The sequence below is a fragment of the Oncorhynchus kisutch genome, linkage group LG11, assembly GCF_002021735.2.
Source record: "Oncorhynchus kisutch isolate 150728-3 linkage group LG11, Okis_V2, whole genome shotgun sequence".
NCBI classification, from domain to species: Eukaryota; Metazoa; Chordata; class Actinopteri; order Salmoniformes; family Salmonidae; genus Oncorhynchus; species Oncorhynchus kisutch.
This window is the reverse complement of record NC_034184.2, coordinates 82,999,634-83,071,722: the sequence shown is the minus strand read 5'-3', so window position 1 is coordinate 83,071,722 and position 72,089 is coordinate 82,999,634. Positions and strand designations below refer to the sequence as shown.

The 72,089-nt window shown below is 45.4% G+C and overlaps 1 protein-coding gene, 1 long non-coding RNA gene and 1 pseudogene across 3 annotated transcripts; 1 reads left to right on the top strand and 2 right to left on the bottom strand.

Moving 5' to 3' along the window:
* LOC109875792 (rho GTPase-activating protein 29-like) overlaps positions 1–8,886 on the top strand; it is a 21,463-nt pseudogene extending 12,577 nt beyond the window's left edge.
* Positions 8,887–28,690: 19,804 nt separating this feature from the next.
* LOC109875791 (very-long-chain enoyl-CoA reductase-like) lies at positions 28,691–46,618 on the bottom strand. 2 transcript variants are annotated; one of them, XR_004211773.1, is made up of 11 exons: positions 46,494–46,612; positions 46,315–46,366; positions 45,869–45,913; positions 42,709–42,812; positions 42,411–42,525; positions 41,376–41,481; positions 32,927–32,999; positions 32,734–32,777; positions 32,478–32,627; positions 32,304–32,349; positions 28,691–32,089 (listed from the first exon to the last, which is right to left on the bottom strand). XR_004211773.1 is itself a non-coding variant. In XM_031836412.1 (11 exons), the coding sequence occupies exons 1-11, from the start codon at positions 46,611–46,613 to the stop codon at positions 31,962–31,964; spliced, it is 984 nt and encodes a 327-aa protein (XP_031692272.1). In that variant the 5' UTR covers positions 46,614–46,618; the 3' UTR covers positions 30,468–31,961. The 2 variants fall into 2 exon arrangements, 1 of the variants encoding a protein (XP_031692272.1); XM_031836412.1 differs by having other exon boundaries at positions 30,468–32,089; positions 42,411–42,522; positions 42,705–42,812; positions 46,494–46,618.
* A 4,630-nt stretch (positions 46,619–51,248) lies between these two features.
* On the bottom strand, positions 51,249–54,977 carry LOC116376358 (uncharacterized). The gene is made up of 3 exons (XR_004211772.1): positions 54,865–54,977; positions 51,676–51,693; positions 51,249–51,279 (listed from the first exon to the last, which is right to left on the bottom strand). It is a non-coding gene; the product is annotated as an uncharacterized LOC116376358 (long non-coding RNA).
* Positions 54,978–72,089: the final 17,112 nt, after the last annotated feature.

The following is a 72,089-nucleotide window of genomic DNA, read 5'->3' as shown; positions in this document are numbered from 1 at the left end:
GGTAGTGAGTGTTGCAACCGAGGACAGACACATTTTTTTTCTATATACCTGTCAGCAACAGGTGTGGTAAAATCCACTAATTTGAAGTGGTGTGTGCCTCTCTATGTTTCGCCTCCCCAGGTCTGGATGAGATGGTGACAGAGACGACCAGTGCCCCGGGTCCGTTCCATGACATCCAGATGTCCAAGGCACACACCAAGACACACCAAGACACACAAGCTGAGGAAGCTAAGGGCCCTGTCCAAGTGCAGAGAGTGTGATAGTCTGGTGGTCTTCTATGGGGCTGAGTGTGAGGAGGTGAGTGCTCTGTCCATATACTGGTTCTCAATCTGTGATTACCCCTGGAAGTCCCTGGCCTATCCACAGTGTGTGTGGGGGGGGGGGGGGGGGGGCGTACCTCGTCTATCCACAGGGGGGATGGAAGTACCTGGCCTATCCACAGGGGGGATGGAAGTACCTGGCCTATCCACAGGGGGGATGGAAGTACCTGGCCTATCCACAGGGGGGATGGAAGTACCTGGCCTATCCATAGGGGGGGATGGAAGGACCTGGCCTATCCACAGGGGGGGATGGAAGGACCTGGCCTATCCACAGGGGGGGATGGAAGGACCTGGCCTATCCACAGGGGGGGATGGAAGGACCTGGCCTATCCACAGGGGGGGATGGAAGGACCTGGCCTATCCACAGGGGGGGATGGAAGGACCTGGCCTATCCACAGGGGGGGATGGAAGGACCTGGCCTATCCACAGGGGGGGATGGAAGGACCTGGCCTATCCACAGGGGGGGATGGAAGGACCTGGCCTATCCACAGGGGGGGATGGAAGGACCTGGCCTATCCACAGGGGGGGATGGAAGGACCTGGCCTATCCACAGGGGGGGATGGAAGGACCCGGCCTATCCACAGGGGGGGATGGAAGGACCCGGCCTATCCACAGGGGGGGATGGAAGGACCCGGCCTATCCACAGGGGGGGATGGAAGGACCCGGCCTATCCACAGGGGGGGATGGAAGGACCCGGCCTATCCACAGGGGGGGATGGAAGGACCCGGCCTATCCACAGGGGGGGATGGAAGGACCCGGCCTATCCACAGGGGGGGATGGAAGGACCCGGCCTATCCACAGGGGGGGATGGAAGGACCCGGCCTATCCACAGGGGGGGATGGAAGGACCCGGCCTATCCACAGGGGGGGGATGGAAGGACCCGGCCTATCCACAGGGGGGGATGGAAGGACCCGGCCTATCCACAGGGGGGGATGGAAGGACCCGGCCTATCCACAGGGGGGGATGGAAGGACCCGGCCTATCCACAGGGGGGGATGGAAGGACCCGGCCTATCCACAGGGGGGGATGGAAGGACCCGGCCTATCCACAGGGGGGGATGGAAGGACCCGGCCTATCCACAGGGGGGGATGGAAGGACCCGGCCTATCCACAGGGGGGGATGGAAGGACCCGGCCTATCCACAGGGGGGGATGGAAGGACCCGGCCTATCCACAGGGGGGGATGGAAGGACCCGGCCTATTCCACAGGGGGGGGATGGAAGGACCCGGCCTATCCACAGGGGGGGATGGAAGGACCCGGCCTATCCACAGGGGGGGATGGAAGGACCCGGCCTATCCACAGGGGGGGATGGAAGGACCCGGCTATCCACAGGGGGGGATGGAAGGACCCGGCCTATCCACAGGGGGGGATGGAAGGACCCGGCCTATCCACAGGGGGGGATGGGAAGGACCCGGCCTATCCACAGGGGACCCGGCCTATCCACAGGGGGGATGGAAGGACCCGGCCTATCCACAGGGGGGGATGGAAGGACCCGGCCTATCCACAGGGGGGGATGGAAGGACCCGGCCTATCCACAGGGGGGGATGGAAGGACCCGGCCTATCCACAGGGGGGGATGGAAGGACCCGGCCTATCCACAGGGGGGGATGGAAGGACCCGGCCTATCCACAGGGGGGATGGAAGGACCCGGCCTATCCACAGGGGGGGATGGAAGGACACGGCCTATCCACAGGGGGGGGATGGAAGGACACGCCCCTAATCACAGGGGGGGATGGAAGTACCCGGCCTATCCACAGGGGGGGATGGAAGTACCCGGTCTATCCACAGGGGGATGGAAGGACCCGGCCTATCCACAGGGGGGGATGGAAGTACCTGGTCTATCCACAGGGGGGATGGAAGTACCTGTCCTATCCACAGGGGGATGGAAGGACCTGGCCTATCCACAGTGGGGGGGGGGGGGGGGGGACCTGGCCTATCCACAGTGGGGATGGAAGTACCTGGCCTATCCACAGGGGGGATGGAAGGACCTGGCCTATCCACAGGGGGGGATGGAAGGACCTGGCCTATCCACAGGCGGGGATGGAAGGACCTGGCCAATCCACAGGGGGGGATGGAAGGACCTGGCCAATCCACAGGGGGGGATGGAAGGACCTGGCCAATCCACAGGCGGGGATGGAAGGACCTGGCCAATCCACAGGGGGGGATGGAAGGACCTGGCCTATCCACAGGGGGGGATGGAAGGACCTGGCCTATCCACAGGGGGGATGGAATGACCTGGCCTATCCACAGGGGGGGATGGAAATCCTGGCCTATCCACAGAAAGGATGGAAGTACCTGGCCTATCAACAGGGGGGGGGGGGGGGGGGGGGATGGAAGGACCTGGCCTATCCACAGGGGGGGATGGAAGGACCTGGCCTATCCACAGGGGGGATGGAAGGACCTGGCCTATCCACAGGGGGGATGGAATGACCTGGCCTATCCACAGGGGGGGATGGAAATCCTGGCCTATCCACAGAAAGGATGGAAGTACCTGGCCTATCAACAGGGGGGGGGGGGGGGAGTACCTGGCCTATCAACAGGGGGGATGGAAGTACCTGGCCTATCCACAAGGGGGGATGGAAGGACCCGGCCTATCCACAGGGGGGATGGAAGTACCTGGCCTATCCACAAGGGGGGATGGAAGGACCTGGCCTATCCACAGGGGAGGATGGAAGGACCTGGCCTATCCACAGGGGGGGATGGAAGGACCTGGCCTATCCACAGGGGGGGATGGAAGGACCTGGCCTATCCACAGGGGGGGATGGAAGGACCTGGCCTATCCACAGGGGGGGATGGAAGGACCTGGCCTATCCACAGGGGGGGATGGAAGGACCTGGCCTATCCACAGGGGGGGATGGAAGGACCTGGCCTATCCACAGGGGGGGATGGAAGGACCTGGCCTATCCACAGGGGGGGATGGAAGGACCTGGCCTATCCACAGGGGGGGATGGAAGGACCTGGCCTATCCACAGGGGGGATGGAAGGACCTGGCCTATCCACAGGGGGGGATGGAAGGACCTGGCCTATCCACAGGGGGGGATGGAAGGACCTGGCCTATCCACAGGGGGGGATGGAAGGACCTGGCCTATCCACAGGGGGGGATGGAAGGACCTGGCCTATCCACAGGGGGGGATGGAAGGACCTGGCCTATCCACAGGGGGGGATGGAAGGACCTGGCCTATCAACAGGGGGGAGTACCTGGCCTATCAACAGGGGGGGGGGGGGGGGGTGGAAGTGCCTGGCCTATCCACAGGGGGGATGGAAGTACCTGGCCTATCCACAAGGGGGATGGAAGGACCCGGCCTATCCACAGGGGGGGATGGAATGACCTGGCCTATCCACAGGGGGGGATGGAAATCCTGGCCTATCCACAGAAAGGATGGAAGTACCTGGCCTATCAACAGGGGGGGGGGGGGGAGTACCTGGCCTATCAACAGGGGGGATGGAAGGACCTGGCCTATCCACAGGGGGGGATGGAAGGACCTGGCCTATCCACAGGGGGGATGGAAGGACCTGGCCTATCCACAGGGGGGATGGAAGGACCTGGCCTATCCACAGGGGGGGATGGAAGGACCTGGCCTATCCACAGGGGGGGATGGAAGGACCTGGCCTATCCACAGGGGGGGATGGAAGGACCTGGCCTATCCACAGGGGGGGATGGAAGGACCTGGCCTATCCACAGGGGGGGGATGGAAGGACCTGGCCTATCCACAGGGGGGGATGGAATGACCTGGCCTATCCACAGGGGGGATGGAAATCCTGGCCTATCCACAGAAAGGATGGAAGTACCTGGCCTATCAACAGGGGGGGAGTACCTGGCCTATCAACAGGGGGGGGGGTGGAAGTGCCTGGCCTATCCACAGGGGGGATGGAAGGACCTGGCCTATCCACAAGGGGGATGGAAGGACCCGGCCTATCCACAGGGGGGGATGGAAGGACCCGGCCTATCCACAGGGGGGGATGGAAGGACCCGGCCTATCCACAGGGGGGGATGGAAGGACATGGCCTATCCACAGGGGGGGATGGAAGGACCTGGCCTATCCACAGGGGGGGATGGAAGGACCTGGCCTATCCACAGGGGGGGATGGAAGGACCTGGCCTATCCACAGGGGGGGATGGAAGGACCTGGCCTATCCACAGGGGGGGATGGAAGGACCTGGCCTATCCACAGGGGGGGATGGAAGGACCTGGCCTATCCACAGGGGGGGATGGAATGACCTGTGTGTGTGTATATATATATATATATATATCAGTAGCTAGCTGACATTAACTATCGGACCCCTCTGCTGTTTTCCCAGTGCTTCCTGGCCTGCCATAAGAAGTGTCTGGAGACCCTGGCCATCCAGTGTGGTCATAAGAAACTGCATGGTAGACTACACCTCTTTGGTGTTGACTTCACCCAGGCAGTCAGGAACAACCCAGATGGAATCCCTTTCATCATCAGGAAGTGTACCTCTGAGATCGCGCTGGACATGAAGGTTTTTATTTTACCTTTATTTAACTAGGCAAGTCAGTTAAGAACAAATTCTTATTTTCAATGACGGCCTAGGATCAGTGGGTTAACTGCCTGTTCAGGGGCAGAACGACAGATTTGTACCTTGTCAGCTCAGGGGTTTGAACTTGCAACCTTCCGGTTACTAGTCCAACGCTCTAACCACTAGGCTACCCTGCCGCCCCAAGGTAACATAATGCTAGCATTTTCAAGGAACATTATATAGCCAAGCTTGTTTTGGTAAATCTTCTCCATTGTTTCAGATGTCAACCCACCTCTGAAGATGTTCTGTTCTTGCGTGGAAAAGGTGCTTGTTAGGATAATAAAATGGCCAAAATCTGAGCTGATGTGTTGTCTTGGTTGTCCAGGGGATCTACCGCGTGAATGGGGCCAAGTCCCGTGTGGAGAAGCTCTGTCAGGTATTTGAGAACGGCAAGGACCTCGTGGAGCTATCTGACCTTTACCCCCATGACATCAGCAACGTGCTCAAACTCTACCTGAGACAGGTGGGTCAGACAGACCAGACAGACTTCTTCAGGACAAGATAGTTACTATCCAGAACCTTAAAGTGTTCTTCAGCTGTCCCCATAGGAGAACCCTTTGAATAACAATTTTTGGTTCTAGTTCGAACCCCATTTTTTTTTTTAAACCTTTATTTTAGTTCCAGATAGGATACACTTTTTGGTTCTATGGGAACAGCCGAAGAACCCTTTTCAAACCCTTTTTTCTAATAGTGTAATTACAGAGTACCCCAGTCACACTAGCCCAATAATATTGACTTATCTTCCTTGTCTTCATTCATTGCTAGTTTATAGCTTCTCTCTTTATCTCCATTCCTGTCTGTTGTATATTTGTCTTCATTCTAGTTTAAAATTAACTTCCTTGTTTATTTTCTCTCCCTGTAGCTTCCGGAGCCTCTCATCCTGTTCCGTTTCTACAATGACTTCATCGGCCTGGCCAAGGAGAGCCAGGACATCATCGTGGACGAGGTGGAAGCGTCCAGGGTCAGCCCCGCCTCCATGACCCCGTCGCAGGTCAGTGTGGAGCTCAATCGGGTCCTGTTCAAGATCAAAGACCTCCTGAGACAGCTGTCCCCGGGCCTACAAGACCCTGCAGTTCCTCATCCAACACCTGCTCAGGTACTGAATCTATTCAGAGAATTTAGATGAGTTGACAAGTGCTGTGCAATTCTGATTTTCATGTAAATCATGTATTGATGTCAATGGGAGACTTTGAGTCAGTGGATCTTAAGGCAGAATACAACCCTATAAATACAGATGCTTAAAGGCCCAGTGTAGTCAAAAACGTGATTTGTTTGGGTTTTATTTTTATATATACAGTTGAAGTCGGAAGTGTACATTAAAAAAAAGAGTCATTAAAACTCGTTTTTTCAACCACTCTACACATTTCTTTTTAACTAACTATAGTTTTGGCAAGTCGGTTAGGACATCTACTTTGTGCATGACACAAGTCATTTTTGCAACAATTGTGTACAGACAGATTATTTCACTTATAATTCACTGTATCACAATTCCAGTGGGTCAGAAGTTTACATACACTAAGTTGACTGTGCCTTTAAACAGCTTGGAAAATTCCAGAGAATGATGTCATAGCTTTAGAAGCTTCTGATAGACCTCCAATTGACTCAAATTATGTCAATTTGGCTATCTGTGAATGTATTTCAAGGCCTACCTTCAAACTCTGTGTCTCTTTGCTTGACATCATGGGAAAATCAAAAACAATCAGCCAAGACCTCTGAAAAAAATGTGTAGACCTCCACAAGTCTGGTTCATCCTTGGGAGCAATTTCCAAATGCCTGAAGGTATCACGTTCATCTGTACAAACAATAGTAAGCACGTATAAACACCATGGGACCACGCAGCCGTCATACCGCTCAGGAAGGAGAAGGTCTCCTAGAGATGAATGTACTTTGGTGCGAAATGTTCAAATCAATCCCAGAACAACAACAAAGGACCTTGTGAAGATGCTGGAGGAAACCGGTACAAAAGTGTCTATATCCACAGTAAAACGAGTCCTATATCGACATAACCTGAAGGGCTGCTCAGCAAGAAAGAAGCCACTGCTCCAAAAACAGAACCAAAAAAGCCAGACTACAGTTTGCAACTGCACATGGGGAAAAAGATCGTACTTTTTGGAGAAATATCCTCTGGTCTGATGAAACAAAAATAGACCTGGAATTGGAAAAAATTACCTGTGTCATGCACAAAGTAGATGTCCTAACCGACTTGCCAAAACTATAGTTTGTTAACAAGAAATGTGTGGAGTGGATGAAAAAAAATTAGTTTTAATGACTCCAACCACAGCTCTGTAAAAAATGAAGAGACCACTGCAAAACGATCCGTTTCTCTGGTTTAACTACTTATTGGTATGTGTTTGGGTAAAATGAACATTTATGTTTAATTCTGTAAACTACTGCCAACATTTCTCCCAAATTCCAAGTAAAGATATTGTCATTTAAAAATATGGGAACCCCACGTCTGATAGGAGGGACTCTACCCCTGGTCAGTATTACTCCACTATAGCCGTACAATAGTACACTGTATACACTGTTCACATCCTGCTATTTTATTCTGATTCATCCTCTCTGTCCTCCTGTAGTAGTAGACGAAGTCCCTGAGGTCCAGAGATCAGGAAGAGAGAGGGGGGAAACGAGATTGATCCAGGCCCCCCGCACCATCTCCCGGGTCCATCTCTGCCACCCCCGCTCCAAGCTGGTCTCCTTGCCTGTCAGCATGCCCGCCGAACGCCTCCTGAACCCGGCCCGAGGCGTGGACGAGAGGAACGCCAGGAACACCGCTGATCAAGACAACTGTACCGGGAGCGCCAGGATCGTTACGCAGGGCCTGTCGATCGAGGAGGTGTCGGAAGATGAGAAGCCAAAGTCGAGGGTGACCAGCCACTACCGGAACATGGACACAGGAACGCTACGCAGGACCTGGGACAGGCAGTACAAACCTTATGACATCACCCCCAGGACAGCTAAGATCAACCTGCCTACAGCAGACAAGGAGGTTGGCCTCGACCAGAAGCCTTTCCACCTTCCTTCGGGAGGGGTGGCTACACCATCGCAGTGTGGCCGGGCAGGACTCTGAGAAGGGAGGAGAACGTGTGGGAGTACAGCCAAGTGCCCACTGTATTCAGACCCCCCCCGCACTCTTCTACAAACCCCCCACGGGGAGCATGGCCAATACGCTAGGTGACGCAGGGCTAAAGAAGCACGCCACAGTAGCTAACAGCACTGAGGAGGAGGAGGAAGAGGATGAGGAAGAGGAGATGGGTCTGGAGGTCACTGTGGATGAGTACTGTGAGGCTCCGCAGCAGGCTGAAGGCCCCTCCCTGTCGCTCAGCTCCAGTCCTGAAGACTTCAGTCAGCAGGCCAAGCCTGTGTACCAGAGACTACGGCCCAGACGCTTACAGGACTTGGGGCACCGCGAGGCCCATTTTGTGGGACCGTCTTTATCTCCATCTCTCACTGGACGTCGTTACAATTCATCAAGTCATCTTTCTTCTATGACTTGAATTTAAATGTTCATATCTGTATAATATGTGCCATATTGTATAAGAAAACAACACTAAATAATTTCATGATCTGTGAAATTAAATTCTCATGTAGGTGTAATTTATTCCTTGTCTGTTTTAGAGCCCGTTGTGTGTTTTAGAGCCCCTTGGTGTCTGTTTTAGAGCCCGTTGTGTGTTTTTAGAGTTCCGTAGTTGGTGCTGGAAGGAACTATTGTACTGCAGGTCTCCAAAATGAAGACCTTAGTTAACTACACAACAATGCATGTTTGTAAGTTACTGTTGTAGGTTTCTCTGCAAAATGTCTGTATAAATAAAGCCATGGAATCAAAACATGCTTCTCGTAACAAATGTTTTATACATGCCATTTTTTTTACAACATTTATTTTCTCTTTTTTAAACTGTGAAAATAATTTTACTCATAAAGACAGCTGGGTCGTTCCAGAAAAAGAGTGTCCCTTTGATAATTAATGTATGTAGAAATTGTGCACCAATGTGGAATTGTAAAAGCCTGTTATATTAAATGAAGTGTCATTTTAATATATGACCACGTGGATAATTCAATCAATCTTAGACTTGCTAAAGTGAGAGAGAAAAATCTGAATTGTCCCTCCGTTCACCCTCTGAGACTTCTAGCAAGATGTTAACCCACTTAACCCCCCCCCCCCCCCCCCCCAAAAAAATGTCTCCTCGTTTTCACCGTCCTTGTAAAGCCATAGTTATTTTTGTTGTTTTGAAGATCATTATTTACATTGAGCTCCAAAAGTATTGGGCCAGTGACAAGTATGTTGTTTTTGGCTCTGTACTCCAACACTTTGGATTTGAAATGATACAATGACGTTGAGGTTAAAGTGCAGCTTTAATTTGAGTTTATTTTCATCCATATCGGGTGAACCGTTTAGAAAGTACAGCACGTTTTGTACATAGACCCTTCCCGTTTTAGGGGACTAAACGTATTGGGACAAATTCACTTATGTGTAATAAAGTAGTCAAAAGCGTAGTATTTGGTCCCATAGTCCTAGTACACAACGATTACATCAAGCATGTGACTCTACAGACTTATTGGATACATTTTCTGTTTGTTTTGGTTGTGTTCCAGATTATTTTGTGCCCAATAGAAATGAATGGTAAATCATTTTTTTGTGTATAGAATATGTTTCCAAACAGTTCTACATTCATGGTGATGCTACCATTATTACGGATAGTCCCGAATGAAACATGAATAATGATGACTAAGACAGTGACAGACATTAATATCATACCCCCAAAGGTCATGCTAACCTCTCACTATTATAATAGCAGGGGAGGTTAGCATTTTGGGGGGGGGTATGATATTTATGCCTCTAACTTTCTCACAACAAGTGTGTCACTGCTTCTGGAGCTCACTGTATTTCATGTGATGAGCGATTCATTTACATCTGTCCCTCATTGGGTCGACCCTGTTACGTGAAATAAACACTCATTTGAATATGGTGAAACTATTCCTTTTAAAATATTGAACATGCTGATTAGACCGGGTACAAACATGTTGATTTTGTTTGTCAACACCATACGCGATCAGGACACGCAGGTTGAAATATATCAAATAAAATACCAATTTGAACCAACTATATTAATTTGGCGAAAGGTCGAAACACATGAAACATTCTTGGACATTTAGCTAGCTAGCTTGCTGTTGCTAGCTCATTTGTCCTGGGATATAAACATTGGGTTGTTATTTTACCTGAACTGTACCAGGTACTTATTTTTCTGGATCTTTGTAGAGTTTTGGCCCATTTTGATTCTCACAAAATGGCGTGTTCTCTACAACAATGAAACCACAGGTAAAAGGGGAAGCCTAGTTAGTTTCTAGTAACCTCTCCTCCTTTAGTCTTCTAGTAACCTCTCCTCTCCTCCTTCAGTCTTCTAGTAACCTCTCCTCCTCCAGTCTTCTAGTAACCTCTCCTCTCCTCCTTCAGTCTTCTAGTAACCTCTCCTCTCCTCCTTCAGTCTTCTAGTAACCTCTCCTCTCCTCCAGTCTTCTAGTAACCTCTCCTTCAGTCTTCTAGTAACCTCTCCTCCTTCAGTCTTCTAGTAACCTCTCCTCTCCTCCTTCAGTCTTCTAGTAACCTCCTCTCCTCCTTCAGTCTTCTAGTAACCTCTCCTCTCCTCCTTCAGTCTTCTAGTAACCTCTCCTCCTTCAGTCTTCTAGTAACCTCTCCTCCTTCAGTCTTCTAGTAACCTCTCCTCTCCTCCAGTCTTCTAGTAACCTCTCCTTCAGTCTTCTAGTAACCTCTCCTTCAGTCTTCTAGTAACCTCTCCTCTCCTCCTTCAGTCTTCTAGTAACCTCTCCTCTCCTCCTTCAGTCTTCTAGTAACCTCTCCTCTCCTCCTTCAGTCTTCTAGTAACCTCTCCTCTCCTCCTTCAGTCTTCTAGTAACCTCTCCTCCTTCAGTCTTCTAGTAACCTCTCCTCTCCTCCTTCAGTCTTCTTCTTCTGTGGACTTTATATGGCTGTTGGTAACCAACATTAAGGTGTATTACCACCACCAACTGAACTGGAGTGTGGACGTCAGTTCATCTTTCAATCACCCACGTTGGTATATGCCCTATAAACCAATGAGGAGATGGAAGAGGCGGGACTTGCAGAGCGTCAAAACTGGAACCAAGTTCTATAATAGCGCCAGGCTACGCAGACGCTCGTTGACGACCCCTGAGCAGTGTGAGTGCAATGATTGAATAACACGTATGTGTGCATTTATTTTGCAACGTGAGCGGTGTGGTCAGCATGTAATACTAATACAGCATGTATTACTAATACAGCATGTATTACTAATACAACAGGTGTGGTCAGCATGTAACACTAATACAACAGGTGTGGTCAGCATGTAATACTAATACAACAGGTGTGGTCAGCATGTAACACTAATACAACAGGTGTGGTCAGCATGTAATACTAATACAACAGGTGTGGTCAGCATGTAATACTAATACAACAGGTGTGGTCAGCATGTATTACTAATACAACAGGTGTGGTCAGCATGTAACACTAATACAACAGGTGTGGTCAGCATGTAATACTAATACAACAGGTGTGGTCAGCATGTAATACTAATACTGTCACGCCTTGGTCATTGTATTTTTGTGTTTTCGTTATATATTTGGTCAGGCCAGGGTGTGACAGGGGTTTATGTTATTGTATTTCGTATTGGGGTTTGTAGTATTTGGGATCGCGGCTGATTAGGGGTGTTGTATAGGCTTGGCTGCCTGAGGCGGTTCTCAATCAGCAGTCAGGTGATTCTCGTTGCCTCTGATTGGGAACCGTATTTAGGTAGCCTGAGTTTCGCTTTGTTTTTCGTGGGTGATTGTTCCTATCTCTGTGTAGTTTCACCAGATAGGCTGTATTAGGTTTCACGTTCCGTTTGTTGTTTTTGTATTTATTATAGTTATTTCATGTATCGTCACTTTTTTTTCATTAAAGACATGATTAACCACCACGCTGCATTTCGGTCCGACTCTCTTTCAACAAACGAAGAACGCCGCTACTAATACAACAGGTGTGGTCAGCATGTAATACTAATACAACAGGTGTGGTCAGCATGTAACACTAATACAACAGGTGTGGTCAGCATGTAATACTAATACAACAGGTGTGGTCAGCATGTAACACTAATACAACAGGTGTGGTCAGCATGTAACACTAATACAACAGGTGTGGTCAGCATGTAATACTAATACAACAGGTGTGGTCAGCATGTAATACTAATACAACAGGTGTGGTCAGCATGTAATACTAATACAACAGGTGTGGTCAGCATGTAACACTAATACAACAGGTGTGGTCAGCATGTAATACTAAAATCATAGTGTGAAAGCAGGTGAGCTGGTTTTACTCCTTATGGCCATTTTATGATGTTTTGTAGTGGAAAACTGAAGTGGGTCAAGCATAACACGTGAACCCTGTTACCCATATAGTTAGGCTAGAAATGCTAGTAACCCTGTTACTTTATTGGGCACTTTATAGTATTTTTTTAATTTATTTAACCTCTTGGGATGTCTTTCATAAAGTTGAACATGTGGTCTTTAAATGGTGGAACGACCCATATCATATGGTGGAACGACCCATATCATATGGTGGAACGACCCATATCATGTGGTGGAACGACCCATATCGTGTGGTGGAACGACCCATATCGTGTGGTGGAACGACCCATATCGTGCGGTGGAACGACCCATATCATGCGGTGGAACGACCCATATCATGCGGTGGAACGACCCATATCATGCGGTGGAACGACCCATATGTGGTGGAATGACCCATATCATGTGGTGGAACGACCCATATCATGCGGTGGAATGATCCATATCATGCGGTGGAACGACCCATATCATGCGGTGGAATGACCCATATCATGCGGTGGAACGACCCATATGTGGTGGAATGACCCATATCATGTGGTGGAACGACCCATATCATGCGGTGGAATGATCCATATCATGCGGTGGAACGACCCATATCATGCGGTGGAATGACCCATATCATGCGGTGGAACGACCCACATCATACGGTGAAACGACCCCTATCATATGGTGCAACGACCCATATCATGTGGTGGAACGATCCATATCATGCGGTGGAACGACCCATATCATGCGGTGGAACGACCCATATCATGCGGTGGAACGACCCATATCATGCGGTGGAACGACCCATATCATGCGGTGGAACGACCCATATCATGCGGTGGAACGACCCATATCATGCGGTGGAACGACCCATATCATGCGGTTGAACGACCCATATCATGCGGTGGAACGACCCATATCATGCGGTGGAACGACCCATATCATGCGGTGGAACGACCCATATCATGCGGTGGAACGACCCATATCTTGCGGTGGAACGACCCATATGTGGTGGAACGACCCATATCATGTGGTGGAACGACCCATATCATGTGGTGGAACGACCCATATCATATGGTGGAACGACCCATATACGGTGGAACGACCCATATCATGTGGTGGAACGACCCATATACGGTGGAACGACCCATATGTGGTGGAACGACCCATATCATGCGGTGGAACGACCCATATCATGTGGTGGAACGACCCATATCATGTGGTGGAACGACCCATATACGGTGGAACGACCCATATCATGTGGTGGAACGACCCATATACGGTGGAACGACCCATATCTGTTCTATAAAGGTTTTGTACGCTGTATTTGTATGATAATTTACCCCAAAATATTATATGATTTCAACAAGTGTTATGGTAGAGTGCATCTTACCGTAAGACACTTACCTATGCTTAATCCAGACTTCCACAGATTTTGTGCATTACACATTTCTACCTTATGTAATGCAGTATTTTGTATACAGTATTACTATTTGTATATAGTCATTTGAAAGGTTACAATTAATAATTGTACAAGGTGCCTGGTTCCTCTCTAAGTTTCTTCCTAGGTTTTGGCCTTTCTAGGGAGTTTTTCCTAGCTACTGTGCTTCTACACCTGCATTGCTTGCTGTTTGGGGTTTTAGGCTGGGTTTCTGTACAGCACTTTGAGATATCAGCTGATGTACGAAGGGCTATATAAATAAATTTGATTTGATTTTGATTTGATTTTGACTTTATCAAGCCTTTAACTGCTTGTGTTGCTCTTTTTAACGAGGATGAGTCCCTCGTCTTTATCTATAGCTTGATTGACACTTAGGCATTGTATTGTATAGGGAAGTATCTGGATGTAAGTCAATGGAGGTGTGCTACAAACCTACACTTCAACCTAACATCAACCTTCTCCTTTTATGCATTTATCTGGCAGGTACTTGGTCAGGGAGGTGACCAAGAACCTGATGGTCACTCTGACAGAGGTCCAGAGTTCCTCTGTGGAGATGGTAGAACCTTCTACAAGGACAACCATCTCTTCAGCAGTCCACCAATCAGGCCTTTATGGTAGAGTGGCCAGACGGAAGCCACTCCTCAGGAAAAGGCACATGACAGGCAAATTTGGATTTTGCAAAAATGCGCCGAATCGACTCTCAGACCACGAGAAACAAGATTCTCTGGTCTGATGAAACCAAGATTGAACTATTTGGCCTGAATGCCAAGCGTCACCTCTGGAGGAAACCTGGCATGTATTTAATTGCTTTTAGAATATGGCTTTAACGTAACAAAATGTGGAAAAAGTCAAGGGGTCTCAATACTTTCCGAATGCACTGTAGTTTAGAAATGATCACATCTAAATCTGAAATGGTGAAAGAAAGGACGTTTTCACATGTAATTGATACTATTAAACACAACCATGATTCAACTAGGCAGATCTGATTCAACTAGGCAGATCGGATTCAACTATCAACGAGGCAGATCTGATTCAAGTGAGGCAGATCTGATTCAAGTGAGGCAGATCTGATTCAAGTGAGGCAGATCTGATTCAAGTGAGGCAGATCGGATTCAAGTGAGGCAGATCGGATTCAAGTGAGGCAGATCGGATTCAAGTGAGGCAGATCGGATTCAAGTGAGGCAGATCGGATTCAACTAGGCAGATTGGATTCAAGTGAGGCAGATCGGATTTAAGTGAGGCAGATCTGATTCAACTAGGAACCTCCATCTGACTGGGCCTTCACTGTCTCTCTTAGGAACCTCCATCTGAGTGGGCCTTCACTGTCTCTCCTAGGACCCTCCACCTGAGTGTGCCTTCACTGTCTCTCCTAGGACCCTCCATCTGAGTGGGCCTTCACTGTCTCTCCTAGGACCCTCCATCTGAGTGCACCTTCACTGTCTCTCCTAGGACCCTCCATCTGAGTGGGCCTTCACTGTCTCTCCTAGGACCCTCCATCTGAGTGGGCCTTCACTGTCTCTCCTAGGACCCTCCACCTGACTGGGTCTTCACTGTCTCTCCTAGGACCCTCCATCTGACTGGGCCTTCACTGTCTCTCCTAGGACCCTCCATCTGACTGGGCCTTGACTGTCTCTCCTAGGACCCTCCATCTGACTGGGCCTTCACTGTCTCTCCTAGGACCCTCCATCTGAGTGGGCCTTCACTGTCTCTCCTAGGACCCTCCATCTGAGTGGGCCTTCACTGTCTCTCCTAGGACCCTCCACCTGACTGGGTCTTCACTGTCACTCCTAGGACCCTCCATCTGACTGGGCCTTCACTGTCTCTCCTAGGACCCTCCATCTGACTGGGCCTTGACTGTCTCTCCTAGGACCCTCCATCTGACTGGGCCTTCACTGTCTCTCCTAGGACCCTCCATCTGACTGGGCCTTCACTGTCTCTCCTAGGACCCTCCATCTGACTGGGCCTTCACTGTCTCTCCTAGGACCCTCCATCTGACTGGGCCTTCACTGTCTCTCTTAGGAACCTCCATCTGACTGGGCCTTCACTGTCTCTCTTAGGACCCTCCATCTGACTTGGCCTTCACTGTCTCTCCTAGGACCCTCCATCTGACTGGGCCTTCACTGTCTCTCCTAGGACCCTCCATCTGAGTGGGCCTTCACTGTCTCTCCTAGGACCCTCCGTCTGACTGGGCCTTCACTGTCTCTCCTAGGACCCTCCGTCTGACTGGGCCTTCACTGTCTCTCCTAGGACCCTCCGTCTGAGTGGGCCTTCACTGTCTCTCCTAGGACCCTCCATCTGAGTGGGCCTTGACTGTCTCTCTTAGGACCCTCCATCTGACTGGGCCTTCACTGTCTCTCCTAGGACCCTCCATCTGACTTGGCCTTCACTGTCTCTCCTAGGACCCTCCGTCTGACTGGGCCTTCACTGTCTCTCCTAGGACCCTCCATCTGAGTGGGCCTTCACTGTCTCTCCTAGGACCCTCCATCTGAGTGGGCCTTGACTGTCTCCTAGGACCCTCCATCTGACTGGGCCTTGACTGTCTCCTAGGACCCTCCATCTGAGTGGGCCTTCACTGTCTCTCCTAGGACCCTCCATCTGACTGGGCCTTCACTGTCTCTCCTAGGACCCTCCATCTGACTGGGACTTCACTGTCTATCCTAGGACCCCCCCATCTGACTGGGCCTTCACTGTCTCTCCTAGGACCCTCCATCTGAGTGGGCCTTCACGGTCTCTCCTAGGAACCTCCATCTGAGTGTGCCTTCTGGGTAAGTGGGTGAGGCCTCGTGCCCCAGGGGGTAATAGGGAGGGGTAAAAAGAGGGCACCCTGTTCCTCTCTCTCTGTGTGGATCACATGCCCTCTCTGTCTTTGTCTCCTGTGAGACTAATTGTACTTCAGTGTGACAGAGTAAACTGGCCTGGTTGAGCCCAATTAGCTCTCCCTTTCAGCTCCGCCACAATGAACGCAGTCTACGGAATCCCATTGGCTGGTGTACACAGGAACAGGAATGGGAGAAGCTGATTGAAGAGCGTAACACATTGTTTTGTCATTGGATGCTACAATGCACTGTAGGGATGATGGTTTGCCAACTAATTAGTGTGTGTCATATGTTATGCCATCTTATTGTGTGTGTGTTCATCTCAGTTGTTCCCCCCTGGGCCCATTCATGGCCTCCGTGGTGGTAATAGGCAGTGTTGAATGGCTCATTCAGACACGCTGTGGCTGCAATAGGAAGCCTGATGGCGAGGTGTCAGAGGAGATGAGACTGCCCCCCCCGGGCTGTTCCCATGGTCACATCCACACACACTTGGCTCCAAATAGGACGTGGTGGTGGTGGTGGTGGTGGTGGTGGGGTGTGTGTATAGACCATCATGTCTAAGCAGGGTTGGCAGGTGTACAGCTCAGCCCAGGATACTGACGGTCGGTGTATCTGCACAGTGGTTGCTCCTGAACAGAACCTCTGCTCCAGAGACGCCAAGGGAAGACAGCTCCGCCAGCTACTGGAGAAGGTCACACACAAAGCAATACAGACACATACTGTACATACTCTCTCTATCGGGGCCGGTTCCAGGCATAAGCGACAGCTTAGGGCCCTGTATCTGCTAGGGGGCCCCCAACCAATGCATGTGTCTGTGTGTCTGTCTGTGTTCTAGGATCAGTGTGTTTCATATAGAACATATTACTCTACCTCATAAAGAAACCAAAATGATATTGAACTATACTGTTACTCCTTCCAGGTTCAAATATCTATTAATACCTACAGTGCCTTGCGAAAGTATTCGCCCCCCTTGAACTTTGCGACCTTTTGCCACATTTCAGGCTTCAAACATAAAGATATAAAACTGTATTTTTTTTGTGAAGAATCAACAACAAGTGGGACACAATCATGAAGGGGTCTAGCTACAGACACTAAATACCAAGGGGTCTAGCTACAGACACTAAATACCGAGGGGTCTAGCTACAGACACTAAATACCAAGGGGTCTAGCTACAGACACTAAATAGCGAGGGGTCTAGCTACAGACACTAAATACCAAGGGGTCTAGCTACAGACACTAAATACCAAGGGGTTTAGCTACAGACACTAAATACCGAGGGGTCTAGCTACAGACACTAAATACCAAGGGGTTTAGCTACAGACACTAAATACCAAGGGGTCTAGCTACAGACACTAAATACCGAGGGGTCTAGCTACAGACACTAAATACCAAGGGGTCTAGCTACAGACACTAAATACCGAGGGGTCTAGCTACAGACACTAAATACCAAGGGGTCTAGCTACAGACACTAAATACCGAGGGGTCTAGCTACAGACACAAAATACCGAGGGGTCTAGCTACAGACACTAAATACCAAGGGGTTTAGCTACAGACACTAAATACCAAGAAGTCTAGCTACAGACACTAAATACCAAGGGGTCTAGCTACAGACACAAAATACCGAGGGGTCTAGCTATAGACACTAAATACCAAGAAAATACCTGCTGTGGTTATTTTTTAGAGATGACAGTGTTTGATTGTCATTTCTCATTCATTTCACCCTCATTTTTCTCTCCTCTCTCTCTTTCCCACATTTCCTCTTCCCCATCCTCTCTATTTTCCACCAATCATCTTTCCATTTTTTTCCTCCTTCCTCTGTTTCCTCCTCTCCTCCTCCAGCTTCATGCTGATGTTGAACTGTTGCTTCCTATCTTGATGGAGCAGGTGAGGGGTCTACTGTGTGTCTATGATGGTGAGGGGTCTACTGTGTGTCTATGATGGTGAGGGGTCTACTGTGTGTCTATGATGATGATGAGGGGTCTACTGTGTGTCTATTATGGTGAGGGGTCTACTGTGTGTCTATGATGGTGAGGGGTCTACTGTGTGTCTATGATGGTGGAGTGTCTACTGTGTGTCTATGATGGTGAGGGGTCTACTGTGTGTCTATGATGGTGGAGTGTCTACTGTGTGTCTATGATGGTGAGGGGTCTACTGTGTGTCTATGATGGTGAGGGGTCTACTGTGTGTCTATGATGGTGGAGTGTCTACTGTGTGTCTATGATGGTGAGGGGTCTACTGTGTGAATATGATGGTGAGGGGTCTACTGTGTGTCTATGACGGTGAGGGGTCTACTGTGTGTCTATGATGGTGAGGGGTCTACTGTGTGTCTATGATGGTGAGGGGTCTACTGTGTGTCTATGATGGTGAGGGGTCTACTGTGTGTCTATGATGGTGAGGGGTCTACTGTGTGTCTATGATGGTGAGGGGTCTACTGTGTGTCTATGATGGTGAGGGGTCTACTGTGTGTCTATGATGGTGAGGGGTCTACTGTGTGTCTATGATGGTGAGGGGTCTACTGTGTGTCTATGATGGTGAGGGGTCTACTGTGTGTCTATGATGGTGAGGGGTCTACTGTGTGTCTATGATGGTGAGGGGTCTACTGTGTGTCTATGATGGTGAGGGGTCTACTGTGTGTCTATGATGTTGAGGGGTCTACTGTGTGTCTATGATGGTGAGGGGTCTACTGTGTGTCTATGATGGTGAGGGGTCTACTGTGTGTCTATGATGGTGAGGGGTCTACTGTGTATCTATGATGTTGAGGGGTCTACTGTGTGTCTATGATGTTGAGGGGTCTACTGTGTGTCTATGATGGTGAGGGGTCTACTGTGTGTCTATGATGGTGAGGGGTCTACTGTGTGTCTATGATGGTGAGGGGTCTACTGTGTATCTATGACGGTGAGGGGTCTACTGTGTGTCTATGACGGTGAGAGGTCTACTGTGTGTCTATGACGGTGAGGGGTCTACTGTGTGTCTATGACGGTGAGGGGTCTACTGTGTGTCTATGATGGTGAGGGGTCTACTGTGTGTCTATGACGGTGAGGGGTCAAAAAAAATGCTTGTGCTTCTAGTTCCGACAATGCAGTAATAACCAACAAGTAATCTAACTAACAATTCCAAAACTACTGTCTTATACACAGTGTAAGGGGATAAAGAATATGTACATAAGGATATATGAATGAGTGATGGTACAGAGCAGCATAGGCAAGATACAGTAGATGGTATCGAGTACAGTATATACATATGAGATGAGTATGTAAACAGTGGCATAGTTAAAGTGGCTAGTGATACATGTATTACATAAGGATACAGTCAATGATATAGAGTACAGTATATACGTATGCATATGAGATGAATAATATAGGGTAAGTAACATTATATAAGGTAGCATTGTTTAAAGTGGCTGGTGATATATTTACATCATTTCCCATCAATTCCCATTATTAAAGTGGCTGGAGTTGAGTCAGTGTCAGTGTCAGTGTGTTGGCAGCAGCCACTCAATGTTAGTGGTGGCTGTTTAACAGTCTGATGGCCTTGAGATAGAAGCTGTTTTTCAGTCTCTCGGTCCCAGCTTTGATGCACCTGTACTGACCTCGCCTTCAGGATGATAGCGGGGTGAACAGGCAGTGGCTCGGGTGGTTGATGTCCTTGATGATCTTTATGGCCTTCCTGTAACATCGGGTGGTGTAGGTGTCCTGGAGGGCAGGTAGTTTGCCCCCGGTGATGCGTTGTGCAGACCTCACTACCCTCTGGAGAGCCTTACGGTTGAGAGCGGAGCAGTTGCCGTACCAGGCGGTGATACAGCCCGCCAGGATGCTCTCGATTGTGCATCTGTAGAAGTTTGTGAGTGCTTTTGGTGACAAGCCGAATTTCTTCAGCCTCCTGAGGTTGAAGAGGCGCTGCTGCGCCTTCTTCACGATGCTGTCTGTGTGAGTGGACCAATTCAGTTTGTCTGTGATGTGTATGCCGAGGAACTTAACTTGCTACCCTCTCCACTACTGTTCCATCGATGTGGATAGGGGGGTGTTCCCTCTGCTGTTTCCTGAAGTCCACAATCCTCTCCTTAGTTTTGTTGACGTTGAGTGTGAGGTTATTTTCCTGACACCACACTCCGAGGGCCCTCACCTCCTCCCTGTAGGCCATCTCGTCGTTGTTGGTAATCAGGCCTACCACTGTTGTGTCGTCCGCAAACTTCATGATTGAGTTGGAGGCGTGCGTGGCCACGCAGTCGTGGGTGAACAGGGAGTACAGGAGAGGGCTCAGAACGCACCCTTGTGGGGCCCCAGTGTTGAGGATCAGCGGGGAGGAGATGTTGTTGCCTACCCTCATCACCTGGGGGCGGCCCGTCAGGAAGTCCAGTACCCAGTTGCACAGGGCGGGGTCGAGACCCAGGGTCTCTAGCTTGATGACGAGCTTGGAGGGTACTATGGTGTTGAATGCCGAGCTGTAGTCGATGAACAGCATTCTCACATAGGTATTCCTCTTGTCCAGATGGGTTAGGGCAGTGTGCAGTGTGGTTGAGATTGTATCGTCTGTGGACCTATTTGGGCGGTAAGCAAATTGGAGTGGGTCTAGGGTGTCAGGTAGGGTGGAGGTGATATGGTCCTTGACTAGTCTCTGAAAGCACTTCATGATGACGGAAGTGAGTGCTACGGGGAGGTAGTCGTTTAGCTCAGTTACCTTAGCTTTCTTGGGAACAGGAACAATGGTGGCCCTCTTGAAGCATGTGGGAACAGCAGACTGGTATAGGGATTGGTTGAATATGTCCGTAAACACACCGGCCAGCTGGTCTGCGCATGCTCTGAGGGCGCGGCTGGGGATGCCGTCTGGGCCTGCAGCCTTGCGAGGGTTAACACGTTTAAATGTCTTACTCACCTCGGCTGCAGTGAAGGAGATTCCGCATGTTTTCGTTGCAGGCCGTGTCAGTGGCACTGTATTGTCCTCAAAGCGGGCAAAAAAGTTATTTAGTCTGCCTGGGAGCAAGACATCCTGGTCCGTGACTGGGCTGGATTTCTTCTTGTAGTCCGTGATTGACTGTAGACCCTGCCACATGCCTCTTGTGTCTGAGCCGTTGAATTGAGATTCTACTTTGTCTCTGTACTGACACTTAGCTTGTTTGATAGCCTTGCGGAGGGAATAGCTGCACTGTTTGTATTCGGTCATGTTACCAGTCACCTTGCCCTGATTAAAAGCAGTGGTTCGCGCTTTCAGTTTCACGCGAATGCTGCCATCAATCCACGGTTTCTGGTTAGGGAAGGGAATGTTTTAATCGTTGCTATGGGAACGACATCTTCAACGCACGTTCTAATGAACTCGCACACCGAATCAGCGTATTCGTCAATATTGTTATCTGACGCAATACGAAACATATCCCAGTCCACGTGATGGAAGCAGTCTTGGAGTGTGGAGTCAGCTTGGTCGGACCAGCGTTGGACAGACCTCAGCATGGGAGCCTCTTGTTTTAGTTTCTGTCTTTAGGCAGGGATCAACTAAATGGAGTCGTGGTCAGCTTTTCCGAAAGGGGGGCGGGGCAGGGCCTTATATGCGTTGCGGAAGTTAGAGTAACAATGATCCAAGGTTTTTCCACCCCTGGTTGCGCAATCGATATGCTGATAAAATTTAGGGAGTCTTGTTTTCAGATTAGCCTTGTTAAAATCCCCAGATACAATGAATGCAGCCTCCGGATAAATGGATTCCAGTTTGCAAAGAGTCAAATAAAGTTCGTTCAGAGCCATCGATGTGTCTGCTTGGGGGGGGATATATATGGCTGTGATTATAATCGAAGAGAATTCTCTTGGTAGATAATGCGGTCTACATTTGATTGTGAGGAATTCTAAATCAGGTGAACAGAAGGATTTGAGTTCCTGTATGTTTCTTTCATCACACCATGTCTCGTTAGCCATAAGGCATATGCCCCCGCCCCTCTTCTTACCAGAAAGATGTTTGTTTCTGTCGGCGCGATGCGTGGAGAAACCCGCTGGCTGCACCGCCTCCGATAGCGTCTCTCCAGTGAGCCATGTTTCCGTGAAGCAAAGAACGTTACAGTCTCTGATGTCCCTCTGGAATGCTACCCTTGCTCGGATTTCATCAACCTTGTTGTCAAGAGACTGGACATTGGCGAGAAGAATGCTAGGGAGTGGTGCACGATGTGCCCGTCTCCGGAGTCTGACCAGAAGACCGCCTCGTTTCCCTCTTTTTCTGAGTCTTTTTTTTGGGTCGCTGCATGGGATCCATTCCGTTGTCCTGTTTGAAAGGCAGAACACAGGATCCGCGTAGGATCCGCGAAAAACATATTCTTGGTCGTACTGATGGTGAGTTGACGCTGATCTTATATTCAGTAGTTCTTCTCGACTGTATGTAATGAAACCTAAGATGACCTGGGGTACTAATGTAAGAAATAACACGTAAAAAAACAAAAATCTGCATAGTTTCCTAGGAACGCGATGTGAGGCGGCCATCTCTGTCGGCGCCGGATTTATAGTCTACTGTGTGTCTATGACGGTGAGGGGTCTACTGTGTGTCTATGATGGTGAGGGGTCTACTGTGTGTCTATGATGGTGGAGTGTCTACTGTGTGTCTATGATGGTGGAGTGTCTACTGTGTGTCTATGATGGTGAGGGGTCTACTGTGTGTCTATGATGGTGGAGTGTCTACTGTGTGTCTATGATGGTGGAGTGTCTACTGTATGTCTATGATGGTGGAGTGTCTACTGTATGTCTATGATGGTGGAGTGTCTACTGTGAGTCTATGACGGTGAGGGGTCTACTGTGTGTCTATGATGGTGGAGTGTCTACTGTGTGTCTATGATGGTGGAGTGTCTACTGTGTGTCTATGATGGTGGAGTGTCTACTGTATGTCTATGATGGTGGAGTGTCTACTGTATGTCTATGATGGTGGAGTGTCTACTGTGAGTCTATGACGGTGAGGGGTCTACTGTGTGTCTATGATGGTGGAGTGTCTACTGTGTGTCTATGATGGTGGAGTGTCTACTGTATGTCTATGATGGTGAGGGGTCTACTGTGTGTCTATGATGATGAGGGGTCTACTGTGTGTCTATGATGGTGAGGGGTCTACTGTGTGTCTATGATGGTGGAGTGTCTACTGTGTGTCTAGGACGGTGAGGGGTCTACTGTGTGTCTATGATGGTGAGGGGTCTACTGTGTGTCTATGATGGTGAGGGGTCTACTGTGTATCTATGATGGTGAGGGGTCTACTGTGTGTCTATGATGGTGGAGTGTCTACTGTGTGTCTATGACGGTGAGGGGTCTACTGTGTGTCTGACGGTGAGGGGTCTACTGTGTGTCTATGACGGTGAGGGGTCTACTGTGTGTCTGACGGTGAGGGGTCTACTGTGTGTCTAGGACGGTGAGGGGTCTACTGTGTGTCTGGGACGGTGAGGGGTCTACTGTGTGTCTATGATGGTGGAGTGTCTACTGTGTGTCTATGATGGTGAGGGGTCTACTGTGTGTCTATGATGGTGAGGGGTCTACTGTGTGTCTATGATGGTGAGGGGTCTACTGTGTGTCTATGACGGTGAGGGGTCTACTGTGTGTCTATGATGGTGAGGGGTCTACTGTGTGTCTATGATGGTGGAGTGTCTACTGTGTGTCTATGATGGTGGAGTGTCTACTGTATGTCTATGATGGTGGAGTGTCTACTGTATGTCTATGATGGTGGAGTGTCTACTGTGTGTCTATGATGGTGGAGTGTCTACTGTGTGTCTATGATGGTGAGGGGTCTACTGTGTGTCTATGATGGTGAGGGGTCTACTGTGTGTCTATGACGGTGAGGGGTCTACTGTGTGTCTATGATGGTGAGGGGTCTACTGTGTGTCTATAATGGTGAGGGGTCTACTGTGTGTCTATGATGGTGAGGGGTCTACTGTGTGTCTATGATGGTGAGGGGTCTACTGTGTGTCTATGATGGTGAGGGGTCTACTGTGTGTCTATGACGGTGAGGGGTCTACTGTGTGTCTATGACGGTGAAGGGTCTACTGTGTGTCTATGACGGTGAGGGGTCTACTGTGTGTCTATGATGGTGAGGGGTCTACTGTGTGTCTATGATGGTGAGGGGTCTACTGTGTGTCTATGATGGTGAGGGGTCTACTGTGTGTCTATGATGGTGAGGGGTCTACTGTGTGTCTATGATGGTGAGGGGTCTACTGTGTGTCTGGGACGGTGAAGAGAATCATCCTAGAGAAGGAGCTCAGGCTAAAAGAGACTCTGAAGGCCATGGGGTCACTAAAGGGCTCCTGGGAGTCACCAACAGGCTCCTGGGGGTCACCAACGGGCTCCTGGGGGTCACCAACAGGCTCCTGGGGGTCACTAAAGGGCTCCTGGGGGTCACTAAAGGGCTCCTGGGGGTCACCAACAGGCTCCTGGGGGTCACCAACAGGCTCCTGGGGGTCACCAACAGGCTCCTGGGGGTCACCAACAGGCTCCTGGGGGTCACCAACAGGCTCCTGGGGGTCACCTGGTTCATAGACTTCTTCCTCGTGATGGCTTCCAGCACCTCCATGTCCACTGGGATCCTCATGGTGAGGAGAGATGGGAGGAGAGAGGAAGGGAGGGAGGGGTGGGGTGGGAGAGAGGGTGGGGTTGGGTAGGAGAGAGGGAGGTACACCTGCTTTCATAGCTTCCTTGTGATGTTTGCCAGCACCGCCCTGCTCGCTGGGATCATCCTGGTCAGTCCTAGTTGACCCCATGTTGTAAATGACTAGTTAGTCAATGAGTACCCCTTTCCTGCAGTCAAATGATCAGATTGCCTCATGGATGGAATGTTATTTTTAATCACATAATTAATAAACATTTGTTTTTTTTACCTGACAAAAATCTGGTGTTTCTATGTCAAACAAGTTTTGTTATTTTTCAGTCTTCTGTTATGTGTGTAATATGTCATATTGGGATGAACACTCAACATGGAATACATTTCAACTCTGTATCTGACACAGTACAGGTGTCTTGTTTTTGTAAGCCATGTGTGTGAGGTGTATACTTCTGTTTCAAGGTAGATTTGTTGAAGACTACCAAGAAACACTCTGTGTGACCCTGATTTAGCCCACTGAAGCAAAAGGTTTGACAGCAGTCTAAGGCACTGCAACTCAGTGCAAGAGGTTTCACTACAGTCCCTGGTTCAAATCCAGGCTGTATCACATCCGGCCGTGATCCGTAGGGCGGTGCACAATTGGCCCAGCGTCGTCCGGGTTTCGCCGGGGCAGGACGTCATTGTAAATGCAAACATTTTTCTTAACTGCCTTGCCTAGTTAAATAAATGTAAAAATATAACACTTTTTAAGCATTGCTTTACAGAGCAGAACCTTTTAGGTTGCAGTTTGGAGTGTACTGTTGTGACCTCTAGTGGAAGAATAGGGGAATGAAATGTTCAACTTTTTCCGCCATAAATTTGTGATAATAACTGAGGTGACGCCACCCTGTATATTCTTGTTTGTGAATCAAGTAAATAGGGACTAACTCTAAACACTAACAAAGCCAATGGATGCTTCATTCTGTCTTCCAGGGTGGTACAGGTGTTGAACTACAGCAACCGTCTGATCCTGTTCCTCTTCCTGCTGACCAACACCACGGCAGCCATCTTGCAGGGTTCCCCGCTGAGGAGACTAAAGTACCAGCTGACGAGCTGCCATTACCAGGACCAACGAGAGGGGCTAGGGGAGGGGACAACAGAGGAGGAGGAAAAGGTACATTTATGAAAAAGAAGGTCTCTGTCTCTGTCTCTGTCTCTGTCTCTGTCTCTCTCTCTCTCTCTCTCTCTCTCTCTCTCTCTCTCTCTCTCTCTCTCTCTCTCTCTCTCTCTCTCTCTCTCTCTCTCTCTCTCTCTCTCTCTCTCTCTCTCTCTCTCTCTCTCTCTCTCTCTCTCTCTCTCTCTCTCTCTCTCTCTCTCTTTCTCTTTCTCTTTCTCTTTCTCTCTCTCTTTTTCTCTTTCTCTCTCTCTCTCAAAATTCAATTCAAGGGCTTTATTGGCATGGGAAACATGTGTTAACATTGCCAAAGCAAGTGAGGTAGACAACATATAAAGTGAAAAATGAACAGTAAACATTACACATACAGAAGTTTCAAAACAGTAAAGACATTACAAATGTCATATTATATATATATACAGTGTTCTAACAATGTACAAATGGCTAAAGGACACAAAATAAATAAGCATAAATATGGGTTGTATTTACAATGGTGTTTGTTCTTCACTGGTTGCCCTTTTCTCGTGGCAACAGGTCACAAATCTTGCTGCTGTGATGGCACACTGTGGAATTTCACCCAGTAGATATGGGAGTTTTTATCGAATTCTTTGTGGATCTGTGTAATCTGAGGGAAATATGTCTCTCTAATATGGTCATACATTGGGCAGGAGGTTAGGAAGTGCAGCTCAGTTTCCACCTCATTTTGTGGGCAGTGAGCACATAGCCTGTCTTCTTTTGAGAGCCAAGTCTGCCTACGGCGGCCTTTCTCAATAGCAAGGCTATGCTCACTGAGTCTTTCCTTAGTTTTGGGTCAGTCACAGTGGTCAGGTATTCTGCCGCTGTGTACTCTCTGTGTAGGGCCAAATAGCATTCTAGTTTGCTCTGTTTTTTTGTTAATTCTTTCCAATGTGTTAAGTAGTTATCTTTTTGTTTTCTCATGATTTGGTTGGGTCTAATTGTGCTGCTGTCCTGGGGCTCTGTAGTGTGTGTTTGTGTTTGTGAACAGAGCCCCAGGACCAGCTTGCTTAGGGGACCCTTCTCCAGGTTCATCTCTCTGTAGGTGATGGCTTTGTTATGGAAGGTTTGTGAATCGCTTCCTTTTAGGTGGTTGTAGAATTTAACAGCTCTTTTCTGGATTTTGATAATTAGTGGGTATCGGCCTAATTCTGCTCTGCATGCATTATTTGGTGTTCTACGTTGTACACGGAGGATATTTTTGCAGAATTCTGCGTGCAGAGTCTCAATTTGGTGTTTGTCCCATTTTGTGAAGTCTTGGTTGGTGAGCGGACCCCAGACCTCACAACCATAAAGGGAAATGGGCTCTATGACTGATTCAAGTATTTTTAGCCAGATCCTAATTGGTATGTTGAAATTTATGTTTCTTTTGATGGCATAGAATGCCCTTCTTGCCTTGTCTCTCAGATCGTTCACAGCTTTGTGGAAGTTACCTGTGGTGCTGATGTTTAGGCCAAGGTATGTATAGTTTTTTGTGTGCTCTAGGGCAACAGTGTCTAGATGGAATTTGTATTTGTGGTCCTGGTGACTGGACCTTTTTTGGAACACCATTATTTTGGTCTTACTGAGATTTACTGTCAGGGCCCAGGTCTGACAGAATCTGTGCATAAGATCTAGGTGCTGCTGTAGGCCCTCCTTGGTTGGTGACAGAAGCACCAGATCACTCTCTCTCTCTCTCTCTCTCTCTCTCTCTCTCTCTCTCTCTCTCTCTCTCTCTCTCTCTCTCTCTCTCTCTCTGTGTCTCTCTCTCTCTCTCTCTGTGTCTCTCTCTCTCTCTCTCTCTCTCTCTGTGTCTCTCTCTCTCTCTCTCTCTCTCTCTCTCTATCTGTGTCTCTGTCTCTCTCTCTCTCTCTCTGTGTGTCTCTCTCTCTCTCTCTCTCTCTGTGTCTCTGTCTCTCTCTATCTCTCTCTCTCTCTCTCTCTGTGTCTCTCTCTCTGTGTCTCTGTCTCTCTCTCTGTGTCTCTGTCTCTCTCTCTCTCTCTCTCTCTCTCTCTGTGTCTCTGTGTCTCTCTCTCTCTCTCTCTCTCTGTGTGTCTCTGTATCTCTCTCTCTCTCTCTCTCTCTCTCTCTCTCTGTCTCTGTCTCTCTCTCTCTGTGTCTCTCTCTCTCTGTGTCTCTGTCTCTCTCTCTCTGTGTCTCTGTGTTTCTGTCTCTCTCTCTCTCTGTGTCTCTGTGTTTCTGTCTCTCTCTCTCTCTCTCTGTGTCTCTGTGTCTCTGTGTCTCTGTCTCTCTCTCTCTGTGTCTCTGTGTCTCTCTCTCTCTCTCTCTCTCTCTCTCTCTCTCTGTGTCTCTGTCTCTGTCTCTGTCTCTCTCTCTCTCTCTCTGCCTCTCTCTCTCTCTCAGCAGCAAGTGTAGTGACTGCTATTAGATAAAAGCTCACCTTGTTTCTCTCGCTCAACTTTGTTATTGAAAATCTAGCTAGCAAGCAAGAGAATTTGGCTCATGAGATAATTACTAACCAGAAATTAATGGACATATATTTTATGTTCTTTACTGATTTATGTTTATTGACAAACACCTCAGAACTCTATAAACTTAAAGAAACAATACAAATAAATATGAATAAACTATAAGCAATTCAGAAGGGGGACATTTGCACCGTGAAGAGCATGTGGTTAAGTATCTGATTATCCTTCCATTATTAACAAATACCCACTTAATTCCTAATAGTGTCATCTAGTATTATGCACAGTAAATACAGCCAGAATTGAAGCTGTTGTATTCTGTCTCCTTAGCAAATTGACTCCTGCCTCACCCACATTCTTACATGTCAGCTGTGTATCAGTGTCATTTCAAAGGGTCAAAGCTGAACAAGCGTACATTTTCGCTCTTAATTCTGTGAAGAACATAAGGTGTTTATTCTCTGGTGAAACAGAGCAGTACCTGCTTTTACAAACAGCTAGGCTGCCCACGACAGCTGAAACAGAGCAGTACCTCGTTCTCCAAACAGCTAGACTGCCCACGACAGCTGAAACAGAGCAGTACCTCGTTCTCCAAACAGCTAGACTGCCCACGACAGCTGAAACAGAGCAGTACCTCGTTCTCCAAACAGCTAGGCTGCCCACGACAGCTGAAACAGAGCAGTACCTGCTTTTCCAAACAGCTAGACTGCCCACGACAGCTGAAACAGAGCAGTACCCCTGACTGGATGTGTTTTGTTTGTCGCACACCATTTCCAAGTAAACTCTACACCCCTCAAACTCAACTCTGGATCTGGAAACCAGTTCCACTGCATTGTGTCATTGTTCCCTCTCTAATCAGGGACTGATTTAGACCTGGGACACCAGTTCTACTGCATTGTTTCATTGTTCCCTCTCTAATCAGGGACTGATTTAGACCTGGGACACCAGTTCTACTGCATTGTTTCATTGTTCCCTCTCTAATCAGGGACTGATTTAGACCTGGGACACCAGTTCTACTGCATTGTTTCATTGTTCCCTCTCTAATCAGGGACTGATTTAGACCTGGGACATCAGTTCTACTGCATTGTTTCATTGTTCCCTCTCTAATCAGGGACTGATTTAGACCTGGGACATCAGTTCTACTGCATTGTGTCATTGTTCCCTCTCTAATCAGGGACTGATTTAGACCTGGGACACCAGTTCTACTGCATTGTTTCATTGTTCCCTCTCTAATTGGGGACTGATTTAGACCTGGGACATCAGTTCTACTGCATTGTTTCATTGTTCCCTCTCTAATCAGGGACTGATTTAGACCTGGGACATCAGTTCCACTGCATTGTGTCATTGTTCCCTCTCTAATCAGGGACTGATTTAGACCTGGGGACAATTCATTACCAGGTAGAACAGAAAACCAGCAGGCTCCGGATCTCGTAGGGTTGAGTACTCCTGCCCTAAACACTGTCATGTGTCAAAAGCCAAGGAGGCCGGACGTTTCTGAGGTCCTGGAACCGGTCAGCCTGGCACCGACGATCACACCGGAACCGGTCAGCCTGGCACCGACGATCACACCGGAACCGGTCAGCCTGGCACCGACGATCACACCGGAACCGGTCAGCCTGGCACCGACGATCACAACGGAACCGGTCAGCCTGGCACCGACGATCACACCGGAACCAGTCAGCCTGGCACCGACGATCACACCGGAACCAGTCAGCCTGGCACCGACGATCACACCGGAACCGGTCAGCCAGTTGCAAGTTCAAACCCCCGAGCTGACAAGGTACAAATCTGTCGTTCTGCCCCTGAACAGGCAGTTAACCCACTGTTCCTAGGCCGTCATTGAAAATAAAAATGTGTTCTTAACTGCCTTGCCTAGTTAAATAAAGGTACAATAAAAATACAAATTGTTGCTATTGATATATGATATATATCATATTTAAATGATGATGCAATTTTTTAAGCCTATGTGTACTGTTTAAACATGAAGCTTTATTCTCTGCATACTATTTTGCAGTTTTATTCATTTGCCTGATAACTGATTTGTTTGCAAACGAGAGATTATTGAATTGTCTGAGATAGTAATTTCAACTAAATATTTTCTGTAACAATGATTGATTATTTGAGAAATATGCACGACTGTTCTTTAAGATAAAATACTTGTCTTTTTAAATGATCACAATTATTTATTTCATATGTACACTTTGTATACAAAACAAGTTTGTCGAAAAAATTAGTTTGTCTATAATTTAGTTTGTCTAGAATTTGTACAGGATGCAACAGTGCCCCTTACATCTAGTAACACCTGAGAACTGGACGGATTGTAGTTAGTTTGAACGATAGATAAGTAATGCATAACTAAATCAGCCTCAACTTTCTCCCAAAGTTAAAATCATCAGGTCGTTTTGTTACTTTCAAACATATGTAGAGGTGGAAAATAATCTAATTTAGAACATCTGCTAAAGTTCCATTTCTTCGTTGCTTCTAGATCACTTCTTAGTTAAACGATTCCATTTCTTCATTGCTTCTAGATCACTTCTTAGTTAAACGATTCCATTTCTTCATTGCTTCTAGATCACTTCTTAGTTAAACGATTCCATTTCTTCATTGCTTCTAGATCACTTCTTAGTTAAACGATTCCATTTCTTCGTTGCTTCTAGATCACTTCTTAGTTAAACGATTCCATTTCTTCATTGCTTCTAGATCACTTCTTAGTTAAACGATTCCATTTCTTCATTGCTTCTAGATCACTTCTTAGTTAAACGATTCCATTTCCCTTCTCTACTTACTCTGTAAACTGAAAATAGCCCTGATACACTTCAGCCATAACAAATGTTGTTACAAGAGGACTTCCTAAACGGGTATATCGTAGCAAGTTACAAACTCTTTTCTTCTAGGAAATGCACAATAACTTATTACAAAATAATATGGTAGATTATAAAGACTGTAACTCCAATCGTATTATTCATAACTTAATAATTTAGGGTGATTTCCACCGTCTGAAGACGAAGAATACCAACAGCACCTGATCCTTCAGTAGCTGCATTGTAACAGTCAATCAATCATCCTGATCGGTTAAATAAATCAATTAAATAACTATCAATATAGCTGCGTCTCAAAGATTGAATTGAACATAATCAATACACAATCCACAACAGTGATGACACAACACTTTCTGTGAATTCTGTCCTTGATAGTTGTTGAAAAGATCACAGATCATTGCCATGACGCTAGATGAAGGAACAGCCAATGGGGTCTTCGTGCTTTGTGAGATATACATTAACCCACCAATCTCCAAAAGCGTTTCCGGGCAGGTTGATGCCTCTAATACTCCCCAGGCAGAATGGTAAACGTTTTCTCGTGTGGTCAGAGGAGGAGTGGGATAATTGGCATGCGCAGGTGTGGGTAGTCCTTAAACTCCCTGGTGTAGGCTTTATGCTTCCCATTGGCCCAGATGGTCATCTGGATCAAACCAAAGAAGGTGAACAAGGCCACTGTGGAGAGACAGATCCAAAACAGATTGTACCTTAGTGGCAGCTCAGTGCAACACACACACACACACACACACACACACACACACACACACACACACACACACGAGTAGTGGAAATATAAATGCGTGAGTAAAAGTGCCAAAATATTCATTAAATATGGGAAATAAACCTGAAATTCATAAAAATGTATAAAATAGGATCTGAGTCAACTGACCTGGAAGACACTGGGTCATGACAGAGAAACTTGCCCAGGCTCCTACCTAGATGAAAGAAATACCCATAACCTGTAACACCATTGATCATTTCAGAAACCATAACCATTAAGTCACAACATGTTGTAGCCATAGAAACAGGATCTATTTATATGGTTCATAGCCTTCATCCTTACCTCGTAGGTATAATTGGGGCAAGACACGAGGAAGAAGAGCCATGTGAATGGGTTCTTCGTCGGGCGAGGGAACTTTCTGCACTTGGGCCCACCTTCTGCCTTGAGGTTATTGAGGGCCACGTGAATGGAGAAATTACCAGCCTCACAAAGCTGCAGTCAAAACACAACATCCTGTTTAACACACCTCAAAGTCATCTGTAATAATCATTTCTCGTGTTCATCACCCTCATCGGGTGTTTTGTCAACCAATACACACCACAAATATAGCCAGTGCGTAGTTCACCTGCATGTCCCCATACGCTGTGGAGAGACATAAACCATTTGGTTAGCTGGATGTCTGGTTGAGAGAAGTGATATTATTCAGATATACCTGCTTATGAAGAGTTGAGGAGGGGGCTGTATGTCTTGTTGAGGCACTGAGTGGTCGGTTTGAATGATAGAGGACTTACATGGAGGCGTGTACAGCGGATGGTTGATGTAGAAGGCCAACCACGCAGAGAAGGTCCAGTAATACACACAGCTCTGACAGAGAGAGAAACACCAGTAATACACACAGCTCTGACAGAGAGAGAAACACCAGTAATACACACAGCTCTGACAGAGAGGGAAACACCAGTAATACACACAGCTCTGACAGAGAGGGAAACACCAGTAATACACACAGCTCTGACAGAGAGGGAAACACCAGTAATACACACAGCTCTGACAGAGAGAGAGGGAGACACCAGTAATACACACAGCTCTGACAGAGAGAGAAACACCAGTAATACACACAGCTCTGACAGAGAGGGAAACACCAGTAATACACACAGCTCTGACAGAGAGGGAAACACCAGTAATACACACAGCTCTGACAGAGAGGGAAACACCAGTAATACACACAGCTCTGACAGAGAGGGAAACACCAGTAATACACACAGCTCTGACAGAACCAGAGGGAGACACCAGTAATACACACAGCTCTGACAGAGAGGGAAACACCAGTAATACACACAGCTCTGACAGAGAGGGAAACACCAGTAATACACACAGCTCTGACAGAGAGAGAAACACCAGTAATACACACAGCTCTGACAGAGAGAGAAACACCAGTAATACACACAGCTCTGACAGAGAGGGAGACACCAGTAATACACACAGCTCTGACAGAGAGAGAAACACCAGTAATACACACAGCTCTGACAGAGAGAGAAACACCAGTAATACACACAGCTCTGACAGAGAGGGAAACACCAGTAATACACACAGCTCTGACAGAGAGAGAAACACCAGTAATACACACAGCTCTGACAGAGAGGGAAACACCAGTAATACACACAGCTCTGACAGAGAGGGAAACACCAGTAATACACACAGCTCTGACAGAGAGAGAGGGAGACACCAGTAATACACACAGCTCTGACAGAGAGAGAAACACCAGTAATACACACAGCTCTGACAGAGAGGGAAACACCAGTAATACACACAGCTCTGACAGAGAGGGAAACACCAGTAATACACACAGCTCTGACAGAGAGAGAAACACCAGTAATACACACAGCTCTGACAGAGAGAGAAACACCAGTAATACACACAGCTCTGACAGAGAGGGAAACACCAGTAATACACACAGCTCTGACAGAGAGAGAAACACCAGTAATACACACAGCTCTGACAGAGAGAGAAACACCAGTAATACACACAGCTCTGACAGAGAGGTAAACACCAGTAATACACACAGCTCTGACAGAGAGAGAAACACCAGTAATACACACAGCTCTGACAGAGAGGGAAACACCAGTAATACACACAGCTCTGACAGAGAGAGAAACACCAGTAATACACACAGCTCTGACAGAGAGGGAAACACCAGTAATACACACAGCTCTGACAGAGAGGGAAACACCAGTAATACACACAGCTCTGACAGAGAGGGAGACACCAGTAATACACACAGCTCTGACAGAGAGAGAGAGAAACACCAGTAATACACACAGCTCTGACAGAGAGGGAAACACCAGTAATACACACAGCTCTGACAGAGAGGGAAACACCAGTAATACACACAGCTCTGACAGAGAGAGAAACACCAGTAATACACACAGCTCTGACAGAGAAGGAAACACCAGTAATACACACAGCTCTGACAGAGAGGGAAACACCAGTAATACACACAGCTCTGACAGAGAGAGAAACACCAGTAATACACACAGCTCTGACAGAGAAGGAAACACCAGTAATACACACAGCTCTGACAGAGAGAGAGGGAGACACCAGTAATACACACAGCTCTGACAGAGAGGGAAACACCAGTAATACACACAGCTCTGACAGAAAGAGAGGGAAACACCAGTAATACACACAGCTCTGACAGAGAGGGAAACACCAGTAATACACACAGCTCTGACAGAGAGGGAAACACCAGTAATACACACAGCTCTGACAGAGAGGGAAACACCAGTAATACACACAGCTCTGACAGAGAGAGAAACACCAGTAATACACACAGCTCTGACAGAGAGAGAAACACCAGTAATACACACAGCTCTGACAGAGAGGGAGACACCAGTAATACACACAGCTCTGACAGAGAGAGAAACACCAGTAATACACACAGCTCTGACAGAGAGAGAAACACCAGTAATACACACAGCTCTGACAGAGAGGGAAACACCAGTAATACACACAGCTCTGACAGAGAGGGAAACACCAGTAATACACACAGCTCTGACAGAGAGGGAAACACCAGTAATACACACAGCTCTGACAGAGAGGGAAACACCAGTAATACACACAGCTCTGACAGAGAGGGAAACACCAGTAATACACACAGCTCTGACAGAACCAGAGGGAGACACCAGTAATACACACAGCTCTGACAGAGAGGGAAACACCAGTAATACACACAGCTCTGACAGAGAGGGAAACACCAGTAATACACACAGCTCTGACAGAGAGAGAAACACCAGTAATACACACAGCTCTGACAGAGAGAGAAACACCAGTAATACACACAGCTCTGACAGAGAGGGAGACACCAGTAATACACACAGCTCTGACAGAGAGAGAAACACCAGTAATACACACAGCTCTGACAGAGAGAGAAACACCAGTAATACACACAGCTCTGACAGAGAGAGAAACACCAGTAATACACACAGCTCTGACAGAGAGGGAAACACCAGTAATACACACAGCTCTGACAGAGAGAGAAACACCAGTAATACACACAGCTCTGACAGAGAGGGAAACACCAGTAATACACACAGCTCTGACAGAGAGGGAAACACCAGTAATACACACAGCTCTGACAGAGAGAGAGGGAGACACCAGTAATACACACAGCTCTGACAGAGAGAGAAACACCAGTAATACACACAGCTCTGACAGAGAGGGAAACACCAGTAATACACACAGCTCTGACAGAGAGGGAAACACCAGTAATACACACAGCTCTGACAGAGAGGGAAACACCAGTAATACACACAGCTCTGACAGAGAGGGAAACACCAGTAATACACACAGCTCTGACAGAACCAGAGGGAGACACCAGTAATACACACAGCTCTGACAGAGAGGGAAACACCAGTAATACACACAGCTCTGACAGAGAGGGAAACACCAGTAATACACACAGCTCTGACAGAGAGAGAAACACCAGTAATACACACAGCTCTGACAGAGAGAGAAACACCAGTAATACACACAGCTCTGACAGAGAGGGAGACACCAGTAATACACACAGCTCTGACAGAGAGAGAAACACCAGTAATACACACAGCTCTGACAGAGAGAGAAACACCAGTAATACACACAGCTCTGACAGAGAGGGAAACACCAGTAATACACACAGCTCTGACAGAGAGAGAAACACCAGTAATACACACAGCTCTGACAGAGAGGGAAACACCAGTAATACACACAGCTCTGACAGAGAGGGAAACACCAGTAATACACACAGCTCTGACAGAGAGAGAGGGAGACACCAGTAATACACACAGCTCTGACAGAGAGAGAAACACCAGTAATACACACAGCTCTGACAGAGAGGGAAACACCAGTAATACACACAGCTCTGACAGAGAGGGAAACACCAGTAATACACACAGCTCTGACAGAGAGAGAAACACCAGTAATACACACAGCTCTGACAGAGAGAGAAACACCAGTAATACACACAGCTCTGACAGAGAGGGAAACACCAGTAATACACCACAGCTCTGACAGAGAGAGAAACACCAGTAATACACACAGCTCTGACAGAGAGAGAAACACCAGTAATACACACAGCTCTGACAGAGAGGTAAACACCAGTAATACACACAGCTCTGACAGAGAGAGAAACACCAGTAATACACACAGCTCTGACAGAGAGGGAAACACCAGTAATACACACAGCTCTGACAGAGAGAGAAACACCAGTAATACACACAGCTCTGACAGAGAGGGAAACACCAGTAATACACACAGCTCTGACAGAGAGGGAAACACCAGTAATACACACAGCTCTGACAGAGAGGGAGACACCAGTAATACACACAGCTCTGACAGAGAGAGAGAGAAACACCAGTAATACACACAGCTCTGACAGAGAGGGAAACACCAGTAATACACACAGCTCTGACAGAGAGGGAAACACCAGTAATACACACAGCTCTGACAGAGAGAGAAACACCAGTAATACACACAGCTCTGACAGAGAAGGAAACACCAGTAATACACACAGCTCTGACAGAGAGGGAAACACCAGTAATACACACAGCTCTGACAGAGAGAGAAACACCAGTAATACACACAGCTCTGACAGAGAAGGAAACACCAGTAATACACACAGCTCTGACAGAGAGAGAGGGAGACACCAGTAATACACACAGCTCTGACAGAGAGGGAAACACCAGTAATACACACAGCTCTGACAGAAAGAGAGGGAAACACCAGTAATACACACAGCTCTGACAGAGAGGGAAACACCAGTAATACACACAGCTCTGACAGAGAGGGAAACACCAGTAATACACACAGCTCTGACAGAGAGGGAAACACCAGTAATACACACAGCTCTGACAGAGAGAGAAACACCAGTAATACACACAGCTCTGACAGAGAGAGAAACACCAGTAATACACACAGCTCTGACAGAGAGGGAGACACCAGTAATACACACAGCTCTGACAGAGAGAGAAACACCAGTAATACACACAGCTCTGACAGAGAGAGAAACACCAGTAATACACACAGCTCTGACAGAGAGGGAAACACCAGTAATACACACAGCTCTGACAGAGAGGGAAACACCAGTAATACACACAGCTCTGACAGAGAGGGAAACACCAGTAATACACACAGCTCTGACAGAGAGGGAAACACCAGTAATACACACAGCTCTGACAGAGAGGGAAACACCAGTAATACACACAGCTCTGACAGAACCAGAGGGAGACACCAGTAATACACACAGCTCTGACAGAGAGGGAAACACCAGTAATACACACAGCTCTGACAGAGAGGGAAACACCAGTAATACACACAGCTCTGACAGAGAGAGAAACACCAGTAATACACACAGCTCTGACAGAGAGAGAAACACCAGTAATACACACAGCTCTGACAGAGAGGGAGACACCAGTAATACACACAGCTCTGACAGAGAGAGAAACACCAGTAATACACACAGCTCTGACAGAGAGAGAAACACCAGTAATACACACAGCTCTGACAGAGAGAGAAACACCAGTAATACACACAGCTCTGACAGAGAGGGAAACACCAGTAATACACACAGCTCTGACAGAGAGAGAAACACCAGTAATACACACAGCTCTGACAGAGAGGGAAACACCAGTAATACACACAGCTCTGACAGAGAGGGAAACACCAGTAATACACACAGCTCTGACAGAGAGAGAGGGAGACACCAGTAATACACACAGCTCTGACAGAGAGAGAAACACCAGTAATACACACAGCTCTGACAGAGAGGGAAACACCAGTAATACACACAGCTCTGACAGAGAGGGAAACACCAGTAATACACACAGCTCTGACAGAGAGAGAAACACCAGTAATACACACAGCTCTGACAGAGAGAGAAACACCAGTAATACACACAGCTCTGACAGAGAGGGAAACACCAGTAATACACACAGCTCTGACAGAGAGAGAAACACCAGTAATACACACAGCTCTGACAGAGAGAGAAACACCAGTAATACACACAGCTCTGACAGAGAGGGAAACACCAGTAATACACACAGCTCTGACAGAGAGAGAAACACCAGTAATACACACAGCTCTGACAGAGAGGGAAACACCAGTAATACACACAGCTCTGACAGAGAGAGAAACACCAGTAATACACACAGCTCTGACAGAGAGGGAAACACCAGTAATACACACAGCTCTGACAGAGAGGGAAACACCAGTAATACACACAGCTCTGACAGAGAGGGAGACACCAGTAATACACACAGCTCTGACAGAGAGAGAGAGAAACACCAGTAATACACACAGCTCTGACAGAGAGGGAAACACCAGTAATACACACAGCTCTGACAGAGAGGGAAACACCAGTAATACACACAGCTCTGACAGAGAGAGAAACACCAGTAATACACACAGCTCTGACAGAGAAGGAAACACCAGTAATACACACAGCTCTGACAGAGAGGGAAACACCAGTAATACACACAGCTCTGACAGAGAGAGAAACACCAGTAATACACACAGCTCTGACAGAGAAGGAAACACCAGTAATACACACAGCTCTGACAGAGAGAGAGGGAGACACCAGTAATACACACAGCTCTGACAGAGAGGGAAACACCAGTAATACACACAGCTCTGACAGAAAGAGAGGGAAACACCAGTAATACACACAGCTCTGACAGAGAGGGAAACACCAGTAATACACACAGCTCTGACAGAGAGGGAAACACCAGTAATACACACAGCTCTGACAGAGAGGGAAACACCAGTAATACACACAGCTCTGACAGAGAGAGAAACACCAGTAATACACACAGCTCTGACAGAGAGAGAAACACCAGTAATACACACAGCTCTGACAGAGAGGGAGACACCAGTAATACACACAGCTCTGACAGAGAGAGAAACACCAGTAATACACACAGCTCTGACAGAGAGAGAAACACCAGTAATACACACAGCTCTGACAGAGAGGGAAACACCAGTAATACACACAGCTCTGACAGAGAGGGAAACACCAGTAATACACACAGCTCTGACAGAGAGGGAAACACCAGTAATACACACAGCTCTGACAGAGAGGGAAACACCAGTAATACACACAGCTCTGACAGAGAGGGAAACACCAGTAATACACACAGCTCTGACAGAACCAGAGGGAGACACCAGTAATACACACAGCTCTGACAGAGAGGGAAACACCAGTAATACACACAGCTCTGACAGAGAGGGAAACACCAGTAATACACACAGCTCTGACAGAGAGAGAAACACCAGTAATACACACAGCTCTGACAGAGAGAGAAACACCAGTAATACACACAGCTCTGACAGAGAGGGAGACACCAGTAATACACACAGCTCTGACAGAGAGAGAAACACCAGTAATACACACAGCTCTGACAGAGAGAGAAACACCAGTAATACACACAGCTCTGACAGAGAGGGAAACACCAGTAATACACACAGCTCTGACAGAGAGAGAAACACCAGTAATACACACAGCTCTGACAGAGAGGGAAACACCAGTAATACACACAGCTCTGACAGAGAGGGAAACACCAGTAATACACACAGCTCTGACAGAGAGGGAAACACCAGTAATACACACAGCTCTGACAGAGAGGGAAACACCAGTAATACACACAGCTCTGACAGAACCAGAGGGAGACACCAGTAATACACACAGCTCTGACAGAAAGAGAGGGAAACACCAGTAAATCACACTGTCAATTTGGTAGTGTTTCTAACCTTTATTTAACTGGGCAAGTCAGTTAAGAACAAATTCTTATTTTACAATGACGGCCTACACCGGGCCAAAACCCGGACGATGCTGGGCCAATTGTGCAGCGTTCTATGGGACTCTCAATCAACGGCCGGTTGTGATACAGCCTGGATTCAAACCAGGGTGTCTGTAGTGACGCCTCAAGCACTGAGATGCAGTGCCCTTAGACCGCTGTGCCAATCGGGAGGCCAATATATTGTACAAATAAATATTTTGAATGAGATCCAGATGTACTGCAGATAGTACTGCAGATAATACTGTAGATAATACTGCAGATAGTACTGCAGATAGTACTGCAGATAATACTGCAGATAGTACTGCAGATAATACTGCAGATATTACTGCAGATAGTACTGCAGATAGTACTGCAGATAATACTGCAGATAGTACTGCAGATAATACTGCAGATAGTACTGCAGATAGTACTGCAGATAATACTGCAGATAGTACTGCAGATAATACTGCAGATAATACTGCAGGTAGTACTGCAGATAGTACTGCAGATAATACTGTAGATAATACTGCAGATAATACTGCAGATAGTACTGCAGTAGTAGCAGTGTATTAAAAACCTTTGCTAGGACAAAGACAGAAGGTGACTGTATGTTTTGTATTGAGAATGTGAGGAGCAGTGGTTGTCATTGTCCATATACAAAGTTTGAAATATCCAATAAATGTCATTCCACTTCATGATTGTGTCCCACTTGTTGTTGATTCTTCACAAAAAAATACAGTTATATGTCTTTATGTTCGAAGCCTGAAATGTGGCAAAAGGTCGCAAAGTTCAAGGGGGCTGAATACTTTCGCAAGGCACTGTACTGTAAATTATGACACAGATTTAAAGTAGCACTGTAAAGTACGTTAGTGATACTGTAAAATACATGGCTTCGAAGTAAAGTAGCCCACGTTGGAGCAGAGGAAGTCCGTACCCTGACTGTAGTCCTGAGAGGCACGGTGCCATGGGAGAACCGGTGCACAAAGACGGTCTCAATCAATCTCTTGATGTAGTGGCAGGTGTGACAGGCACAGGCTAGTCTGAAGGAGAGAGAGAGAGAGAGAGAGAGACGAGAGAGAGAGAGGTGGGGAGAGAGAGAGAGGTGGGGAGAGAGAGAGAGAGAGGTGGGGAGAGAGAGAGAGAGAGGTGGGGGGAGAGAGAGAGGAGGGGGGAGAGACAGAGGTGGGGAGAGGGAGAGAGAGACAACGAGGTGGGGAGAGAGAGAGTGAGAGGCGGGGAGAGAGAGAGGTGGGGGAGAGAGGGAGAGCAACGAGAGACAGCGAGAGAGAGGTGGGGAGAGAGAAAGGTGGGGGGAGAGAGAGAGGAGGGGGGAGAGAGAGATGTATTGGGAGAGAGAGAGTGAGAGAGAGGTGGGGGAGAGAGAGGTGGGGGAGAGAGGTGGGGAGTGAGAGAGAGAGGTAGGGGAGAGAGACAGAGATGGGGAGAGGGAGAGAGAGACAGGTGGGGAGAGGGAGAGAGACAACGAGGTGGGGGGAGAGAGAGAGAGAAGGGGAGAGAGAGAGAGGTTGGGAGAGAGAAAGGTGGCGGGAGAGAGAGAGAGGAGGGGGAGAGAGACAGAGGTGGGGAGAGGGAGAGAGAGACAGCGAGGTGGGGGGAGAGAGAGAGGTGGGGGGAGAGAGCAATGTATTGTGAGAGAGAGAGGTTGGGGAGAGAGAGGTGGAGGAGAGAGAGGTGGGGAGCGAGAGAGAGAGAGAGAGAGAGAGGTGGGGAGCGAGAGAGAGAGAGGTGGGGAGCGAGAGAGAGAGAGAGAGGTGGGGAGCGAGAGAGAGAGAGGTGGGGAGCGAGAGAGAGAGAGGTGGGGAGAGAGAGAGTGGGGGGGGAGATAGAAAAAGTGAGGACGAGAGAAGGGGACATTGGATGGAGGGAAAGAAAGAGACAGATTAATGTTAGATTGGATCTCATCTGAAGCCAATCAGTATGTTATTGGGTGTATTAGAGACTGACTTACGTGACCACTGAGTTGGAGCTGGAGGTGAAGGCATCCTGCTGTGAGTAGATATAGGGAACTCGGAAATAGAACAGAAGGTAGATAAACAGGGGGCCAATGTACTCCGCCAAAACACCTGCCAACAGCGGAAGAGGGTGTGTAAGATGTCCGATGTATTCATTACACATGTCAAATTAACATGAACCCTGAACTCGATACCTGAAAGAAGAGGCTCTTATCAAATGTTAACGTCCATAAGAGTCCAAACGGGGGGGCCCTGCAGTTTGAATCGATAGTACTGTATGTCATAGGCTCTTACCATTGTCCACCCGATCTGTGGACCCAGGTCCCTAAAATACATGGTTGTTGTGGTCCCAACTGGTAGGTTTTGTAATACATCATCGTCCTTAAGTGATTTTCCTTCTGAAAAATATATAAAAAAAAAAAAAACAAGATGTGAAAATAAAATGCAGAGTTTGGTTTTCTATTGGTTTTCTATTGTTCCTATTCTAACAGACCAATGAATTCATCTTCCATGTAAAATATATCGACATAACCTGAAAGGCCACTCAGCAAGGAAGAAGCCACTGCTCCAAAACCACAACAAAAAAAGCCAGACTACGGTTTGCAACTGCACATGGGGACAAAGATTGTACTTCTGGGAGAAATGTTCTCTGGTCTGATGAAACAAAAATAGAACTGTTTGGCCATAATGACCATCGTTATGTTTGGAGGAAAAAGGGCGGGGCTTGCAAGGATTGTAAGACTTCTTAACATGGATTTTTTCCTTTGAACCAATCAATGTTTCCTGTCCTCTTGTCCTATAAGCTCAAGGTGACCTCCTAACCTGCTTCTGTGGAGGAATAATTGAAAGTAATTTTTAGTGTAAGCTCAACGGGGTAGATATTGACCCATTTAGTTTCAGCTAAATGAGATTGCCTTTCCGCTTCAAGTAACAAGCTATATTAAAGAGATTCTCCGCTACTTTTGTATTATTTTTAGCCAGTAGTTTCTGAAAGTAGCACTCGATAGCCAAGGTCCCTGAAAAATGCATACTATGTCACATATGTACAGATATGTGCACCATCTCTCTGTCTCTGCTGTGTGAGCCGTTAGGCCTAAAGCTGCTCAGACCTCTTGCTAGCTGTCACTCAAATGCGGTGGCAGGTAGCCTAGCTGTTAAGAGCGTTGGGCCAATAACCGAAAGGTGAAAAATCTGTCGATGTGTCCTTGAGTAAGGCACTTCTCCCTAATTGCTTCTGTAGGTCTCTCCGGATAAGAGTGTCTGCTAAATGACTTAAATGGAAAAGCTCATTGGCTAGAACTCGAATTGCACTTTGAACTTTGACACATTCAGCTCAAAGCGTGAGGTTTAAAAAATACTTTTCTTAGTTGCCAAAGTACTGGAGCATGTCTTTAAGAGTGCACATGCTGGGCCTCTCGAGTGGGGCAGCGGTGTTAGCTGTGCCACTAGATATTCTGGGTTCCAGTCCAGGCTCTGTCGCAGCTGGCCATGACTGGGAGACCCATGGGGCGGGCACACAATTGGCCCAGCGTCATCTGGGTTAGGGGAAGGTTTGGCCTGCATCCCATCCTTGTCCCATCGCTCACTAGCGACTCCTGTGGCGGGCTGGGCGCAGTGCAAGCTGACACGGTCGCCAGGTGTACGGTGTTTCCTCTGACACATTGGTGCGGTTGGCTGCCGGGGTAAGTGGGCATTGTGTCAAGAAGCAGTGCCGGCTTGGATGGGTTGTGTTTCGGAGGACGCACGGTTCTTGACCTTCGCCTCTCCCGAGTCTGTATGGTAGTTGCAACGATGAGACTCAGACTGTAACTACCAATTGGAAACCGTGAAATTGGGGAGAAAAAAAAGGGGTAAAAACAACAACCCAATCATCTCACATTTGTATTTTTTTTATTTTTTTATTTTACCTTTATTTAACCAGGTAGGCAAGTTGAGAACAAGTTCTCATTTACACCTGCGACCTGGCCAAGATAAAGCAAAGCAGTTCGACAGATACAACGACACAGAGTTACACATGGAGTAAAACAAACATACAGTCAATAATACAGTATAAACAAGTTTATATACAATGTGAGCAAATGAGGTGAGAAGGGAGGTTGTAAACTACATTATGTTGTTTAGCTTGTGAACTTCGTACATTATATAGTCTTAAATATTGAAAGTATTCCAATGCAATCAAACGATTCAAAATAAATGAGGATGTAAAGCTGATTAACTCAACACTCTAGCAATTATTTTTTATTTGACCTTTATTTAACTAGGCAAGTCAGTTAAAGAACAAATTCTTATTTTCAATGACGGCCTAGGAACAGTGGAACAACGACAGATTTGTACCTTGTCAGTTTGCAACCTTCCGGTTACTAGTCCAACACTCTAACCACTAGGTTACCCTGCCGTCCCAGCAAGTGGGGTGGCAGGTAGCCAGAGGTTAGAGCATCTGGCCAGTAACCACTGGTTCGAATACCTGTGCCGACAAGGTGAAACACGTGTCAATGTGCCCTTGATCAAGGCACTTATCGGGACATTTTTTACATGTATTATTATCCACCCCAACATCAACAACCTGTGAACGTTTCTATGTTCTCTTGTAAACAAAACAGAGGAAGAAACGTGTTTCCAATGACATCATCGGTGTACATCGTGTGATTTTAGCCAATTATGAGAAGGCAGTGCTTTCTAATTGGTGGATGATGTTAGAAAACATGTTCTTTACTACAAAACATTCGTAGTATGTTCACGTTCACGTTAATGATGGAGATGATGAATATGGAGTTGATAGAGACAAATGATGCTCGTCAAACATCTCGTTCCAAAATCATGGGCATTAATATGGAGTTGGTCCCCTCCGTTTTACTACTACAACAGCCTCCTCTCTTATGGGAAGACATTCCACTACAAGTTGGAACATTGCAGCGGGGATTAGGCCAAAGGAATTCGATGAGGTTGAGGTCAGTGCTCTGTGCAGGCCAGTCAAGTTATTCCACACCAAACTCGACAAACCATTTCTGTATGGACCTCGCTTTGTGCACTGGTGCATTGTCATGCTGAAACAGGGAAGGGCCTTCCCCAAACTGTTGCCACAAAGTTGGAAGCACAGAATCGTCTAGAATGTCTTTGTATGTTGTAGAGTTAAGATTTCCCTTCAATGGAACTAAGGGGCCTAGCCCAAACCATGAAAAACAGCCCCAGACCATTTCCTCTTCCACCAAAATGTGCAGTTGGCTCTATGCATTGGGGCAGGTAGGGTTTTCCAGGCATTCGCCAAACCCAGTAAGGCCCATCTACTGCCAATGTTTGTCTATGGAGATTGCACGGCTGTGTGCTCGACTTTATACACCTGTCAGCAACGCGTGTGGCTGAAATAGGTGACAATAAACATCAACAATAACAAAAAATACACTTCAGAAACATTTAGACTAACAGTACCAGTAGTCTAAACACATTATTCACTTACTGGGGTCGAGCTTGAGGTCCTGTCTGGCTGGATACAACTGTTGATCTGACGCACACACACGCAGACACACACACACACACAGAGTTTAGTTTCAGGTCTATAGTAGTAGTTCCTCACAACGGAGTAGACTTCAGCTGTAGTCTCATTGCCACCAACAGTTCCAGGATCTCTAGACGTGTGCTCGGTCTGTGGCTGTATTTCATGGTTTCCTTGACTACACACACTGAACCATGTTTTTTTTAATCTGATGTGATATTTTAGATTATTGCATTCATCAAACTAGCTCTCATTTATAATCGAATTGATCAAGTTGATCCATACTGTACAGCCGATATATTTTAATTAGGCCATAGCTGTTACCTTTTATGAAGTTATTGTTACTAGACATTCTATCATGACCGGTTGATCAATTATAGGATAATTACTAATGACAAATCAATACTTACATGACTTGTGAAAAAGTCTCTTGATGTCTCCTATTGTAACGTGGGGCTCCACCTGCAAATATAGAACACGTACGTCAATACGCAAGAATATCGACTAGAGAAATTCAAACTCAATCAGAATCATTGAACTTTGGAGTAAATCCATATTGTGATGGGGGTTTGGATATACAATGCTGTACCTTATCTAGAAAACACAGCTGTTGCCTGGTCCTGCCATCTAGAACCTCCACCTGTAGGAGAAAGCACCTGGTTAGTTTCTGTATTGCAGCCGTAGTGACAGCCTCGAACCCAGCCAGCATGTTCTAGATTTCAGTTTGCTTTCTGTCAGAGAGAGAGAGAGAGAGAATACGCTCGTGGAAAAGCTGTGTGATAATTTGTTGATAGTATTATGCCCTGTCCGCTGACTCATCATCACGACACGTTCCCATTCCAGCCTAAGTCAGTCTCACTCCCCAGAAGAACGTTCATCCCAGAATTCTCAGCGGCTTTTCTAAGCATTACACAACCTACACCAGGCTTTTGTCCACTCTTAGTGTTAAATCATACCTTCATCGTTGCCACGGAGGTTTTCAACCTTTTGATGCCCTCCATCCGTCTTCTGTTCGTACAAGATATGTATTGTATAGCCTCGAGTCCTAGCCTGTCTTAACCTACAGTACAGTGTCACATGACCACAAGAAATAAAAACTTTATACTTCCTTTTAAGAAGGGTGACTTTTTTATTTTTTGTTTTTGCGAACAGCTTCAAGTCATAAAGGAACATGTTGGTCTAGGGGAGGTTCAGATCACCCCCCCCCCCCCTCCATCTTAATTAGCCTTTTATTCAGGTGTTGATTTACATCACAGAAGGAGCTGTCTTCGGCGGCTGCCCTGAGAAGCACTCAGTGGTCCGTCTGTAGTGCGGAGCTCAGCCGAGCTGGCGTATCTAAATGCCTCTAACTCTATAGTGTAAAATAACCCTCTAATGGATACGCTGTATGCACAGCTTAAGAAAAGAACCGGGGGGAGAGAAATAGAGAGAGAGGCTCACGAAGGACGGATAATGAGTCGATTCCTTCCTCACCACTGTTTGCCTGTGATATGATGCAGTGCTAGGATGTTGGTATTGCATTAGAGAGGCTAGGACATAACCACCTGGTGTGGCGACACTTCTCTGAATCACAGGCGCATGTCAGGAGTTTTTTTTTTCTGCCTACCCAAAATGCATTGTTTATCCTGCTGACTGTGTGGTAGGAGAGGTGTGTCAGGGGTGTCACCATCTTTGTTTTGTCCTGCTGACTGTGTGGTAGGAGAGGAGTGTCAGGGGTGTCACCATCTTGGTTTTGTCTTGCTGACTGTGTGGTAGGAGAGGAGTGTCAGGGGTGTCACCAGTGTGTTGTCATTTAAAACAGTGTCTCAGTGTCATGGTGTCCTTGTAAATCTAATTATCAGAGATGTCTCTCTCCTCTCTAGGGGACACAAGGCTCTGCTTATGGATCACGGAGAGCGAGATGGAGGGGGAGAGAGAGAAGGAGGGAGAGTAACTGCTAATCTACAAACATACAAAGGATAGTTGTAATGTCAAAACCTATAATAACTGACCATACGGGAAGGGCATTTGACTTGAAGACAATAGTACGTGCCATGCCGTCCGTCCGCTCCCCTGGCCAGACAACGGCTGTTGTTGTAAATCAGCTCTTTTTCCAATCAGGAGGAATAATCGATAAAAGCACTCAGTTGCTTTCCGTGCTCTCCCTATCTGCCCTAGCCTTCACAGGCATCCCCCTATAGCCACTCTAGCCTCTCCTCCACTGTCGTAAATACACAAAGTAACGATGAGTGATGGACAAGGCTTTCCCAGCAACACACACTAAATCGTGACTGACAGATCCACTGATGATTCTGAGTGTTTTTAGCTAAAGATGCTTCAGTGCTCTAAGCTTAAACACTGGCAGTGATGAATTCAATTCATGAATATATGAATACTGTTTTATTTACACATCAAACGACCCCGATCCCGTACATAATAATTTGTCACCTTAACCATGTTTCCATCCAACCATTTTTATACAAGTAAAATAGGCCTACATCTCGGATAAATAACTAATGACAGGTCTGATGGAAACCCCTAAATGTTGGTAAGCTTTCCTAAATGTCGACAGAATAAAATACATTCGAGAGTGGTGGATAATTTTTTGTTGTTGTCGGTTAATAGATCATTCGACAAAATGGCAGGGGCAAATATTTGTTTTTTTTCCTTCATTTAATTGTTGATAAAAACAACTATCATGTCGCAGTAAATTTGCAGTCACGTGATGCCATTTTGTTTGATCCTCCCAGTACGTCTTGGAAAAGTAGGCTACAGAGGAAATAAATGATGGGTAAAATCACAGGGTGGTAAAAGTGCCCAAGTGATGAGCTGAAAACACTCCTTTCCAATACATATTGAGGGTCTTAATATGCTAGTGACATAATCAGTGCTGCAGGTGCTTCTCCACCTGCATTGCTTGCTGTTTGGGGTTTTAGGCTGGGTTTCTGTACAGCACTTTGAGATATCAGCTGATGTACGAAGGGCTATATAAATAAATTTTGATTTGATTTGATTTGATTTGCTTAAACTAACAATTATCTCATCTCTTAGTCTCGTATCCAGAATCTCATCATGCAGCCAACCCTCTGTCACGGCAACAATTATCTCATCTCTTAGTCTCGTATCCAGAATCTCATCATGCAGCCGACCCTCTGTCACGGCAACAATTATCTCATCTCTTAGTCTCGTATCCAGAATCTCATCATGCAGCCGACCCTCTGTCACTGCAACAATTATCTCATCTCTTAGTCTCGTATCCAGAATCTCATCATGCAGCCGACCCTCTGTCTACGACAACAATTATCTCATCTCTTAGTCTCGTATCCAGAATCTCATCATGCAGCCGACCCTCTGTCTACGACAACAATTATCTCATCTCTTAGTCTCGTATCCAGAATCTCATCATGCAGCCGACCCTCTGTCTACGACAACAATTATCTCATCTCTTAGTCTCGTATCCAGAATCTCATCATGCAGCCAACCCTCTGTCACGGCAACAATTATCTCATCTCTTAGTCTCGTATCCAGAATCTCATCATGCAGCCGACCCTCTGTCACGGCAACAATTATCTCATCTCTTAGTCTCGTATCCAGAATCTCATCATGCAGCCGACCCTCTGTCACTGCAACAATTATCTCATCTCTTAGTCTCGTATCCAGAATCTCATCATGCAGCCGACCCTCTGTCTACGACAACAATTATCTCATCTCTTAGTCTCGTATCCAGAATCTCATCATGCAGCCGACCCTCTGTCTACGACAACAATTATCTCATCTCTTAGTCTCGTATCCAGAATCTCATCATGCAGCCGACCCTCTGTCACGGCAACAATTATCTCATCTCTTAGTCTCGTATCCAGAATCTCATCATGCAGCCGACCCTCTGTCTACGACAACAATTATCTCATCTCTTAGTCTCGTATCCAGAATCTCATCATGCAGCCGACCCTCTGTCTACGACAACAATTATCTCATCTCTTAGTCTCGTATCCAGAATCTCATCATGCAGCCGACCCTCTGTCTACGACAACAATTATCTCATCTCTTAGTCTCGTATCCAGAATCTCATCATGCAGCCGACCCTCTGTCTACGACAACAATTATCTCATCTCTTAGTCTCGTATCCAGAATCTCATCATGCAGCCGACCCTCTGTCTACGACAACAATTATCTCATCTCTTAGTCTCGTATCCAGAATCTCATCATGCAGCCGACCCTCTGTCTACGACAACAATTATCTCATCTCTTAGTCTCGTAACCAGAATCTCATCATGCAGCCGACCCTCTGTCTACGGCAACAATTATCTCATCTCTTAGTCTCGTATCCAGAATCTCATCATGCAGCCGACCCTCTGTCTACGACAACAATTATCTCATCTCTTAGTCTCGTATCCAGAATCTCATCATGCAGCCGACCCTCTGTCTACGACAACAATTATCTCATCTCTTAGTCTCGTATCCAGAATCTCATCATGCAGCCGACCCTCTGTCACGGCAACAATTATCTCATCTCTTAGTCTCGTATCCAGAATCTCATCATGCAGCCGACCCTCTGTCTACGACAACAATTATCTCATCTCTTAGTCTCGTATCCAGAATCTCATCATGCAGCCGACCCTCTGTCTACGACAACAATTATCTCATCTCTTAGTCTCGTATCCAGAATCTCATCATGCAGCCGACCCTCTGTCTACGACAACAATTATCTCATCTCTTAGTCTCGTATCCAGAATCTCATCATGCAGCCGACCCTCTGTCTACGACAACAATTATCTCATCTCTTAGTCTCGTATCCAGAATCTCATCATGCAGCCGACCCTCTGTCTACGACAACAATTATCTCATCTCTTAGTCTCGTATCCAGAATCTCATCATGCAGCCGACCCTCTGTCTACGACAACAATTATCTCATCTCTTAGTCTCGTATCCAGAATCTCATCATGCAGCCGACCCTCTGTCTACGACAACAATTATCTCATCTCTTAGTCTCGTATCCAGAATCTCATCATGCAGCCGACCCTCTGTCTACGACAACAATTATCTCATCTCTTAGTCTCGTATCCAGAATCTCATCATGCAGCCGACCCTCTGTCTACGACCTGCTATCTAAAGACATTGTTCCAAGACCAGAGTTTTCTGTTTATCGCAATACTTTTTTTCTTTGCCCAAACCATAGACAAGAGTTAAGTATGGGAAGCAAAGGAAAGTGACATGACAAAAGTACTTTTTTTTTTATGTACTCTGCAAACAGCTCTTTCGGGTAAAATGTGCATATTTTTCTTTAGGTGCCAATATTATAAAAATTTTGGTGGAAAATCTTTAGATAAAATGGATGGTAATGTATCTATTGTGGAAAGAAATGTAATATACATTACGGTGATTCTTCTGATGTTCCGCTGTGCCGCACAAAGAAAGAAAACGTATCAATACACAGCAGTCGTAGTTCACCAAACAACATGTCAATAAAATAGATACCTTTAAGTCAATAAGGCAGAAGACATGTTAGCATGGCTCATGATATTAGCCAATCAGTACAACACGAATGTGCCATAAAAGAAAGTATGAATATGAATGAATGCTTGTCTGATAGTCTAGGGGTTGCCTTCCACCTTGTGGTCCTTATTTTATGAATGTCTTATGCGACAAATAGTTGAGCGTGCACGAGATAGTGTTTATTTAAAGATGCTTTAGTGCATTTAATTTTTTATTTATTTACGTGTCAAATTGTCTATTGCCTACTCATCCTTTATGGGATTATTAGACACATTGTTAAACAAAAGTAATGTAATTACAGTTCTTCTGATGTTCCGCTGCACCACAGAAGGAAAGAAAGAAAGAAATATCAAATCATAATAATATACTTTACATTGGACTGGGCAGACTCAGCCCAACTAACAAACCAGTAGGTACAGTACAATATAAAAGACTAAACAATTATCCTCAAACTAAAATAAATACATAATACCAAGAGTTTTTTTTTTTTCCCCATCAGCAATGAATGCTTATGGGTACCCTTTTAAATTTGTATTTCAAATATTACTATTCTCAGATTCTTTTAATTCATAGAGTTTTAGGTTTGTTTTATAATAGGTTTTGATGCAAAACGCTATATATCCATTGTTTAGCTCGGAATGGTGTATTCACATCCTGTCTTTAACATATACAATTCAACACATCATAAATCTAGCTTCATGCTGTAGTGTTTGGTTAGAGTTATCTCTTGTCCCAAATGGCACCCTATTCCCTATATAGTGCACTACTATTAACCAGAGTCCTATGGCACCCTATTCCCTATATAGTGCACTACTATTAACCAGAGCCCTATGGCACCCTATTCCCTATATAGTGCACTACTATTGACCAGAGCCCTATGGAACCCTATTCCCTATATAGTGCACTACTATTAACCAGAGCCCTATGGCACCCTATTCCCTATATAGTGCACTACTATTAACCAGAGCCCTATGGCACCCTATTCCCTATATAGTGCACTACTATTAACCAGAGCCCTATGGCACCCTATTCCCTATATAGTGCACTACTATTAACCAGAGCCCTATGGCACCCTATTCCCTATATAGTGCACTACTATTAACCAGAGCCCTATGGCACCCTATTCCCTATATAGTGCACTACTATTAACCAGAGCCCATACCTCATATCACTGTATTGCTTAATTTTTTTTAAGTATATATTTTTAAATATTGATGTCACAAATGTACCATTTGTACAGTTATTTATAGAATGTTTAATTGTTTGGCACATTTGATTTTGCAAAACTTTTTTCCGGAGAGTGAGACGGATAAATCTTGTTTTGTAACAAAAAAAAATGTGATTGCAAGTCTCTCTGAAATGAAACCAAGTGATAGATATGTATTTGTTTGAAACCTATCATTGAACAACCCCATGCCATGATTAGATAGTGAAAAAACACACCATCTCTTTTTTTCTCAACAAAAATCTAATTGACCAACATTTATGAAAATGGATTACAGCGTTTTGAAATTAAATTCTTTATACAGATACAAATAAGTAAATGAAACAGAAGAGGTGTCTAGAAAAATAGGCATGGCTAATGCTAATGTTAGCCTGTCACTAACATAGCACTAACATGACCTAAATAAGTATCAGGTAAACTAATGCTAATGTTAGCCTGTCACTAACATAGCACTAACATGACCTAAATAAGTATCAGGTAAACTAATGCTAATGTTAGCCTGTCACTAACATAGCACTAACATGACCTAAATAAGTATCAGGTAAACTAATGCTAATGTTAGCCTGTCACTAACATAGCACTAACATGACCTAAATAAGTATCAGGTAAACTAATGCTAATGTTAGCCTGTCACTAACATAGCACTAACATGACCTAAATAAGTATCAGGTAAACTAATGCGAATGTTAGCCTGTCACTAACATAGCACTAACATGACCTAAATAAGTATCAGGTAAACTAATGCGAATGTTAGCCTGTCACTAACATAGCACTAACATGACCTAAATAAGTATCAGGTAAACTAATGCGAATGTTAGCCTGTCACTAACATAGCACTAACATGACCTAAATAAGTACCAAGTAAACTAATGCTAATTTGCTGCCGTTAGGAGTTGCCTTTCACCCTGTGGTCTTTATTTTATGAATATCGGTGGAGGTTTCTCTTGCTAATGTTGTTTGGCTGTAGAGTAGACCACAGCAATGGGAATGTGTGCTAATTTGGCATGCCTTGAGCCTGCCTTGGGCATCCCTGAAACTCTGACTAGCTCTGAGAACAAGGGAATGTGGCTTCCCTGTAACTCTGGCTAGCCCAGAGAAATAGCATAAATGTCAACTGGAGGCCTATAAATTGGCCTTAGATGGCAGATATGTTGCTCTAGTATTCAATTACACATGCACTTGTTTGTGGTTAGAGCATAGAAAGAGATCTAGCTAGCCTAGCAGACATGCTAGCTATTAGAGTTAACACAGCTAGCCTGGCAGCAGCAAAATACTGTCCCACCAAGTCAATTGAAGCTAACGCTAATTACATTATTATTGACATTATACAGTAGGTGTGACTTGACCAGTCACCCCATATCTCAGGGGGTCCCTGCAGGCTGCTGGAGGAAACTGAGGAGTTGTTGGCTCAGGGGTTTCCTGCAAACTGCTGGAGGAAACTGAGGAGTTGGTGGCTCAGGGGTTTCCTGCAGGCTGCTGGAGGACACTGAGGAGTTGTTGGCTCAGTGGGTCCCTGTAGGCTGCTGGAGGAAACTGAGGAGTTGTCGAGCTTTCGGTTTCGCTGAGCCATAAAGGGGTTTCACAGTTATAATGAGACGACAGACTAAGGAGAATTTCTCAGAATGTTAAAGTCCGGTTGCCGTACCGTCCATTTTATTGTCACAATATCTCTCGACATAGATGGAGTCTCGTGGGATTAGAAAGGATTAGCCAATAATAGTTGTGTTTTTTTCTTCTTTCTCCAGAGCAACAATTTGATAACTCTTGCTAAGTAAATTACCAAAGAAACACATTGTATACGTCTGAGAAAAATCAAGGCAATCAATGGGCCATGCTTCACTCATCCTACAGACTTGTCACTAATTGATCACTCTCTCATTATCATTCTAATGATCTTTCCTGACACACTTCTTGACACACAGTAGACTTCCATTTCCTGTCATTAGCGTCAACAAAAAAAATAATCCTTCATTCAACCGAGGCCTCTTCTAAAGAGGTTAAAATGTGTGTTGTCGAGTGTCTCAACGCTATGGTGTTGAAGAGGGGCTCTCAAAAACACAAATACAATAACTGTCCTAATATGCATAACGCGGACTTGGTGTAGTCATGATAATGGAAGAGCATATTTAACTGTATCAACGTAACGGTTTTCCACTTTTGACCACGACACTATGTAAGAAATGTATATAATACGCTTAAAAATAACTTTGATCTGTTCATGACCCCTATTACGCTCAAGTATATGTCCAAACTCCAATCTTACCTCAAAGAAGGTGGTTCTGCTCATACTGTAGGTTTATACAGTGTGTCCTCGCCTATGTTCCTTAGTTAAAGTACCCCTCACACACACACTACAAAGGAGCAGCTCTTTCCTCCCTGTGACAATCCCAGAACTGACCCCCCTGTCTCTCGCTCGCTCCCATTTCTCCCTCCCATTTCTCCCTCCCATTTCTTCCTCCCATTTCTCCCTCCCTCCCTCCCTCCCTCCCTCCCTCCTCCCTCCCTCCCTCCCTCCCTCCCTCCCTCCCTCCCTCCCTCCCTCCCTCCCTCCCTCCCTCCCTCCCTCCCTCCCTCCCTCCCTCCCTCCCTCCCTCCCTCTCTCTCTCTCTCTCCCTCCCTCCCATCCTCCCGCTCGCTTCCATTCCTCCCTCCCATCCTCCCTCCCATCCTCCCTCTCTCTCCCTCCCTCCCATCTTCCCTCTCTCTCTCTCACCTCCCTCCCTCCCTCCCTCTCTCTGCCCTCACTGCTCATCTGTTCATCCGAGAGTAGCACCATAGGCACTCCAGAAACCCAACTCCCAACTGACCCCCCTGTCTCTCGCTCGCTCGCTCGCTCGCTCGCTCCCTCCCTCCCTCCCTCCCTCCCTCCCTCCCTCCCTCCCTCCCTCCCTCCCTCCCTCCCTCCCTCCCTCCATCCCTCCCTCCCTCCCTCCCTCCCTCCCTCCCTCCCTCTCTCTCGCGCTTCCATTCCTCCCTCCCATACTCCCTCCCATCCTCCCTCTCTCTCCCTCCCTCCCATCCTCCCTCTCTCTCTCTCACTTCCCTCCCTCCCTTCCTCTAGCTCCTTCCTTCTCCTACTTTATGCCAAGGAACTTGGGGAAGCCCATGGCGGGGTATAGGCTAGCAAAAATAGAAAAAGGCCTTTCCAAGCTATGGTCAGAAACGTATCTGGGCTGCATATTACTGCTGCTTGGCCAGCTGTTGGAAAGATAAAGAGATGGAGGGAGAGAGACAGACAGACGGGGAGGGGGGTGTAGTGTGTGTGTGTGTGTGTGGTCTAATATGGGTGTTACCTGATGACACGTACCTCCTGTGATGGATGTTATGTTTGTTTCCTGTTTAGTGACAAACCATAGGTTTAACTACTTTTACCAAACAGAAACTTCAGCTAGCACTATCAATGTGTGTAGCCATGCAAGGCATTCTCCCAACAACCTTGCCTGGGTGGCGCATTGCCTCCTGGGTAATGTAGTCTTAATATTATTAACACATAACACAATGGACAGATCCTGTTATTTGACAGGGTTTGGGGTTAGATAAGGTTCACTCACAACAGACACACACATTTCCTAACCCTTAACCCTAAACATAATCCTAACCCTGACCCTATCCCTAACCCTATCGCTTAACCATTAACCATTAACCCTAATTCTAACCCTGACCTGTACCCTAACCCTATCGCATAACCCTTAACCCAAATCCTAACCCTGACCTGTACCCTAACCCTATCCTTAATCTCTAACCCAAATCCTAACCCTGACCGGTACCCTAACTCCATCCTTAACCCTTAACCCTAATCCTAACCCTGACCTGTACCCTAACCCTATCCCTTAATCCTAACCCTGACCTGTACCCTAACCTTATCCTTAATCTCTAACCCAAATCCTAACCCTGACCTGTACCCTAATCCTATCCCTAACCCTTAACCCAAATCCTAACCCTGACCTGTACCCTAACCCTACCCCCAAACCTAACCTTAGCTCTTAACCCTAAAACTAACTGTAGCTCCTAACCCTAAACCCAGTGGTGTAAAAATGACCCAATTGTCATGCTTGAGTAAAGGTATAGATACCTTAAGAGAAAATTACCAAAAGTGAAAGTTAGCCAGTAAAATACTACTTGAGGAAAAGTCTAAAAGTATTTGGTTTTAAATATACTTAAGTATCAAAAGTAAAAGTATAAATAATTTAAAATTCCTTATATTAAGCAAACTAGACAGCACAATGTTTATTTAAAAAAAAAAAATGGATAGCCAGGGGCATGCTCCAACACTCAGACATCCTTTACAAATGAAGGATTTGTGTTTAGTGAGTCTGCCAGATCTGAGGCTGAGGGATGACCAGGATGATCTCTTGATCAATGCTGAATTGGACCAAATTCCCTGTCAAAATGTAATGAGTACTTTTGGGTGTCAAGGATAATGTATTGGGTAAAAAAGTACATCATTTTCTTTAGGAGTGTAGTGAAGTAAAAGTAAAAGTTGTCAACAATATAAAGTAAAGTACAGATACCCCCCCCCCAAAAAAAAGTAGTACTTTAAAATATTTTTTTACTGAAGTACTTTACACCACTGTCTAAAAACCTAACACTAATTCTGACCTTAACCCTAAACGCTCTAGACATAGCAGTTGACCTTGTGGGGACTAACCAAAAGGGAGCTGTTCCAGAAGGAAACAGTTGACCTTGTGGGGACTAACCAAAAGGGAGATGTTCCAGAAGGAAACAGTTGACCGTCGCCTGGCGATGGATGGATGAGGTCGTTCACTTCATCCTGCATACGCAGTAGATGTAACACATATAGTGCCTTGCAAAAGTATTCACTCCCCCTCTCATGGCGTTCTTGCTATTTTGTTGAATTACAAACTGTCATTTAAATAGATTCTAATTTCATGTAATGGACAGACACAAAATAGTCCAAATTGGTGAAGTGAAATGAAAAAAGTGAAAAGTGGTGTGTGTATATGTATTCACCCCATTTACTATGAAGCCCCTAAATAAGATCTGGTGCAACCAGTTACCTTCAGAAGTCACTTAATTAGTTAAATAAAGTCCACCTGTGTGCAATCTAAGTGTCACAGTATATATTCACCTGTTCTGAAAGGCCACACAGTCTTAACAAGGGGCACCACCAAGCAAGCGGCACTATGAAGATCAAGGAGCTCTCCAAACAGGTCAGGGACAAAGTTGTGGAGAAGTACAGATCAGGGTTGGGTTATAAAAAAATATCAGAAACTTTGAACATCCCACGGAGCACCATTAAATCCACTATTAAAAAAATTGAAAGAATATGGCACCACAACAAACCTGCCAAGAGAGGGCCGCCTACCAAAACTCACAGACCAGGCAAGGAGGGCATTAATCAGAGAGGACAAAGAGAACAAAGATAACCCTGAAGGAGCTGAAAAGCTCCACAGCCGGAGATTGGAGTCTGTCCATAGGACCACTTTAAGCCATACACTCCACAGAGCTGGGCTTTAAAGACACAGTCAACTTAGTGTATGTAAACTTCTGGCCCACTGGAATTGTGATACAGTGAAATAACTGTCTGTAAACAATTGTTGGAAAAATGACTTGTGTCCTGCACAAAGTAGATGTCCTAACCGACTTGCGAAAAAAAAACTAGTTTGTTAACAAGAAATTTGTGGAGTGGTTGAAAAACTAGCTTTAATGACTCCAACCTACGTGTTTGCAATCTTCCGACTTCAACTGTATGTGTATGTTTTTATCCTCTGACAATACAACAGCTGTGGGATTGGACCCTTTCTTCAATTTTTGCCTAAAATGACATACCCAAATCTAACTGCCTGCAGCTCAGGCCCTGAAGCAAGGATATGCAAATTACTGATACCATTTGAAAGGAAACACTTTGAAGGTTGTGAAAATGTGAAATTAATGTAGGAGAATATAACACATTAGATCTGGTAAAAGATAATACCCCCCCCCCCAAAAAAAACATGTATTTTAATATATTTTTTTGTTCCATCATATTTGAAATGCAAGTCCATTATATCACTTAGAAGTCTTGGCACAATTTAGAATTTGGCCACTAGATGGCAGCGGTGTATGTGTAAAGTTTTAAACTGATCCAATGAACCATTGTATTACTGTTAAAAATGTTGCATCAAGTCTGCCCAAATGTGCCGAAGTGGTCAATTGATACATTTTCAAGTGCATAACTATAGAGAACATACATTTTTTATTACCAGAATTATTATCAGAATGACAAATCAGAGCAAGATTACTGAATGTAAGGACATTATCTACCTTTAGAGGTGAATGAATGAAGCCAGTTGCCATGATAAAAGTGTTTTGTTGTTCACTATCCTCAAACAATAGCATGGTATTATTTCACTGTAATAGCTACTGTAAATTGGACAGCGCAGTTAGATTAACAAGAATTTAAGCTTTCTGCCCATATAATATATGTCTATGTCCTGAGAAATGTTGTTGTTACTTACAATGTCATGCTAATCACATTAGTGCACGTTAGCTCAACAGTCCCATGGGGGGACACCGATCCTGTAGAGGTTAATTAAAAGGGGACAGATATCAAAACTCTTCCGCGGTAGGATACACTTGTGCTTCCTCGCCAAAAGGAGGCTATTGAGGAGGGGAGCACCGTCTTCCGCTGGCCTACTAACAAACTGACACACCAAACGACCACTTATCTCTTTCCGGGTCACGGAGGAAAGAGTTTGGAGGAGAGAGGATGGAGGACTGACTTTTTGATGAGAAATGAGAAAAGGCCTTTGTCTCTGTCTGTCGGTTCCTCCCTCTCTCTCTCTCTCTCTCTCTCTCTCTCTCTCTCTCTCTCTCTCTCTCTCTCTGTCGGTCTCTCTCAATTCAATTCAATTCAAGGGGCATGGGAAACGTGTTAACATTGCCAAAGCAAGTGAGGTAGATAATATACAAAAGTTAAATAAACAATAAAAATTGACAGTAAACATTACACATACAGAAGTTTCAAAACAATAAAGACATTACAAATGTCATATTATGTACTGTATATATACAGTGTTGTGTTGCAACAATGTACAAATGGTTAAGGGTACACAAGGGAAAATAAATAAGCATAAATATGGGTTGTATTTACAATGGTGTTTGTTCTTCACTGGTTGGCCTTTTCTTGTGGCAACAGGTCACAAATCTTGCTGCTGTGATGGCACACTGTGGAATTTCACCCAGTAGATATGGGAGTTTATCAAAATTGGGTTTGTTTTCAAATTCTTTGTGGATCTGTGTAATCTGAGGGAAATATGTGTCTCTAATATGGTCATACATTGGGCAGGAGGTTAGGAAATGCAACTCAGTTTCCACCTCTTTTTGTGGGCAGTGTGCACATAGCCTGTCTTCTCTTGAGAGCCATGTCTGCCTACGGTGGCCTTTCTCAATGGCAAGGCTATGCTCATTGAGTCTGTACATAGTCAAAGCTTTCCTTAAATTTGGGTCAGTCACAGTGGTCAGGTATTCTGCCACTGTGTACTCTCTGTTTAGGGCCAAATACCATTCTAGTTTGCTCTGTTTTTTTGTTAATTCTTTCCAATGTGTCAAGTAATTATCTTTTTGTTTTCTCATGATTTGATTGGGTCTAATTGTGCTGCTGTCCTGGGGCTCTGTGGGGTGTGTTTGTGTTTGTGAACAGAGCACCAGGATCAGCCTGCTTAGGGGACTCTTCTCCAGGTTCATCTCTCTGTAGGTGATGGCTTTGTTATGGAAGGTTTGGGAATCGCTTCCTTTTAGGTGGTTGTGGAATTTAACGTCTCTTTTCTGGATTTTGATAATTAGTGGGTATCGGCCCAATTCTGCTCTGCATGCATTATTTGGTGTTCTACATTGTACACGGAGGATATTTTTGCATGCAGTCTCAATTTGGTGTTTGTCCCATTTTGTGAAGTCTTGGTTGGTGAGCGGACCACAGACCTCACAACCGTAAAGGGCAATGGGCTCTATGACTGATTCAAGTATTTTTAGCCAAATCCTAATTGGTATGTTGAATTTTATGTTCCTTTTGATGCTACAGAATGCCCTTCTTGCGTTGTCACTAAGATCGTTCATAGCTTTGTGGAAGTTACCTGTGGTGCTGATGTTTAGGCCAAGGTATGTATAGTTTTTTGTGTGCTCTAGGGCAACGGTGTCTAGATGGTATTTGTATTTGTGGTCCTGGCAACTGGACCTTTTTTGGAACACCATTATTTTGGTCTCACTGAGATTTACTGTCAGGGCCCAGGTCTGGCAGGATCTGTGCAGAAGATCTAGGTGCTGCTGTAGGCCCTCCTTGGGTGGTAACAGAAGCACCAGATCATCAGCAAACAGTAGACATTTGACTTCAGATTCTAGTAGGGTGAGGCCGGGTGCTGTAGACTTTTCTAGTGCCCGTGCCAATTCGTTGATATATGTTGAAGAGGGTGGGGCTTAAGCTGCATCCCTGTCTAACCCCACGACCCTGTGTGAAGAAATGTGTGTGTTTTTTTGCCAATTTGAACCGCACACTTGTTGTTGTGTACATGGATTTTATAATGTCGTATGTTTTACCCCCAACACCACTTTCCATCAATTTGTAGAGCAGACCCTCATGCCAAATTGAGTCGAAGGCTTTTTTGAAATCAACAAATGTTTTTATGTTTGGTTGTCAATTAGGGTGTGCAGGGTGAATACATGGTCCGTTGTATGGTAATTTGGTAAAAAGCCAATTTGACATTTGCTCAGTACATTGTTTTCATTGAGGAAATGTACAAGTCTGCTGTTAATGATAATGCAGAGGATTTTCCCAAGGTTACTGTTGACGCATATCCCACGGTAGTTATTGGGGTCAAATTTGTCTCCACTTTTGTGGATTGGGGTGATCAGTCCTTGGTTCCAAATATTGGGGAAGATGCCAGAGCTAAGGATGATGTTAAAGAGTTTTAGTATAGCCAATTGGAATTTGTTGTCTGTATATTTGATCATTTCATTAAGGATACCATCAACACCACAGGCCTTTTTGGGTTGGAGGGTTCTTATTTTGTCCTGAAGCTCATTCAAGGTAATTGGATAATCCAGTGGGTTCTGGTAGTCTTTAATAGTTGATTCTAAGATTTGTATTTGATCATGTTTATGATTTTGCTCTTTATTCCTTGTTATAGAGCCAAAAATATTGGAGAAGTGTTTTACCCATACTCTCTCTCTCTCTCTCTCTCTCTCTCTCTCCCTGTCTCTTCCTCTCTCTCTCTCTGTCTCTCTCTCTCTGAGTCTCTCTGTCTCTCTCTCTCTGTCTCTGTCTCTCTGTATCTCTCTGTCTCTCTGTCTCTTCCTCTCTCTCTGTCTCTCCCCCTCTCTCTCTCTCTGTCTCTCTCTCTCTCTCTGTCTCTCTCTCTCTCTCTCTCTCTCTCTCTCTCTCTCTCTCTCTCTCTCTCTCTCTCTCTCTCTGTCTCTCTCTCTCTCTGTCTCTCTCTCTCTCTCTCTCTCTCTCTCTGTCTCTTCCTCTCTCTCTCTCTGTCTCTCTCTCTCTGTGTCTCTCTGTCTCTCTCTCTCTCTCTCTGTGTCTCTCTCTCTCTGTGTTTCTCTCTCTCTCGGTGTCTCTGTCTCTCTCTCTCTGTGTTTTTTTCTCTCTCTCTCTCTCTGTCTCTCTCTCTCTCTGTCTCTCTCTCTCTGTCTCTCTCTCTCTCTCTCTCTCTCTCTGTCTCTTCCTCTCTCTCTCTCTGTCTCTCTCTCTCTCTGTCTCTCTGTCTCTCTCTCTCTCTCTCTGTGTCTCTCTCTCTCTGTGTTTCTCTCTCTCTCGGTGTCTCTGTCTCTCTCTCTCTGTGTTTCTCTCTCTCTCTTCAATCTGAAAGTGTTAGCCTTCAATAGAGAGCCCTTTTAATTTAGCCGAAATTATAGGACCTTTTAATTTTAGCCCAATTAATGGAATCTATTTGCATAATGAATGTGAATAGCATTAGAGGGGGCCAGGATAAATCAATGGCTTCTAGAAGGTCGTCAGTCCTTAGGGAAGTTCACTCTGGGGTAACATAGCGATCCGAGCCCCACACTGGCTGCTTCTCATGATCAGAAGTTTGAGAAGCGCTGGGTGCCATGGTAACAGACACGTCTCTCCAAGGTTGGCGAGGTCGTTATTGACTTTTCAGCCTGTGTATCATCCTCAGTCCTCTCCGGGTGTCAGGGACTAGCAGCTAGTGCCATCTCTGAGCTCTCCCTTTGTTGATGAACAGGACCAGGTCTGGAAGACCTGTTGAAGACGGGGGGAATTTAGATGAAGGGGATCTGAGGCTGCTCAATGCAGTTGCCACGCTGCACAGGGAACAGAATGTGACGATTGCCTGCAGGATGTTTTCTTTTGACTTAAGGTCAGAGCTTGGTGAAGGCTTGTAGAGGAGCAGTGGACTGGCATTGTGGTCATATGTTGGGGAAATGAAACCCGTTTCTACTGGGGGAGCACACAAGGGGCTTTATGATGTCAGTGTTCCGCTGAGACAGAAAATATGGTGTGACTGGGGAGGCTTATAAGTGAACACTTCTCACGTGAGGATTAGTATGTGTGTGTGAAACTAACAGAGATCTTCAATCATATATTGAATTTTGCCTGCAGGCAATTCTCCATTTACGGGTTGAAAGGCTCGGTTAAAACTCAAATGCAAATTTATCAGTATAGTAACAACATGAATCATGCCAATTTGCAAAGCTAAAATGAAAAGTGTTTCCACATACCATAATTAAATGCTTTTTTTTATTGTCACTTTTGCAGCTCCATTCGGTATTTTTTATCTTCCAATAGAGTTTTATTTAACAACTTAACTTTAACAACTTAATTAAAACTCATTATGTACAGTATGTAGTATGCTCTCTCACCAGCAGGAGGCGATATATAGATTTTTTGCTTAGCGTATCGACTGAAGTCATGCGGAGGAAGAAATCTACAGCATCAAGGGGTCAAATATATTGTCGTTGTTAACCTCAACAGTTGATTTCTTATGTTAATAATAATATAATAATATAATATATACAATATTATATATGCCATTTAGAAGGCACTTTTATCCAAAGAGACTTAGTCATGCTTACATCAATTTTTTTGTAAAGCATCAAGGTCAACACAGAGGAGGAAGATCGGTAGATAACAGGTCTGTAGATAGCAGGTCTATAAATAACAGGTCTGGAGATAACAGGTCTGGAGATAACAGGTCTATAAATAACAGGTCTGGAGATAACAGGTATATAAATAACAGGTCTGTAGATAACAGGTCTGTAGATAACAGGTCTGGAGATAACAGGTCTGGAGATAACAGGTATATAAATAACATGTCTATAGATAACAGGTCTGTAGATAACAGGTATATAGATAACAGGTCTGTAGATAACAGGTCTGTAGATAACAGGTATATAAATAACAGGTCTGGAGATAACAGGTCTATAAATAACAGGTCTGGAGATAACAGGTATATAAATAACATGTCTGTAGATAACAGGTCTGGAGATAACAGGTCTGGAGATAACAGGTCTATAAATAGCAGGTCTGTAGATAACAGGTCTGTAGATAACAGGTCTGGAGATAACAGGTCTGGAGATAACAGGACTATAAATAACAGGTCTGGAGATAACAGGTCTATGAATACAGGTCTATAAATTACAGATCTATAAATAATAGGTCTGTATATACAGGTCTGTAGATAACAGGTCTATAAATAACAGGTCTGTAGATAACAGGTCTATAAATAACAGGTCTATAAATAACAGGTCTGGAGATAACAGGTCTATAAATAACAGGTCTATAAATAACAGGTCTGTAGATAACAGGTCTATAAATACAGGTCTGGAGATAACAGGTCTATAAATACAGGTCTATAAATTACAGGTCAATAAATAACAGGTCTGTAGATAACAGGTCTGTAGATAACAGGTCTGGAGATAACATGTCTATACATAACAGGTTTGTAGATAACAGGTCTGTAGATAACAGGTCTATAAATAACAGGTCTATAAACAATAGGTCTATAGATAACAGGTCTGTAGATAACAGGTCTGTAGATAACAGGTCTGTAAATAACAGGTCTGTAGATAACAGGTCTGTAGATAACAGGTCTATAAATAACAGGTCTGGAGATAACAGGTCTATAAATACAGGTCTATAAATTACAGGTCTATAAATAACAGGTCTGTAGATAACAGGTCTGTAGATAACAGGTCTGTAGATAACAGGTCTATAAATAACAGGTCTATACATAACAGGTTTGTAGATAACAGGTCTGTAGATAACAGGTCTATAAATAACAGGTCTATAAACAATAGGTCTATAGATAACAGGTCTGTAGATAACAGGTCTGTAGATAACAGGTCTGTAAATAACAGGTCTGTAGATAACAGGTCTGTAGATAACAGGTCTATAAATAACAGGTCTATAAATAACAGGTCTGTAGATAACAGGTCTGTAGATAACAGGTCTGTAGATAACAGGTCTGTAGATAACAGGTCTATAAATAACAGGTCTATAAATAACAGGTCTGTAGATAACAGGTCTGTAGATAACAGGTCTATAAATAACATGTCTGTAGATAACAGGTCTGTAGATAACAGGTCTGTAGATAACAGGTCTATAAATAACAGGTCTGTAGATAACAGGTCTATAAATAACAGGTCTATAAATAACAGGTCTGTAGATAACAGGTCTGTAGATAACAGGTCTATAAATAACATGTCTGTAGATAACAGGTCTATAAATAACAGGTCTGTAGATAACAGGTCTGTAGATAACAGGTCTATAAATAACATGTCTGTAGATAACAGGTCTGTAGATAACCGAACAACCTAACAGGCTGAACAGAGGGTGGATAGACAGCAATGGGATGGAAAGGTGGGCCAAACATAAACCATCCTGGAGATGAACTCTTGGTTAGAATGTCTCAACTCTAACCCCACATCCTGGTTCAACTCTAACCCTGGCATCATGTCCACATCCTGGTTCAACCCTAACCCTAGCATCATGTCCACATCCTGGTTCAGCTCTAACCCTAGCTTCATGTCCCCATCCTGGTTCAACCCTAACCCTAGCATCATGTCCACATCCTGGCTCAACCCTAACCCTGGCATCATATGGAGAGGAAGCCTCTTTTGCATTCCAGTTAGGCTAATATGTGAGTTTTTAAAATCTTTGATTTATTTTAGAGGCCATAGTTGACGTCAAATGTGGTTTGTTCTTATTCTGCACCAACTCCCTGTCATGACATAGCCCTTTCTGGGTATAGATCGTGGCTTCCCCTTCTCTCACTCTCTCCTACACCCAGGTTCTGTTATCTCAGGTCGTAAATTCCTGGCAGTGACTCTCTTCTCCTGGTCATGCAGAAAGAGAGACCACAGAGTGAACAAAGGATTTCACGTGGCCGAACTCCTAAATCCCCAAAATGGGAAAATGAAACTATATGTCCACTTGTGAGAACGTGTGCAATGTCTGTGGACACTTAAGGGACAGTTATGTTGAGTGTGTTTCATTTGGTGACCTCACGAGGGACAGGAAACACACATAACGATATCTCCAAATGTGTACATTTATCAATTATGGTGTTTGCATCTATTTCTTGTATAAAGTGAAAGAGTAAAGATGAAACTATTTGTGAAATTATGTAATGTCATTTTAACCTTTAATTTTGAGAGAATTTTTTTCCCTGTAAAGGTTAACAAGTCAGCGGCCACGCCCCCTTGAGCACAGACATGATCAGGTGTCATTCTACTGTTATGAATAAAAGCCCCTCCTAAAATAATCCTCTTCAGACTAAGCAAACCCACAGCGTGAGCTGTGATTGTGAATAGTTATTGAATTCCTAACCATACCACGTGGAGAATTGGCTACACGACTGGAAATGGTTAAACTCTGAGACTATCGATCCCTACAGAATGAGAGCAATTTTTTGTAATTTTTTGCTAGCGGGACACCTCGATAACATCCGGTGAAATGCCAAATTGTGCCAAATTCAAAATAAATTATAATAAATATTTAACTTTCATAAAATCACAAGTGTAACATGTCAAAATAAAGCTAAACTTCTTGTTAATCCAGCCGCTGTGTTAGATTTCAAAAAGGCTTTAAGACGAAAGCAAATGATACGATTATCTGAGGACAGCGCCCAGCACACGAAACCATACAAACATTTTCCAGCCAAGTAGATTAGTCACGAAAGTCAGAAATAGCAATAAAATTAATCACTTACCTTTGATGATCTTCATATGGTTGCACTCACAAGACTCCATGTTACACAATAAATGTTTGTTTTGTTCAATAAAGTCCCTCTTTATGTCCAAAATCCTCCATTTTGTTTGCGCATTTTGTTCAGTAATCAATTGGCTCAACGGCGGTTACAACAGGCAGGCGAAAAATCCAAATAGTACCATGTCAAACGATGTTTATAGACAATCCTCAGGTTGTTTTTTGTCTAAATAATCAATAATATTTCAAACGGACAATAGCGTCGTCAATATAAAAGAAAAACAAGAAAGGCGGGCTATAGGTCGTGCGCACCAAACAGGTCTGGGGACTTTCCACTGTCCGCTCATTGAAACTGGTAATTATCCCTCATTTTTCAGAATAAAAGACTGAAACAATGTCTAAAGACTATTCACAGCTAGTGGAAGCCATAGGGAACGCAATCTGGGTCATAACCATTTATATGGTGGATAGGCTTTCAATGGAAAAACACCTATTAGGGAATCTTCCCTATCATTGTTAGTCACTGTCGTGTCTTTGGCTATGCCGGATTAAGTGATATGACATGCTATTCTATAAAATAATTTCTCCGTAATTAATATTACCTGATTGATCTAATCATGTAAATGAAAATTAACTAGAAAGTCGGGGCACCACAAAATAATATTTATAGAGCAGTTATCTTCCGAATAAACTCTTAAAGACCTAGTAATATTTTATATCAATAGCAGTCAATATCAATCGTCATCTTAATTCAGTCTCATCTGAAAGTTGTAAATTCTTAGTTATCTGCACGAACCCTGGCTAACAATTTGAATCAGCAATACAAAATTGGGTTTAGTTATTTATTTACTAAATACCTAACTAATCACACAGAATTACACATACACACAATTAATCATAACTTGATTACAAATGACGTCATAAAGGAAAACATTCCTAGCGGGCAGAACAGATTTGACAGCTTGTTACACAAAAGAAAAGGGGCTGTGTTTAGTGAAGGAGCGGGAAGACTGAGGAACAAAAGGTGAAGCTGTACTATCGTAAATACAGTATCTTATGCATTCTAAATTACCACCCATTTGGAAAAGGAAAATGCAATAAATATTTACTCTGAGCTGCGCCTCGGTAGGTTGGTGGTAGATGGAAGGCCGTGTTGCCCAACCGAGTCCTTTGAAGAATGTCTCTGGTGGTCAATTGGATACGTTGTGGTAACGTCGTTGTGCGGTAGACGGGATACTCTGTTTGTTCCTTCCTAACCTGCGTTTGCAGCTGCGGTTGCTAACTCAACGGCTAAGAGGTATCACTTCTGTAGTGAATAAGAGTTCAAAGATCATACCATTCGCAACCAAAGCTCACGCTGATGTTGGCTTCGTTCTGTAGTTATTATCTGAACCATTCTGACATCGGACCGTCGTCCTACATCCCCGGAACAGGATGTTATGTTGTCGTCAAGGGCTTATATAGGAACGGAGAGGAGGGCGTGTTTGAAAAGTTTTATAGACCATGTCCTTTCACAGGGGCGGGCCACTGATTGAGCAGCCCTATCTTATGAAAACCCACATCTCACATTTTAGAAGCTAAAATCACATTTCATCCCATCACAAATAATTTCATATTCAAACATTTAAATTGAACAACAATTCCATGTGAATCCGATAACTCTGATGTGTAGACTTTCCACTGTAGAGTTTATGTCATCTTATCATTGATGAGAATGTCTCAGATGACAACCGAACTGACATCATATTCATTAAGTACCACCGCATATGTTCCATTGGTCGGATTACCAGAATATAGTTCATTTCCCCCCACCTTCTGATGTTCCCAGAATCTCTATGTTAACCAAGGGTTTAGAGAGGAAAAAGTGTGGAAGAGGTATTTATGACTGTCATAAACCTACCCCCCAGGCCAACGTCATGACATAACTAATATCTACTGTTTGTTTATGCATTTCTGTGATTATTTAGTTAGTTAGTAAATGAATGATTAAGCCAATTGGTGTATGGATGATTCATAGTAAAGGCTGGGTTCGTGCAGATAACCAACAATTTACAATGTTCAGATGAGACTGACGTGAGGTAAAGAATAATTAATTAATAGAAGACTAATTGATCAGATATTAAAATAACTGAAGAGTTATATTCGGAAAAGTATAACTTTATAATCTGAAGATTTTCCTTCCTGCCCCGACTTCCTAGTTAATTAACTTTATATGATTAGTTTGATCACGTAATAATAATTACAGAGAATTGATTTGATAAAATAAGTCCTCATCTTCAATGATGCCAAAGACACCACATCCCTCTCATTCATCAAGTCATTTAACCTAGGACCTTTACCATACAGCTCACTTCCTGAACCCACATAAAGCAAGCCTTGGTCAAAGAAAAGACCAAGGCTTGCTAATCAGGAAGGATGACAGAACTCCCTCCACTTGACAGAAAGCGAAGGATGGCTCATTGAATTAAAGACTGGGAAACCAGGTCAGTATATTAGAGGTAAAGTATTTGTTTCAATTTTCCAGGAATTCTTTATGGTGATGACTTCTGGCTGGACACCGTAAGAGAAGAGAGCTTAATTAGTTTCTGCTGGAAGTTAATTGGGGGCTTGTAGTAATGTCAATGAGAGCAACATGAAAGGAAAAAGCTGATATATGCAATAAAAACAATCGTCTTGACTCAGGCCAGTTCCCGTCCGCCTTGCCACCAATACAATAAACTCATTAACTTAATCTCTTAATCAATGATAATGGACTGAGACCAGGGCACCAGGGCACTCGATTGGACAGGTTTCATCGCGACAGCAGAAACAGAGAGAAAGGGGTTGTGCAAGTTCAGTGTTTTCCTGAAATGACTTAAATAAAACCACATAGAGAGTGAAGTGGCCCAAATCCGGGAATATAATTACTTCTGGGTAATTGTAGCTTGGGAGGACCTTTGGCTACTTTACTCTAAATACATGGGTTATTATTGATCTTTTTCAGACAATAAATGTACGGTATATGATGGTGAATCAGACAACCATTACCCAGAAAACTTTCACCCCAGTTTATACATTTTTATATTTCATTGCAATTGTAAAAAATAAAAAAATAACTGGGGTGAAAGTCTTTATCTGTGATGGCTGTCTGATTCAACATCATACAGAACATTACCCTGTCAGACTTTCCATTTCCAGAGGCCAGGTAATTGGGTTTTTGTCCCAACTACTGAGTGGTATTTCTCATGATGGATGGCCTTTGTATGGATTCTTTATTTGTACTATTTTCTACTTTGTATGGCCCAACAGCCACTGATTTCTGTACAGCCCAACAGCCACAGCCCAACAGCCACTGATTTCTGTACAGCCCAACAGCCACAGCCCAACAGCCACTGATTTCTGTACAGCCCAACAGCCACAGCCCAACAGCCACTGATTTCTGTACAGCCCAACCGCCACAGCCCAACAGCCACTGATTTCTGTACAGCCCAACAGCCACTGATTTCTGTACAGCCCAACAGCCACTGATTTCTGTACAGCCCAACAGCCACTGATTTCTGTACAGCCCAACAGCCACTGATTTCTGTACAGCCCAACAGCCACTGATTTCTGTACAGCCCAACAGCCACTGATTTCTGTACAGCCCAACAGCCACTGATTTCTGTACAGCCCAACAGCCACTGATTTCTGTACAGCCCAACAGCCACTGATTTCTGTACAGCCCAACAGCCACTGATTTCTGTACAGCCCAACCGCCACAGCCCAACAGCCACTGATTTCTGTACAGCCCAACAGCCACTGATTTCTGTACAGCCCAACAGCCACTGATTTCTGTACAGCCCAACAGCCACTGATTTCTGTACAGCCCAACAGCCACTGATTTCTGTACAGCCCAACAGCCACTGATTTCTGTACAGCCCAACAGCCACTGATTTCTGTACAGCCCAACCGCCACAGCCCAACAGCCACTGATTTCTGTACAGCCCAACAGCCACTGATTTCTGTACAGCCCAACCGCCACAGCCCAACAGCCACTGATTTCTGTACAGCCCAACAGCCACAGCCCAACAGCCACTGATTTCTGTACAGCCCAACAGCCACAGCCCAACAGCCACTGATTTCTGTACAGCCCAACAGCCACAGCCCAACAGCCACTGATTTCTGTACAGCCCAACCGCCACAGCCCAACAGCCACTGATTTCTGTACAGCCCAACAGCCACTGATTTCTGTACAGCCCAACAGCCACTGATTTCTGTACAGCCCAACAGCCACTGATTTCTGTACAGCCCAACAGCCACTGATTTCTGTACAGCCCAACAGCCACTGATTTCTGTACAGCCCAACAGCCACTGATTTCTGTACAGCCCAACAGCCACTGATTTCTGTACAGCCCAACAGCCACTGATTTCTGTACAGCCCAACAGCCACTGATTTCTGTACAGCCCAACAGCCACTGATTTCTGTACAGCCCAACCGCCACAGCCCAACAGCCACTGATTTCTGTACAGCCCAACAGCCACTGATTTCTGTACAGCCCAACAGCCACTGATTTCTGTACAGCCCAACAGCCACTGATTTCTGTACAGCCCAACAGCCACTGATTTCTGTACAGCCCAACAGCCACTGATTTCTGTACAGCCCAAACGCCACAGCCCAACAGCCACTGATTTCTGTACAGCCCAACAGCCACTGATTTCTGTACAGCCCAACCGCCACAGCCCAACAGCCACTGATTTCTGTACAGCCCAACCGCCACAGCCCAACAGCCACTGATTTCTGTACAGCCCAACTGCCACTGATTTCTGTACAGCCCAACTGCCACAGCCCAACAGCCACTGATTTCTGTACAGCCCAACAGCCACTGATTTCTGTACAGCCCAACCGCCACAGCCCAACAGCCACTGATTTCTGTACAGCCCAACAGCCACTGATTTCTGTACAGCCCAACAGCCACTGATTTCTGTACAGCCCAACCGCCACAGCCCAACAGCCACTGATTTCTGTACAGCCCAACTGCCACTGATTTCTGTACAGCCCAACTGCCACAGCCCAACAGCCACTGATTTCTGTACAGCCCAACAGCCACTGATTTCTGTACAGCCCAACAGCCACTGATTTCTGTACAGCCCAACAGCCACTGATTTCTGTACAGCCCAACAGCCACTGATTTCTGTACAGCCCAACAGCCACTGATTTCTGTACAGCCCAACAGCCACTGATTTCTGTACAGCCCAACAGCCACTGATTTCTGTACAGCCCAACAGCCACTGATTTCTGTACAGCCCAACCGCCACAGCCCAACAGCCACTGATTTCTGTACAGCCCAACAGCCACTGAT

Excerpts from the sequence above, each read along its gene's own strand:
- LOC109875791 (XM_031836412.1), bottom strand. The coding sequence starts at position 46,613 with ATGCTGGCTGGGTTCGAGGCTGTCACTACGGCTGCAATACAGAAACTA. Across the intron at positions 42,813-45,868 it reads GGACCTCAAGCTCGACCCCA|AAGGAAAATCACTTAAGGAC; the intron begins GTAAGTGAATAA and ends TATATTTTTCAG. Across the intron at positions 32,628-32,733 it reads ACGCACTGGCTATATTTGTG|CTTTGTGAGGCTGGTAATTT; the intron begins GTGTGTATTGGT and ends TTTTGACTGCAG.